Consider the following 61,409-nt stretch of genomic DNA (forward strand, 5'->3'; position numbering starts at 1 on the left):
ATGGAAGTGATGCACATGAGCTTGGACAGACTTTGAGAAATAGTGGAGGATGAAAGGGCCTGGCATGCTATGGTCCACAGGGTCACAAAAAGTCAGAAACAATTGACCAACTGAACAACAACAAAAAACAACACAGCAGATCATATATGGTCATACGATTTACTGATAAGCATAGTGAGTACAAGAATCTGTTGTGATTATGGTTTATTTTAAATAAGACCCCACATCTAATTATAAAAACTGTGCTGCCATGTTAAAGGCCCTTTTCTTTTAAAAGGTGTTCCCCTTGCTTATGTCAGAATTATATAAGATACAGCCACATAGCTTTGTCTGATGACTATCTTATAAATTGGTCAACAAACTTATTAAGCACTTATTATGCACCAGGAACTGCGCTGTTCCCAGATTACAAATACAAACACACACACACACACACACACACAAAGCCAGTCTCTGTCTGCAAAGAGTGTACATTGTAGTGGGAGTAGACAACACATAAAATAAATTTGAAAGAGGAGGGGGCAAGGTACCCAGTGTAAGAGTGTGATAGAGAAGTCCAGAGTTCTGCCTGGTAAGAAATGAAGAGATTGTTGGCCTTCCTCAAGTAAAAGTTCTGGGAGGAGCCATCCAGTTAGAGGACTGGGATCTGGGGCTAAGGGTACTTAGAAGGTGTGAACTCCAGGGCTGAAGGGATTTTCTAGGATGAAGAGGTTTCAAATGAAGTTCACAACAGGGAGATATCCACTTGCCAGTAGTGTGTGCTACTGTTGGGAGGACATACAGGGCTTGGGCTACATGTGTAAATAGGGCTATAATTATATGAAAGAGGGATTCTCTATATGAAGAGTGAGGTTTTTCAGCTCCTTTGGGGAAATGACACCGTGCTGACTCCACCAAGTCCTGAAACTCTCCAGAGCATCTTAAAAATGGTCCACGATGACTCAAAAGAGTTTGACCTAACTCTCAGCACAAGACAAAATGGTGGATGAAAAGTGCCTGGCTTTTTCTTTAGCTTATGATGTGTAGATGAGTAGATAGCCTGTACATGGATCTGCTCCATCAGTAGTGATAATAAAAACAGTGGGCATTTACACAGTGCCTGAGGTTTGGGAAGTGCTTTATACCTGTTCTTTCATTTGCTCATTTAAAGGACATATGTTGACGGAAGATTACATATATGAAGAGGGACAGGGATTTCATCTATGATTTCACCGGTACAGGGATCAAAGCCAATATGTGTCAGAGGCAAAACAAACCCAGATCTTCTTCCAGGGCTAAGAAACACTCTATCTACTACAGGGACACCTCATTTTATTGTGTTTTACTTTATTGAACATTGCAGATGTATTTTTTTTACAAGTTTAAGGTTTGTGGCAACTCCATGTCCAGAGCAAGTCTATCAATGCCATTTCCCCCCCCCCCCCCAACAGCATGTGTTCACATTGTGTCTCTGTGTTCCATTTTGGTAATTCTTACAGTATTTCAAACTTTTCCATTATTATTATATCTATTAAGGTGATCTGTCATCAGTGATCTTTGATGTTACTATTGTAATTATTTTGGGGTACCACAAACCATGTCTATAAAAGATGTTGAATTTAATCAATAAATTTTGTGGATATGTTCTGACCGCTCCACCAACTGACTGTTTCCTTGTCTCTCTCCCTCTCCTTGGGGCTCCCTATTCCCTGAGACACAATAATATTGAAATTAGGCTAATTAATAACCCTAAAGTGACCTCTAAGCATTCAAGTGAAAGGAAGACACTCAGTTGATGTAACTACTTCCCTGTTGTTTTAATTTAAGAAATTGCTGTAGCAATTCCAACCTTCAGCAACCACCACCCTGATCAGTCAGTAGCCATCAACATAGAGCCAGGACCCTCCACCAAGAAAATGATTACAACTTGCTGAAGTCTAGCATTTTTTTTTAGCAATAAAGTATGTTTTAATTAAGGCATGCACATTTGTGTGTTTGTGTGTGTGTGTGGGGGGGGGGCAATGAGGGCTAAGTGACTTGTCCAGAGTCATACAGCTAGTAAGTGTCAAGTGTTTGAGGTGGGATTTGAACTCAGGTTCTCCTGAATCCAGGGCTGGTGCTTTATCCACTGCACCACTTAGCTGCCCCCCCCATAGTTGTTTTTAAAGACATAATGCTGTTACATACTTAATAGACTAAAGTATAGTATAATTTGGGGGGGGCAGGGCAACAGGGGTTAAGTGACTTGCCTAGGGTCACACAGATAGTAAGTGTCAAGTGTCTGAGGCCAGATTTGAACTCAGGTCTTCCTGACTCCAGGGCCAGTGCTTTATCCACTGTACCACCTAGCTGCCCCTAAAGTATAACATGAACATAACTTTTATATACACTGGAAAACCAAAAAAAAAATAATGACTTGCTTTATTATGAATTTGCTTTATTGTGGCGGTCTGGAACCGACCCTACAATGTCTCCCAAGTATGCCTTCTTAAGAATTGAATTAGAGGAGGGAATTAAGCTCAATTACATTGAGAAATTATCCAGTGTTTTATTGAGTTCAGGTTTCTCTCTGAAACAAAGGGCCTCCTCTTTTAACACATTTTTTTTTTTCCAGTGATGCTATGTGGCTATGAGTCATATGCCAATCTCCAAGGAATTAAAGTTTCAAGCATTACCTGACGGCCAGTGGGGAGACACATGATCCAGGTGAGTAGCCTCCAGGATGTCCCCAAAGATTTGTGCTACAAAAGTGGCATAAAGAGTGCCATCTAACAGAAGCATGATCAGAAAATCGGTTATGTAGAGAGAATGAGAGTATAACTGATGGATAGCCCATGTGTTTCATTGGTATCCAGGCAATGTCAAAAGATTTCCTGTGCTTCATAATGGAGTGGACTTGTGCCAATGGATAAAGGAGAAGAAGGCACTGTGGATTGTGATTTTTCACTATTAGAAGGAGTCTTTTCATTCATAAGATCATAGATTGATTAAAGCACTGATGGTGGGGGCAGCTAGGTGGCACAGTAGAGTACCGGCTCTGGATTCAGGAGGACCTGAGTTCAAATCTGGCCTCAGACACTTGACACTTACTAGCTGTGTGACCCTGGGTAAGTCACTTAACATTCATTGCCCCACAAACGAACAAATAGATAAATAAATAAATAAATAAAATTTTAAAAAAGGGGCAGCTAGGTAGCACAGTAGATAGAGCACTGGCCCTGGATTCAGGAGGACCCGAGTTCAAATCTGGCCTCAGACACTTGTCACTTGCTAGCTGTGTGACCCTGGGTAAGTCACTTAACCCTAATTGCCTCACCAAAAAAAAAAAAGACAATTAGGACCCTTCCACCAAGGGGTGAGATGTGATAGGAGTAAAATATCTAGGAAGGTCCCTACAAGGTTGGCTGACATAGTTTTTCCTTAGACGGTGGGAAAGTTCTCTTTCCCATATAACTGGTCCAGATGATTAGGGCTCAAGCCATTGCATGTTATCATGATCTGTGCTGGTATCTTATGCCCTTTGCTCTTTTGCTCCTTGGTCTCAGGGGCTGCATTTTACAACAACGTTTTTCTTTTCTTTTCTTTTCTTTTCTTTTCTTTTCTTTTCTTTTCTTTTCTTTTCTTTTCTTTTCTTTTCTTTTCTTTTCTTTTCTTTTCTTCTTTCTTTCCCTCTCTCTCTCTCTTCCTTCCTTCCTTTTTCTTTTTTCCTTTCCTTTTTTTTTTTTTTTTTTGGGGCAATGAGGGTTAAGTGACTTGCCCAGGGTTACACAGCTAGTAAGTGTCAAGTGTCTCAGGCCAGATTTGAACTCAGGTCCTCCTGAATCCAGGGCTGGTGCTTTATCCACTGCGCCACCTAGCTGTCCCCAAATGTTTTTATTTTCCCTAGAACCTCACGCAGTCTGTATATAGTAAGCCCTTAACAAATTTTTGTTAAATATATGAAGAAATTTTTTAAGGAGCTGTATTGCCTTTCAATCACTGTTTGCCTCTCTCAGACCACCCTCCTCTCTCCCTTGTCCCCCAACAAAACTTCCCAGGGCTATGGTTACTGTAGATCTCTGGTTGTTTTCTGGATCCAACTTTCTGTAACTAAATTTAAACCAGCCCAGACTGACAAGTGGTGTCTAGTTAGAGTTTCCTCACACAGCAAACACTCTCCTCCCTAGGACTGAAGAGGAGAACAGAGCTGCCTTCCATAGCGGCTTTTGTCCCTGAGACTTTATATGTTCTTGAGACTGGGATGGGATAAGATCCTTGAGCTCTCATCTCTGTATCTACGTTGCCCTTAACCCAGAAAAAGTGGAGCAGAAATGACTGTGGATTCAGAGTCCAAGGACCTGGGGTTGAATTTTAGCTTTACTCCATATTATGTATAATGCTGGGCAAGTCACTTCACTTCAATTTTCTGTTCCTTAGTGTCCTTATCTTTGAGGAAGTCAGACTAGATGATCTCTAAGTTCTCTGTTACTGAAATCTATAACCCTAAAATCCACACTAGCGCTCACACCAGTGACATCCTCTATTTTGTCTTGTTCCCCAGGGAGAACATTCCCACTGGGCATAGCCCGGATGAGAAACCACAAGAAAGCCATATATTTTCAGTGCCAAAAATGGCTTCCCAAGTTTATTGGATACACATAAGACAATATGCATTGAGAAGGATCTGAGGCAGATTAGCAATGTCCTGGATTCAAACCCCTTTATTCTGGGTGGGTCCAGGATCCAAAAGGGGTCTGTTGATGGGATCTATGCTATGGCTCCAGAAGATGGAAGTTGGGAGGGAATGTGGAGCTTGGCGTGTTCTCAGAACATGAGGTAGGAAAACAGCTGTTTTAGGAGGCTGAGACCTAGAGATGGGGGAGGGGAGGGAATAGGGCACATCTGGAGATGATGGAAAGGGCGCCTCTGTCTCTCTCTGTCTCTGTCTCTCTCTCTCTAGCATCTTCCACAGCTGGTGTTGAGGGACCCACAGGGCGCACAGTATCCAGTGCTCACCACCATGTTCCCACTGCAAGGGGCACTACAAACACTGCCGGTGATGGGTCGGGAGCCTGTCTGGCAAAGGTCACCACAACTGACACCACCTCGGGAGCTACTCACACCTGCAGAAGGAAGAGGGTTCAGGGCAAGGTCAGATTTCCTGCTTATGAAGTCAGTGTTTTCAAGATTCCAATGCCAAGCAAGGCCAGTGATTTCTTGGCTCAGGCCACCCTGGGAAGGCTGTCTCTAATCTGACCAGAATTCTCAGGAAGGAAATGGTCGCCATTTCCTCCTTGTCCTGTTTCAGTGTCTTCCCATCTTCCCATCTGGGAAGTACCTCCTGAGGCTAATCCCAGTCCCTCCCACGGTTTGCTTGGTCTTCTGTGGCAAAATCAGAGCATCCCCTCTAGTTGTGGTCTTAGGAGAGACATTGCTCTACCCTCCCAGTCAAGAAGTCCTCCTTCCAAAGTCAAATTTACTTACAGACATTCACAGCACCAACGCCTTCACATAGCCTGAAGAGGGGAGAGGGAAGAAAGAGAGAAAAGACATGTCAGAATAGGATCCCAACTCATTCTCAGCTGCTAAATTTCCAGGAATGGGGAAATGGATGGATGAAGCTAGAAAGATGGGGCTGGGGGGGGGTAGGATATCTGGGTACACATAGTGCAAAGAGCCCTGGACCAGAAGACCTGGGCTCAAGTCTTGACACTGCTTTTTACTACCTGTGGGACCTTGGGCAAATAAATTACTTAACCTTATTAGTCTATAAGCTTTCTGAAGGCAGGAGATGTCTTTTGCCTTTTTTTTTTTTTTTTTGGTATCCTCAGCACTTAGCACAGTGCCTGGCACTTAGTAGGCACTTAGTAAATGTTTACTGAATAACTGATTAACTATCTACTTTCTAGATTAGTGTTTCCTGGTTGGTGAAGGTTAGGGGGTCATTTTAGTGCATGGCTAAAACCTCACCAGGATGTTCTGGGAAACTGGATTTTCTCTATTCTCCCTTACCCTAGCACTGACTTAGTATCCTCTGACTTCTACCTGGGGTGAGGGAAAGATAATTCTCTGAGTCAAATTAGCTACAACAACCCACTCCTCTCTTTTTAAGAGCTCACTACCTTAATTATCTTATGGTAAAGAAATGGGTAAGGAAAATTCTCTCTTGCCAACACTTGGGAATTCCTTGGAATTCTGCCTGGCACTTGCCCTGGGGGGTCCCTACCTGTATTCCTCGCCCTCCAGCAGCCTCTTGTAGGTGGCAATCTCAATGTCCAGGCCCAGCTTGGAGTTCATGACCTCCTGGTACTCCTTCAGCAGACAAGCCATGTCCTGCTTGGCCTTCTGCAGAGCCTCCTCCAGCCCTGCCAGCTTGCAGCGAGCATCATTGAGGGCAGTCTCACCCTGCTGTTCAGACTGGGTCACAGCAGCCTCCAGCTTGGAATTCTGGGGAATGAGGGGGAAGTATAGTGGGGTGTGGAAAGAGAATTATTGAACTGTCTTGGACTCATGGACACCCAGAGTCTATGATGCCAGAAAAGACAACCCAAGTGTCCTCCCCCCCTCCCCCGCCATCATCCACATAGGACGACCCCAACAAAGAAGGTCTCCTCAGTGTGGTCTATTGCCCGTCCTGGGACAATCCATGGAAAGTCCTATAGCACCTGCCTTGAATTTCTCTGGTTTCAACTGAACACATTTTGGGGCGGGGGACAGAAGGGGAATGCTGCGTCCATACCTGGCACTTTGCGTTCTCCACCTCGGCGGTCAGCCTCTGGATCATGCGGTTCAGCTCATTGATCTCCTCCTTGGTCCTGCGCAGGCTTTCTCCATGGCGGATCACTGTGGCCTTCATCTCCTCACACTGCGGGAGGCAGGGAGGTTATGAGGACCATCGCATTCCCGTGTTTGCCTCTGTGTCATCCCAGCCGGAGGAGGCGTCTGTGCCTCCTTCAAATACCCCCAGGGGAGAAGACTACAAAGCGGTCTGGGCATGCGTCTGCAAATGGAGGGGCAGTCCATCCTGACATCTACTCCCCGAGCATCAGATCCCTCTCTCTGCAGCTTCTAGGACGGGAGGGAGCCAGAGCCGCTCACCTTGCTGCGGTACCAGGACTCGGCCTCGGCCCGGCTGCGGCTGGCAATGTCGTCGTACTGAGACTTGATCTCCGCAATCACACAGTCCATGTTGAGTTCTCGGCTGTTGTCCATCTTCACCACGACGGAGGTGTCAGAGATGTGGGTGTGGAGGACTCGGATCTCCTGTAAAGTGGATTGGGAGAGAAGAGGACAAACAATTCATTTGGGCTCCAAGTTTGTGGTCCAGTTCCTTCTTGTCTCATTGAAGTCCAAGGACCTGTGATTGGAGGGGATGCACCACCCCGTGAAACAATCTTACATTCTTCATAGAAGGAAAATTTCCTTCAGGTCAAATAGCGTTCAATAGCAATTGTCTCTATTATGGACCTTGTTTAATCCCAATTATCTCTTGGCCATGTTTGATTTTAGACTGACCCTCTCAGTCCCTAAGCCTTTTTCTAGATTGGCTACTATTTTCTATTAGCCCATTTTAACCTTCTTTTAGCCCAAAAGAATTAAGAAGGGTAATAACTGTTAGGGAAATCACATCAATCTTCTCTAAACATAACAGAATTGATCTGGGGATCTTTCATGGCATGAGATTGTGCATGTGGTTGCTCTTATCTGTCCGCACAGAGAAAGAAGAGTTAGCTCTGGCCCACAAAGAATATTCTGCAAGTCTGAGGCTCTGACACCTTGGAGGAAATGTCCTTGATTGACCCTCTTTTTTTACTAGACCCAAAGAGTGAAATGCTCTCTCCCCTCTTAACCCTCACTAACACTTCTACCCATATTTCAGTCTCAAACTGTTTATCTGCCATAGCTGGCACCAAGTAGCGACCTGGGGTAGCCTGTGCAGGACTGAGGTGACCACACGCAGGGAAAGAGAAATCAGAGAGGAAAGAGAGGGAAAGAGAGAAGTGGGAGAAAGGAACATGGAGAAACAGAGAGGAAGAGGGTGGAAGGGAGAAATTGGGGCAGTGAGGGAAAGGAGAGAGAGAAGAAAGGGGTAGAGGTTGAGGGAGGGGAGAGGGCTGAATAGAAGATCATTAGGGAACACAGTGGGGAGCACTATCAGATATCACTAACATAGTGATAACTATAGCATAGTGGGTGCCTATCGCCAAGACAGCAAACCATTCTCGTGGGTTGCCAAACCTTCTGCTACAATGATGCTCTGGGTGCCCTGACCCTCAATGCCCAAGCTCTCTCACCTCCTCATACAGGGCCCTCAGGAAATTGATCTCTTCTGTCAGTGCCTCAGCATTGGCTTCCAGGTCTGACTTGCGTAGGTAGGCACAGTCCACCTCCTGTTGAGAGATTGTAGGGGAGACAACTGAGCAAAGCCCATCTACTTTTTTAGAAGATCAGAAAGATGGCTACCAGTCCAGGGTGGGAGCAGGAAGGATCAGCTTCTGGTCGTTGGTTCTCAGCCACTCACCTTCTTCAGTGCCACAAAATCATTCTCGGCTGTAGCCCGAAGAGCCACTTCTTCCTCATACCTGCAGTGACAGAGAAGAGGATCAGGCCTTGTCTGAACAAATCTCAAAAAATGGATTGAAATAATCTAAACAGATTATTTCAGTCCTCAGAAGACTGTGGCCCCAATCTCTCCTCCAACCACAGATCTGGGGCTCAGAAGGAGCTTGGAAGATGGCTCAAATCTATCCATTCCCAGTGCAGCTCTTGCTTTGGATGAGCCATAGAACCACAGGGTAGAGAGTGGTTTGGAAGGGAGAGAAAGAAGCAGGAGGCCATACATAAGGACCAGAACCCTAGAAGCTTTCTGTCTAGACCTGGTCAAGTCACAAACGTTTACTTATTTCCATTCCCCAGGCACTTGCTTCTCTGGAAGCAAAGATCATTCTAAGATTCCCCTACATTGCCCCAATCCTAATAAAACCTGGAATGAGCATGGTCTTTGAGACAGCATTTGCAAGCGTGGTTTAGAGGAGAATTCTTATTAGATACCAGGAACCTTCCCCACACCCCACCAATGACTCACTTCTTCTTGTAGCCCTCCAGCACCTCCTGCACGTGGTTAAGCTCAGAAGCCACACGTCCACTGTCGGCCTCCACACACTCCAGCTCCCGCTTCAGGGTCTCTATGTATCCATTGAACAGGGGCTCCAGGTTGCTCTCGCAGCATTTCCGGTTCTGGTAGAATTGCCACTTGGTCTCCAGAAGCTTGTTCTGCTGCTCCAGGAAGCGTACCTATGATGCCAATGACAAAAAGTCTGAGTATCTGCCTCTAAGGGGGTTGGTCTGTATAATTACATGGGGGTTAAAATAATGGAAAGAACACTCTTTCTGTTGTTGGAGGATCTGGGTTCAAATCCTTATTGCCTCTGTAGGCCTGAGTAACTTTTAGCATCTCAGTGCATCAGCTACTTCTGATGAGAAATGAGAAAGCTGCCTTAATGTTCCTTCTGTGTCTAAAGCCTGGAACATCTTTAGGGGTGATGGAGTCTAATAATAGCTGACATATATATGGCATTTTAAGGTTTGCAAAATATTTTTGATCTCATCTGATTCTCAAAACAACCCTATGAGGTGGTTCCCATTATTATCTCTATATTATAGATGAGGACACTGAGTCAGAGAGGAGGGAAATCACTAGCCCAGAGCCATCCAGCCAGAGAGCATCTGAGGCAAGATTCGATTGGGGTCTTCCTGACCCCAAGTCCAACACTTTATCCATTATGTCATCTGATGGTCTTCAAGAGACACTTATTAAGTACCTACTGAATGCAAGGCACTGTGCTAGGTAGTTGATGGGTATTATAACAGTTCCTGCCTAGGAACTTGCAACTTGATTTGGGGGTGGGGGGGTGGGACATCTGCATCTAAAAGGTCTGATTCTAAAGGCTGATCCTGTGCCTTAGTTTACTCATCTGTAAAAGGGGCCCAGCAGGGCTTACTGAATGGATTAGCTCACTGGCTTATTGTTTTGTTTTCTTGGCAGGGCAATGAGGGTTAAGTGACTTGCCCAGGGTCACTCAGCTAGTAAGTTCACTGGCTTATTGTGAAGAAGATGATTTGTCAACCCTAAAGCTCTGTTAAATGGAATTAATTCTTAAGACAAAATTAACAAGACATGACAACCGATCAGAGTTGGGGTAAGGGAAAAGGGGAGGAGGAACTCTGTCAGGGCTTTTTCATCTTCACATGTGCAGCTGCATGCAGAGCACTGACATAATGTGCTTCAATTAGACCAAAGAGTAAACTTCCTCCCATACCCACGCCAAAAAGAAGGTGAATAATAAGGCTGAATAATGAGCAAAGTGCTTCGGTTGTTTGGTAATAATGCAATTAGAATCTGTGGCCACTGAACAAGAGAGTTGAAAGGCACTTCAAAGATCACTGAGTCCAACCCCTTTGTCTGACAGAGCTGGAAAAGGAGGCTCAGAGGGATTGAGCAATATGCACCTTAGTGGCAAAAGAAGAACTACAACCCACTTCTCCAGACTCCCAGTCCACTATGTTTAATTACCATAGAGTGAAGAGCCTGAAGGGGGCTCTAGAAACCCACCTCCTCCCCTGGTTGTAGACAGAATTCCACCGAAATCATTGAATACATAGCAATCTCTCTTGTTTCAGAGTGTCCCAGAGGAGAGGGATTCACAGCAATATGGCTCCTGGTCTAATGACCCTCCCTTTTGATAAATTTTTCTTTCCTTTCATCTGTTCTAAAACCCTCATGCTGCAGTTTCAGTCTATTTCCTTTGGTCCTCAGTGGAGATAAAATATGGCAGTCTCTTCCTCTCTAGAGTGAAATTCAACATGGTTCTGACCACATGCAGTCAAGGAAGTTAAGGTATTGAGGAAAGAATGTTCTGCGGTAAGCAGAATGAACACCGGACTGTGTATGAGAGGAGATCTGGGTTTGAACCTTCACTCGGCCACTTAATTAGCCGTGCGTGCCAGTGAGCAAGTCATTCCCAGCTAGCTGGTGCAGTGGTTAGAGTGCTGGAACCGGAGTCAGGACAACCTGAGTTCAAATCCAGCCTCAGACACTTCCTAGCTGTGTGACTGAGCAAGTCACTTAACCTCTGTGTATCTCAGTTTTCTATTCTGTGAAACAGGGGCAATAAAAGCACCTACCTCCCAGGGTAGGTGGGAGGATCAAATGAGATAATGTTTGTATAGCACTTTGTAAATCTTAAAGCCCTATAGAAATATTAGCTATTATCCCACTTTTCTGAGACTCAGTTTCCTCAGTTGTGAAAATGAAGGCATTAGACTAGATGCTCTCCAGGGCTTTTTCTAACTCCTGGCTTCTAGGATTCTTGACATCTGATTCTTTTAAGGACAGAGCCCTTCCCCATTCAGTCATCATTCTCTTTTGGCTAAAGACACTTGGACCAAACACTTTTTTGACCCACATTTTTGTGGTCAAGGTGAGTGGTGCTTTTCTTAAAGAGAGCTTTGGGGATCATCCCAAGGCCATGAACCAAAGTTCTTTTATTTTTTTCAAAGTTCTTTTCTACAGGAACTCTATGGCCACTCGTTTTGTCATGTTCTCCTGACATGTTTCAGTCATGTTTGACTTTTCATCGCCTCATGGACATGCCAATACTGTCCATGGGGTTTTCTTGGCAAAGACATTTGCCATTTCCTTCTCCAGCTCAATTTACAGATGAGGAAACTGAGGCAAACAGAAATTAAGTGACTTGCCCAGGATCACACAGCTAGTAAGGACCTGAGCATAGATTTGAACTCAGGTTTTCCCTGACTCCAGGCTGCCCCCTAGTGGACACTTAAATGCCACTTCCCATTTTACAGAAGATTTAAAAAATACCCAGTTCAAACTCCAGGATGAAAATGACCACCACCAGGCAAGCCTGAAGAGAAGTAAAAGGCCCTTAGAGATCATCTTCTCTAGTTTATGCCTGGTTCAGATTACCTTCTACAATGCCCTCTTCCCCTGTGGGTAGTCATTCAGCCTTTCTGTGAAGAGCTCCAGAAATGGGAAACTCACTACCTCTCAAAGGTCAATAATTCAACTTTGGAAGAGCTTTGATCCTAGGAAGTTTTTCACAGTAGAAATATGCCCCTCATCAACTTCCACCCATCACTCCTTGTTCTGCTTTCTGGGCTCAAGTGAAACAAGTTTAATCCCTTTTTTTCCTACGTCAGTCTCTATAACAAGGTTCATAGGCTCATAAACCTAGAGCTGGAAGGAATTTCAGAGAACATCTAGTTCAACCCCTTAATTTTTACAGATGAGGAATCTGAGACTCAGAGGACCGCAGGGACGTGTCCACAGTCACACACCGTCCCAGCTCACCCTCATCTGTTCTTTTCTTCTTCATGCTAAATATTTCCCACCTAAATCTCATAGAGCACACTCTCTGGGTCTCCAGGTTTCCCCTCTTTCTTTGTCTCTACCTAAGGCACTGAGATCTACAACTCTGTCCAGCTGTGCCTAATTCTGTTCTGGTCTCTCACCATTGTCTAGATTTAGTGCTGGGAAGGATCTTAGAGAGCACTGAAGCACTGGAGTTATTTGATAGAGAGGAAACGGGCACAGAGAAGGTGAGCATCTTGTCCAGGAGCACACAGATTCTAAGTTTCTGAGGACAGAGTTGAATTCAGGTGCTCCTGACTTCACACCCAAAGCCCTATCTATTATGCCCCACTGCCTGCTCAATTGTTTTTCACTTTCAGTTCTTCTGCAACCAGACTAAAAGTGTCCCAAAGGTAGCAGCCATTTTCCCTTGTTGATCTAGGTCTCTCCATAATGTCCAGTACTATAGGGAGCTTGGGAACCCAAGGGACTGTGACACTGACCTTGTCGATGAAGGCAGCAAACTTGCTGTTGAGACACTTGATCTGTTCCTTCTCCTCGTGCTTCACACATTGGGCATTGGGGTCGATCTCCAGGTTGAGGGGGGTCAGGAGGCTCTCATTGACAGACACAGTGGTGATGCAGGGGGGGCTGGGCCCACACACTCCCCCAGAGCGGTAGCCAAAGCTCCGGCCACAGGAGCCGGCCCTGTAGCCCCCACAGACGCTTCGGCTGCCAAAGCCGGTCAGTCCCCTGTAGCAGGACACTCCTCTGTAGGGAGCAGCGCTGACGCAGCAGCGGTCACCAATCCTTGGCACGAAGGCTGAGACACAGCTGAAGTTTCTGGGGCGGAATCCACAGCCCACTGTGCTAACTCCACAAGTCATGGCGAAGGTAGTAGGAGGTACTGGTGCAGATGGAGGAGAATCCAGCAAATGCTTCTGTGATCCAGGCCGTGGCTCTGCCTTTTTATTTGTCAGGGGGAGCTGCATTAAAGGGGGCAGCGAAAAGTTGATGATAGGTGCATTTTATTGGCTTGGCATCACTCCTGTCTTCTTAAGAACCAAGTTAGCTTGCCTCTCTGGTATGGCTGTGTCAACAATCACTGTTCATGGACCGGCAGATCCCATTTCATCTTCAAAGTCTTTATAAGCTTCCCCCCCCCTCCCCAGTCACACTTTCCCTTCCTGCAAGTGCCAAAGGCAAAGGGCTTCCTAGTAGTTGACAGTTGTAGTTGCTTCCCCCCTTCCCCTTCTTCTCTCTACCACCCATTACTAGGATCAGTATCTTCTTCGTTCAGGAATAAGACCCATGACGGGGGGGATATGGGTTTTTTTTTTGGTTCTTTTGTGTGGGAGAAAATGTGAACTGTGTCCTAACCTCTTAGGGAAGGCCCCAGCTTTTTTGGGGGTGGGGAGGAGAGTGTCACTCCTTGATGAGGCCCCATGCTTAAAAATAAGTTTATTCTTCTCTGTTAAAACCTTGTTCCATTATCTCACAAAATGTGGGGGTGAACTTAGGTTCTCAAAGTCTTTGGTGGAAAAGGATTGCACGGGGCCTTGAGGAATTGAGGAATAGATAATAGGATAGCAATAGTGATTGAAGGAACCTTAGAGATTGCTTAGTCTATCCACTCAGTTTTTTAGGGGACAAAATGATAGCCCAGAGGACTTAAATGACTAAAGGCACATACATAGTTAAGCAGCAGATTTAAATGCAAATACAGGTAGGGATGCTCAGAGTTATTTTCCAGGGCCTCTTCTTTTGCCCTCAGTGTCAACTGGTCCTCTGCATCCAATTATCTTTATGGGTTCAGGGGAGGAGCAAGCTTTGATATCCGGACAATGGAAGCGTGCCTTGAGGTTTTTCTTTTGTCATCAGAGTTTCTGTCTTGAGTGTCTGAGCCTATAAATTCTTCCCCCAACAAACCTCCTCTGGTTTATGTCTCTATTGCCTCGTGTACATTTCTGGTTGTTTGCTGACTACTGGATTTCCTGGCCCAGTCACTGTCACATTCCACTTGTCCTTTGGACTGAAAAAACCTCTCCACCATGGATTCTGTTTGGCAGCCATCTGGCCTGGTCTCTGAGCCTTGGCTCTCTCTTTTCCCTTTCATGATGAGAACTTCCCCAGATGAATGGGGGAAGGGGTGGGGGGTCTTGGATCAGAGGAGCCCTTACAATATTCTGTAGAACCCCAAAGTCCTTAGATGCAAACTTACAGACATCAAGCAGTCACTTTAAAAGACACTGGGCAGCAAACCTAAGAGGGATGGAGTCTCCTCAGTCCCTCACCTTTGGTCACTCTATGTTGGCTTCCCAAAGGCTTTGAGTCACGGTCCTTGGGGACCCACAGCATCATCTGTATTATGGAGGTTTGGGGAAGCAGTTCCGGAATGACAAGGAAGGGGAAGGATGTGTCAAATGGAGATGTGAATTCACATCTATAGAACAACAAATAGGATTTTGTATTTTGCCCCATTTTAGAGAATTATTCTATAGGAGTGGGCATAGGGTTTCAGTTTGCTTGAGTTCCCAGTTCTTTCTGGGATTAATTGGGTTAGTAGAATTTAAGTATACTCTACAACTCACAGGACATAAAACCCAAGAAAGGAGCCGGCATAATATCTATACACAAACATACAAAGTATGAGTAACAAGGGGGCAGCTAGGTGGAGCAGTGGATAGAGCACTGGCTCTTGATTCAGGAGGACCTGAGTTCAAATCTAGCCTCAGACACTTGCCACTTACTAGCTCTGTGACCCTGGGCAAGTCACTTAACCCTCATTGCCTCCTCCCCACCAAAGAGTAACAAGCAAGATGAACTACAGATAACAATCCAAGGACATATAGCTTATATCATGGCTACCATTGAGATTTGGTGAGATGAGATGCAAGCCTAGAATGTGACTCCAAGAGAGTAAGCCTTATTCAAAAACATAGGACAGATAAGAGTAGGATGGATGGTGGTGGAGAGGTAGCATTGTATAAGATTAAAAAAACTATGCTTTTTGTCCACAAGCCTGCCAGAGACAATGTTTATTGATTCAATCATTCTAATCCTAAACATGTCTGCTTAAAGAGAAGTCCAAGAAGGCAGAATCTTCCCATGCCTTTGAAAATTTCTCAGTTGCCAGACATTATGGAGCTGCAATTTATTACATTCCCAAATAAAGCCAGAATTTCACAATAAGATATAACATAGTCATGGACTTTAGGTAAAAGTTGACAATAGAATCTATTAATAAAACAGAACAATAGTCATTTAAAATGTCCTTGTGACCACTTGAACAGGGGTTCTTAATGTGTTTCTGTGACATGGATACCATTGGCTGTCTAGTGAAGCCTAGGGACCTCTTCTCTAAATATTTTTTTTTTAGACTGGGTTTTCCTGTCTTTCCCAGGCTAGAGATGCAGCTTCTGGTACTCATTGACTTTGCCCCATCCAGTTTCCATTCTAAGTCATTTCCCTCTTCCTTAGGTAGCCAGCTGCATCTCCCCACCCCACCCCCCAACCCCCAATGGATGCTTACCCTATTGGTGTCAGACTTATTGAGGATACTTGATACATAATGCAACTCAGAAACCGTGATTTAGTTTCAGAAATAGGTTAGGCTTTGAAAAGGATGTTTTGAGAATTAATTTTGAGACATTTTTAGAACTGATAAAGAAAGACAGATAAGAGTGTCTCATTCAAATTAGACCAATTTCAGAGTAAAGTACTATTCTAATAGGATTTTGTAACACGTCATCTAAAGAGGGAAGGGGTGTGTTTGTATATTGTTTTGTGTGTGAATGTCTTCACCTCTATTATATATTTACGAAAGGAAATATAGAAATCAGAGGGGTGATACATGGTGGAATATGTTTGTCTGAAAATTATTAAAGACAGATAGAAAAAATATTGTCATATTATAGAACGCTTGAACTGGATGAGGTAATTAGGAGGTAGATATCAGGATCCTGTCACAGAAACCTGATACAGCAGTGATGGGAGACTTCAATTATCTGAACATTTGCTGAAGATCACTCTCTTTCCAAAGCAGAGGAGCTAACAAGATTTTGATTTGCCTTCATGATCACTTCATCTTTTAAAAGGTAGAAGGATAAATGAAAGAAATTTATATTATGTATCTGATTCTCACCAGCAAGTAACAACTGGTTGATGAGGTGGAAATGATGAGAGCCTTGGGTGGAATTTGCCACTCTGTCTTAGAGTTTGTGACAGAGCATATAGGCCTAGTTTGACATGAATTGTAGATTTTAGGAGAGTAGATTTCATAGGGTTCCAAAGGGTGGGATTCTGTGGCCTAAAATGCCACTGGGGAACTCTGACCAAGAGGGATGAGAAGACCTCTCAGGAATGGAATTATGAAGACACAAAGAGAAATAATTCCAACAAAGAAGAGAGGGAGAGTTGTCTAAGGAGACTAATGTGAATCTCCAGGTCATTGATGTCTTAGATTTCAAGACACATACCAAAGACAGGAGTAAGAGGAGGCAATGAACCAAGAACTCAAACCACAGAAATAATAACAGCTAACCTTTATATAGAGCTTTTTCTTGTTCTTTTTTGGTGAGGCAATTGGGGTTAAGTGACTTGCCCAGGGTCACACAGCTAGTAAGTGTCAAGCATCTGAGGCCGGATTTGAATTCAGGTACTCCTGATTCCAGGGCTGGTGCTCTATACACTGCGCCACCTAGCTGCCCCTATATAAGGCTTTAATGTTTGTGAAGCACTTTACATATATTATCTTATATAATGCTATAAGAACTTTGATCATACAAGAATAGTGTCAGAATGTTAAAGCTCAAAATGACCTGAAAGCCAAGGAAAACAAAAATAATATTTTAAAGCTATATTAAGAAATGTAATGAGAGTGTTAGAAATATATACACACACGTATACATGTTGTGTGTCTATATGTACCACATACATGTACATTCATGCACATACATGAACACATGTATTTATATCTATATCATACATACATATATAATATACACATTCCCTGTATTAGTTTCTTGGTAGGGACTGAGGGATTCAGAAATACTTACATGTCCAGATTCAAAGATAACTCAATATCAACCTGAAAGGAGATTTCTAGTGGCGTTAGCCAAAGACCTGTGCTTGGTCCTCTACTTTATAACATTTGTGCAGCACCTCCTTTGGGAAAACTCCTCCAACTGACACTCACAATGGAGGTTTGAGTCCCTAGGAGGGTAACTACCCTTAGGTTCTAAGTGGTACCCTATGGGTATCCATACCTAACACCATAGTCCACTTGTTTGCTTCCTATTAATAGTCACCCAGTAGACACAAATTTCTCGTTGAAAAGTTTTTCCAAAACAACATAGTTAAAACAGTAACTGGAGGACATTTTCCCCACCAACCTGGGATTCACCTTCTCCCAGATATCTGTAGGAAGAGTGGGGGCAGAGTACAATGGTAGTGACAGCTGGGTAAAGAGCACAAGTGAACGGTTCTCAATTTTCAGGGCTAATTCTCTTGTGTTAACAACTCTCTTCTTTGCTGCCAGGGGTCATGTTCTGCTGCCTCCTACTTTCAGTGCCTTCCTCATTATACCTGTCTCTTCAGAGCCTGTGTTTCTGCTCCCTCACCTGTGCCTCCTTCAGCTGAATTCCCTCAAATGATATCTCCAGCTATTGTATGAAATTTCTTCCTCTGGGTGGGTAGCATTGTTGTTAGAGGCTAGTGCCTCTAATTGGAGGGGAGGGAGTTGGGAGAGAAAATCTCTTTGCTGAGTTTTTCTTTTACTGTTCCATCTTGTTTGAGTGACCCGACTGTCTTCAGGGCTTAGCTATTTCAAGTCACTAAGAGTGGCCAATTTTTTGTTCATCCAATGGCCAGGCTCCTTTAATTCCATCAGAGAAAGATGTCCAAGTAGGTGAACAAGAGATCACCAAGTAAGCGTTAAAACTTTGTTATACTAAACAAACAAACAAACAAAAACCTTTGTTATACTATATTAATATCCCATCATCTCAACACAATGATCAACCATAATTCTAGAGGACTCAAGATGAATTAGGTTACTGACCTCTTGATAGAGAGGTAATAGAAACAGAGTACAGAGTGAGACTATTTTTATTATGGGCAATACAGGAATTTGTTTTGCTTGCCTATAGTGTTTATAATGGGATTTTTTTGTTTTTTGCTTTCTCTGTTTTTGAAGGAGGTGAAGAAGGTGGTGGTGGGGGGGGAGAAAATTCGGATCTGAATACAAAATAAAATTTAATTAAAAATACTTCATCATCTGTGAGTACATCCTGTAATTACAACAACTGAGAAGGGGCAATTAGTGGAAGAAAAATTAAATCTCCACCCCCCTTACATTTGAATTAAAACATGCTTATCAAATTTACAGATGACAAAAAGCCAACACAAGGCCACTATTCAAAAAGTTCTTGACAGGTTAGAATGTTGGGCCAAATTTCATAAAATGGAATTTAATAGGGATAAGTATAAAGACAAGTATTCAATTTTATAAGTACAAGATGAGGAAGGCATGGCTAGATAGTAGTTTATTTGTAAAAGTACTGGAGTTTTAGTAGATTACAAGCGAAATATAAATCAAATGAGAAAATATTTGTAAAACACTTAACACAGTGCCTAGGAAGCAGTAGGTGCTTAATAAATGCATATTCCCTCCCCTCCCTTTCCTTTCTCCCCATTCTCCTCCCCTCCTCCCCAGTCCCCTCTCTTTCTTCCTCTCCTTCCCTCCCCTCTCCTTCTCTTCCCTTTCCTATAATATGGCAACCAAAAAAGCTAATGCAATTTTAAGCTACATTAGGAGAGGCAGTGTCCCATGACTAGGGAGGTGATGGTAGGTAGGGAGAAGGACAGAGGGAGATAAAAAGAACAGGCAATAACCACGTAGCTGCCTCTGGATGGTGATCGTCCCTGTATATGATCTGCCCTAAGCCTCAGGCCCATGGAGCAGTACAGAATCATCTTCCCAAGAGAATATAACAAACTGCTCTGTGGGAACTTTCCCTTGGCCTGAAGATTTCATATCACAACAATCTACATGTCACAGGTCCTGAAACCCCACCTAGAGGTAGTCTTTCCTGGTCCCTGAGTCTGTTTGGCTCTTTTCATTCCCTGGTTTTCTGTACTAAAATACTGATTACCTGAGTCTCTTCTGCTGCTTTTGCCATGGCTCCATGCCCTGGAGGACTCTCGCTGTCTGTGCCTGTCTCTGTCTGTCTCTGTCTCTCTGTCTCTTTCTCTGTTTCTCCCTTCAGCTTTCACACACTCTAGGAAACAAGTGTGATTGGTGCACAGAAAAGAGTATACAAATTCAGGAATCATATCCATGGGCCATAGCAGCTGTATTCAACTACATGAAGGAGAAAAGCAAAAAAAAGGTATTAGACCTGTTCTGCTTGTCCCCGGAGGGCAGGAATAGAAGTGAGGGGTGGAAGATGCAGAAGCAGATTGATCTAGATAGAAGGAAATGCTTCTTAACAAATTAGAGTTGCTTAAAAGTGGAAGGGGTTGCCTTAGGGTGTAGTAATCCTCTTCGTTCCTAGAGTTTTTCATATGGATACTTGATGAAAACTAGTTGGATGGTGTTGAGAAGATAGATTCCTATCAAAGCACAAAGCCTTCTGTGATAAAAGAGTAAGACAATCAGCAGTGTGGGTTTACTAGTCTATTCCAATCTACATCTAGCCAAATCCTTGAGCCTTCCATGATTTCTCTCTAGAGCCCTGGAGTGCTTGGCTATTGATTAATCTATTCCCCTTCCCTTTTTCGCCATCAAAACAACAAAACCCAAATAAACCAGAATGGTGTGGCAGTATTGTACAGGGCAAACAGCTATAGATCAGAGTTCCAGAGACCTGCTCTAGTTTTCTACTAACTAGATGTGTGAATTTTGGCAGGTCATTAGAATTGTAAGCCATTGGACTGTAAGCTCCTTGAGGGCAAGGGCTGTCTTTTGCCTCTTTTTGTATCTTTAGTGTTTAGCACAGTGCCTGGCATACAGTAGGCACTTAATAAATGTTTATTGATTGATAATGCAATTTCCTTAAGGACAAGGACTGTTTTTGATTAGCATATAGTGTTTAATAAGGGCTGATTGGCTGATGGAGTCAATCAACTGATTTTAGTTTCCTCATTTGTAAAATGAGATGCTTCTAAGGTCTCTTTAAGATCTAAGAGTCTAAGAATTCCCTGAACACCTTCCTTCCCTCCCCATTCCCACCTACCTGTTTTAGGATCCACCTAGCTAGGTATATAATGTGCACAACTCATTAGGTAGTCCTACAAACCAGGCCTTTCTTTCTTTCTTTCTTTTTCTTTCTTTCTTTCTTTCTTTCTTTCTTTCTTTCTTTCTTTCTTTCTTTCTTTCTTTCTTTCTTTCTTTCTTTCTTTCTTTCTTTCTTTCTTTCTTTCTTTCTTTCTTTCTGGTGGGACAATTGGGGTTAAGTGACTTGCCCAGGGTCACACAGCTAGTGTCAAGTGTCTGAGGCCGCATTTGAACTCAGGAGCTCCTGAATCCAGGGCCAGTTATCTATCCACTGCGTCACTTAGCTGCCCCCAAACCAGGCTCTTCTTAAGCCAGTGAGGAAGTCTGTTCAATGATTTGGCATTTTTGTGTTTCAACCATTCCTTGCTACTTAATTACTCTGTAAATGTCTTTCCCTTCCACCAAGCTCTCCTCCAATGTTTGGGTTCTCAAAGGCTGTGCCAGCAAAATGTGAGCTCTGGATAGTTATCCCCTGATGGAAAAGTTGTGTGGAGGACTCTGGTGGCAGGTCAAATATGCTTTATGAGGACCATCTAAGATAAATATGGAGAGTTTCATCACCAGTATAGTGGACACATGGTGAAGGTTTCTTTGTCTACAGCAACTCATTAAAAAAAGCAAAATACAAAATGATGCTGGCAGTATAGGGGAAGAAAGGATTGAGGGTGAGAAGAATCACAGAACTTTTAGACCATCTAATATTTTTTTCCTTAGCTGTTGTTCTTCTAAAAGCAAACTTCTCATCCAACAATCAATGAACTGGATTGATTGGATACTGGATGAACTGAATCAGACACATCTTTACATTCTTACTATAAATATCGAAAGAAGGGAATGGAAGAATGCCTCACAGGTAGTCCTTGGAGAGGCAAAGAAAAGCAATGGTGTGGTTGGTTTTATCATACACCCAAAGGTAAAAAGAAATCTCTTTTCATGGAAGATTTGGTTGCCTAATATTTGCAAAAAACCACTTGGAAATAATTGTGGTCCTGATCTACTGTGAATAACTTAAGTTATTCTCTGCAATACAATGAATTGAGACAATTCTAAAGGACTAATGAAAAGTGCTGTCTATCTCCAAAGAACCAGTATGATGAATACAGTATGAAAGAACTAGTTTGAATGAACTAGTACTGAATGCAAATGAAGATATTTTTTCTTTATTTTTCTTTTCTGTGTTTTCTTTTACAGTATGATGTGGAAATGTGTTTTGCATGACTACATATGTATAACCTATGTCAAATTATTTGCCTTCTCAATTAGGGGATGGGAGGGGAGGAAGGGAGAGAATTTGGAATTCAAAATTTGAGAAAACAATGTTAAAATTGTTTTACATATAATTGGGAAAATAAAGTATTAAATATATAAAAAATAAAATAACTTAAAAATAATTATGGTCTCTATACTAACTTCAGTTGCAGAAGAGGAAGAGGAAGAAGAATTCTATGCACTTCTCAAATTTCTTAAATTAAGTAAACAGACCTTTTGATACTTGGGGATTTTAATGCATAGATGGAAACAAATGAAATTAGTGAGAAATACATAGATAGTAGAGTGACTTGGACACTAAGAAGATCAAATCAGTCAATACATAAAGAATTTAATTCAGACTAATCCCTGGAAAATCAAATACTGAAGCTGAAGCTTAAATACTTTGGCCATATAATAGGACTCATTGGAAAAGATCCTGATGTTGGGAAAAATTGAAGGTAAAAGGAAAAGGGGATGGCAGAGGATGAGATGGATAGATAATGTCATGGAAACAATAAACATGAGAGATAGCAGGGAATAGAAGGACCTGATGTACCATGGTCCACTGAGTCACTAAGAGTCAGACAGAATGAACAACACATTGGAAAATATGTCAGGAGTAAGCCAAGTTTTGGAGACTTTTCAGAAGCCTTTCACAGAGCTACAATGTGAAAAGACTTTTTTTGGAGAAAAGGCAATGGACACATGAGAACCAAATGACATCACAAAAAATGAAACTGACCGAAGTTTAGTAGTCATTATTGATGCAGGAGTCTGTCTTGAATGAGCTGAAAACAATGGTAATATATAGTCAGACCATAGACTTGCTAGAGTAAAGATCAAAATGATTATAAAGCTAGAAGAAAAAATAGTAACAAAAGAGATATGGCATGTAGTTGAAACATCTCAGTCCTGCCCTTTTAAAACAGGTTGTTTATCATTTAAAACAGATAATAGCAGAAATGATAATGATTTTATATGGTTGAATGTATGTAAATCAACTATTATGTCAATCAATTTAATCTCAAAAGGGGATAAAAAAGCACTTTAGCTGTCAGACATTTTGCTTACTTGTTAAATGTAAAGAGATGATGGCTAAAAGCAACATCAGTTTAGAATTTAAACTTGGTTGTAAAATCTTACAAAAAGGTTTTATAAACCAGAGTCATGGAATAAAGCAGAGAGAAGTGGAGGACAAAATGGGTTTAAAGAAAGCTTGGTGAGAGACCCAACTAAGCCCTATTCTGCCCAATTCTATAGGGTGGGCCAAAAGTCATAATGTTTTAATAACTTTTTGAAAATGATTTTTTTCTTTATTTTTGCCATTTATGATATTTGATTTCTCACACATAATGTCAATTCATTTCCTGTCTATACTGTATATGATGCTATGGTATTGTAAATTAAAGACAAAAAGTAAAGAACTTATTAAATATTTAAATCCTTTTGGCCCACCTTGTATATTTTAGTGTGGCAAGGGAGCCTATAGCTAAAGCCTGACACTATACAAGTGGGGTTCAGTCCAGAAGGCAATATCTAATTGTACCCAACTTGTCAACATCTGGGGAAGGGTGGGGTTATGATGGAGCAGCATAGACTTAGTCTACCAAACCCAAGCGAATTTCACTTCCTTCCTTGCCAACCATCATCAGGAAGCCAAATGCAAAGGAAAACTGGTTTTTATGGGTCCAGGTATAAAATACAAGTGTTATAACCTTCCTGGGACTATCAGCTAAAGCCTGAGAATATTCCCCCTTGCAATTCTTCTTTACCCTCTGTCAACCTCCTTCAACATCTATGTAGGCTAATCCTGGTGAGATGGTTTACCAGGATGTGGCCACTGTACATGCTATAGCTTTTTAGATCCACAGTTGAGAATTGGGTGAATCAGGTGGACACCAAAGGTGTATGGGTAGTCATGAAAAGGTCTAGGTAAGTCCTCACACCAGAGGTGCTAGTCCTCTTGAACACCCCATACACCTCAGGTTGAGGGTATCTGACAGGGTAGCTCAGCTCTTGGTGAGTTAGGGGAATGTCTACACCAAACATATGAAGAATAATTTATTCCAACAGCCATGAAGGTGGCTGAAGCAGGTGGTGTGGAGCTCTTAGAGCTTAGTCAGACATCAAAGGTGCCAAGGTCATTCACTGTATCCCTGGGTCATCGCCAGTCATCTTGACTTTTGTCCTGCCACTGGACTTTGATGACTCAGGAAGAGAGAATGAGGCTGATGACTTTGTGCAGCTCTGCCTCACTTAAGTCCAATTTGTGCTCAAGTCGAGAAATCATTGGTCTTTTTCCAAGGTGAAGGACAAAATATAAACAAGGCATATCCTACAGGATCAGTAGGGACCTTTTCCATGTTTCATTGTTAAGATTCTCTCTATGCAGGGGCAGCTAGGTGGCACAGTGGATAAAGCACCGGCCCTGGATTCAGGAGGACCTGAGTTCAAATCCAGTCTCATACACTTGACACTTACTAGCTGTGTGACCCTGGGCAAGTCACTTAACCCCAATTGCCTCACCAAAAAAAAAAAAAAATCTCTCTATGCAGGCAGAAGGGCAGCATCAAGGTTCCAGACTCTTGTATTGGGTCATCCAATCCCCTGATGCTCTCCTTCCTCCACATCACCCCATCCCACTTCATTCACAAGGTCATCCCCATGTATTCCTGTTGACTGCACTAAACATTCTAGGCTAAGCTTCATTCAGGCCAATCCGCCGCTTCAGGTTCAGGATTGGAACACAATGAAACATTCATGGACCATGTTAACATTTAATAAAAATAAAAATAAGTTTATTTGAAAATAAAATTATATTCAACAGAGACATAGTACTAATACAAGCAGCTGCACTTCCCCTCTGCCACTGGATTTTTCATAGTGCTGGCACATGGCCAGAAACATGTGTTGACTCAAATGAAGGTGGGGATTTCATTAAGCCCAAGAAACATTGACTCCTCCTTTGGTTGGGTCTTCTGTGTTCTAGGTGACCAGGAAACCACATTAATGCTTCAAGCTCTTATTCTCTGGGCCAATCAGATTTCAAGGACAATTTCCTTGCCCTTTTAAGGAGAGACTATGAAACAAATGTCCCACCTACCACCATGGCTGTGTGCACCAGCTCCCCAGTGCTGAGTTTACAGGCTGTCATTCTTTCCCTCTTAGTCACAGGCAGCTTGGAATGGTCCTACCCTTTGCAAGCACTGTACCTGGAATCAGGAAAGCTTGGGTTCAAATCCCACCTCTTACACTTAATTAGCTGGGTGATCCTGTACAAGTAATTTAATTTCTCTGTCCCAGTTTCCTCATCTATAAAAGGAGATGGGGGGAGGGCGCAGCTAGGTGGTGCAGTGGATAAAGCACTGGCCTTGGATTCAGGAGGACCTGAGTTCAAATCCAGCCTCAGACACTTGACACTTAACTAGCTGTGTGACCCTGGGCAAGTCACTTAACCCTCATTGCCCTGCAAAAAACAAAACAAAACAAAAAAAGGAGATTGGATTCCATGATCTCTAAGGACCTTTCCCTTGAAACCTTTCTATGGCTTCAGCTTCCCTTCACAAAACAAATAATAGCTAACATTTATATAGAATTTACTATGAGCCAGGCATTGTGTTAAGCACTTTCTAAATTATCTCAACTGTTCCTCCCAATAACCCTGAGAGGTAGGTGCTATTATTATTATCTCAATTTTTATAGGTGAGGAAACAGAGGCAAACAGAGGGGAAATGACTTGTCTAGGGTCACCTAGCTATTAAGTGTCTGAGGTCACATTTGAACTCAGGTCTCCCTGACTGCTCTAACCACTGTGCCATGTAGCTGCCTCTTACACTGGTATGGTTTTATTTTTGTTTTTGTTTTTGTTTTACACTTGTATGTTACACCTTGAGCTCACGCACAGTCTTTTGGGAGTCATAGCTCCATAAACAACAGCATCTCTTGTGCCTGGTGTATTCCTTTAAAGGCTGACACCTATTTCATTTTGGCCTCACTTTGACCGATGTTGCATAGGTCTTTACCGATCCTGGGTTTAGTTCCTTTGGCTCCTAATTCTCTTTTATAGCTTGGCCCATGGATTCTAGGTATTCCCCTGGGCACAAAGCACAAGATCTGTCCTCTACCTGGATCCTTTGGCTATGCCCAGGCTCACCCAGTTCAGTCTTCTGAGAGGCATATGACCTAGTCGATAGAGAACTAGACTCAGTCATTCTCATAACTCTTGTTTGAGGGACAAGCTTGCCGATTATAACCCCCTAGCCTCCAGTTTGTATTATTTTGTCGCTCTTGTTCTTTCCATTTACATTGTCCCTCTTGCTTCTCTTTTCATTTGTTCACCACTCTTCCCCTGCTTCTCGGAAGTCATCATGTGCATTGTTTCTTACAGTACAGTGGTATCCCATTGGATTTGCCAGTGGTTTCGCCATTACCTAATTGATGGGCATCGACTCTGTTTCCATGCTTTTAGCCCAGACTCTTTCACATGAGGATTTGCTGAGAGCTTATCTTTTCTCTTTTTGGAGAAGATCAGGATGCTCATAATAACACATTAGGAAGGTTACTTGGGCAGCAAAATGAAGGGTTTATCCCACGTAAAAAGTTAACAGCTAATATAGAACAAAGATGCCGCAAGCAGTAGTGACACCAATACTGTATTATAAATCCAGGGAAGGCAGGGAATGCTATTGGCTAAAGTGATTAAAAAATGGAGGGGAGGGGTGCTTCCTGGAAGAGGTGGGACTTATGTTGGGCCTTAAAGGACAGATAGAAATTTAGGTAGGGGAAAGAAAAGGGGGAAAGGAAGGGACTCATAGGAAGAATGGGAAAAACACCAAGGAGACAGTGAATTGGACAGTTGATCTGGAGAGGATGGTGTTTGAAGAGAAGTCATAGGCATCAAAGCCAAAAAGGAAGGTTTCTAAATAATAGCCATGGATAATAGCTAACATTTAGATAGCACTTACTATGTGCCATGCACAATGCTAAGCACTTAACAATGATCTCATTAGATCCTCAGAGCAACCCTGGGAGGTGGGTGTTACTATTATCCCCATTGTACAGATGAGGAAACCGAGGGAAATGGAGGATAAGTGACCTGTCCAGGGTCACACTCCTAGTAAGGGCATAGAATGCTGGACTAAGGTGTGTGGATTTTATTCTGTAAGCAATGATTTGCCCATGAAGATTGTAAAGCAGTAGAGTGACTCTGCCTCAGGAAGATTAATCTGGCAATGGAGTGGAAAAGATAGAGAGAGTCTGTGCAGAGAGAGGTAGCAAGAGCATGAACTAGGATGTTGGCAATGGGAATGGAAAGGTGGGAGATGGATTTAAGAGACATCATCAAAATTATGTCAGAGGGAAACAGATTAGGGCTGGGGGTGCATCACTGGAAAGGAGAATAGGTGAGGAAGAGAAACTGTGAGAGTTTCCTATTCAGGCCTCATGGGGCCAAAGGAGCTATTAACTCCCTTTCGATCAGTCTGGGAAAACTTCCTGGAACAAGGGGGATTTCAGGAGCCATTGGAAGAGTGGTGACATTGGTGCCTCCTGATACCAGACTGGGGTGCCCTCTAGTGGACATAATATAATAATAGTTTAGAATCCAGAGATTCCTCCCCGCACCCCCCCCCCAAATAAAAAGCATTATGGGGGAGAAGATTTAAATGTAAGATTAAGACTCTTCCCAATTTTCTTGAATGAGTTCCAGTATTCTGGCCTGTGAAATGGAAACATTTCCCATTGATCTTAGGAAAGTGGATGAGTACACATTTTTATGGATTATTTTGCCTGTCAAAAGAAAAGAAGGGGACTTTTTGAAGAGTTTCTGAGACAAACCTGAGCCTGACTGATTTGCTTCCCTTTTGTAATCACCCCTCCTCATAGAATCATAGTTTTAGGAAGGAATATTGGGTGTCATCTGGTTCAATCTCCCATTGAATATGAGTGTAATGTGTTCGAACAGAGTATGTATAAAATTGTCTTACCTGAATCAAGTTGGCCACATGGGAGGAAGCATTTGGGCTCCTCTAAGATGACAAACTCCTTGGCCACTTCCTGTCTGGTGGTGGTTCAACTCATTAGGTTCCCCCCTCCCCCACAATAATTCTTCCTAACTTTCCTTTCTTCATTCAGGACTCACAAGCTCTTCAGTCTATAGTCAGCTATCAAGGCTGGTGATTTCTGCCTTCACAATCTCCCTAATATCACTCACTTTTTCTCCAATCTTGCATGACCATCAGCTTCATTTAAGTCCTTATCACATCTCACCTGGGCTTTTGCAGCAGCTTCCAAATTGGTCTCCTTGTTCTCTTCCCTCTTAAGAATATCATTCTTCCATGTCCAAATCAGAAATCAACGTTCCGCCAAGCCTCCCTTGTCCTCACTTTCCTATTTCTGTCAAAGTTATGGTCACCCAGGTTTACAAACCTGCTTATCCTCCTTTTCCCTTCACTCCCCTTCTCCACTCCTTCCCATACCCAAGCAGTTGCTAAATCTCATAATTTCTACAGAAACTCTCAATATGTCTCCTTTTATCAGTGACCACCAGCCTAGTTCAGACTCTCACCTCCTCTCACTTGGGTGATTACTAACTAGTCTCTTAGCCTCAAGTTTCTCCCCTCTTCGATCCTTCTTCCACACACCTGTTAAACTGATATTTCTAAAGTACAGGTGTGGGGCAGTTAGGTGGTGCAGTGGATAGAGCACTGGCCCTGGATTCAGGAGGACCTGAGTTCAAATCCAGCCTCAGACACTTGACACTTACTGGCTGTGTGACCCTGGGCAAGTCACTTAACCCCCATTGCCCCGCAAAAAACAAACAAAAAATAAAGTACTGGTGTGACCAGGTCACTCTTCACCTCAAGAACCTCCAGGGTTTCTTTTGCTGTTGGTATGAAATATAGATTCTACTGTCATTTCAATCCCTTCAGACACCCTTTCCAGACTTTACATCATACCCCCTCCTGCACTCTAGGGTCCACCCTTGGGCTTGTCCAGGGTCACACAGAAACTGACCTATTTTCTGTTTCTCTGTAACATTCAGTCTCCTGCTTCTGTGCTTTTGTATAGGTTGTTTTTGATGGTTGAGATGTACTCTCCCTTCATATCTGCCACTTAGAATCACTAGCTTCCTTCGAAGCTAATCTTGAGTACTACCCAATATCTGAGACTTTTCTTAAGCACTCTCCTTGCTTCTAGTGCCTCCCTTCCTGCAATTACCTTTTACTTACACATCCATACACACATATATGTATGTGTGTATTCATAGCATCTATGTTTGTAATTGACCTTTGGCCATGTCTATGGGTGACAAGGATTCAAGAGACTTGGGGACAGGAACCCATACTGCTCAGCAGAGTGGGTGAACCTAGCCTCCAAAATTCAGTTCTTCCCTCAAAAATATTTTGTAAAGGGGCTTATGAGTAGCAGAACCTGGAAGGCAAGTAAGAAAAAGATACTGAGTAAGCAAGAGGATACGAGGAGGCAATTGTGAGTTGATAACTATGAGGTACACTACTTGTGGCATCAGAAAAGAATGCTAGCCATAGAAGAAGTCAATCCTTGAGAAGGAATTGTTTCTCCTTTTTGGGGCAAAGAGAAGAGATTTCTCTTCTTCCTCCATCTACCGTGGCATCTTGCAGCAGAACTACTCATCCAGTAGTCAACATTGACCAACAAGGGACAGGCACAGTCAGTCAAGGCATGAAATCGGAGGAGTTTCATGAGGTGAGGGAGAAAAAGAGAAACAGAGAGAGGGAGGGAAGGAGGGTCAGAAAGAGAGAGAGATGGAGAGAAAAAGAGTCTGTAAGGGGGTGGGGGGGAGAGGAGAACTCCCTGGTTATTGGGTATTGAGCTATTGAGAAGAACAAATCCAGAAAGCACAGCTGAATGAATTGCCCAGAAATACAATGAGCCCAACAAGAATGATAGGAGGACACCATGAGAAGAGAAAGGATATTGGCACCTAGCAGTGCCAGAGGTGTGAATTGCCTTGGCTTTATGTGTTCTCTAAATGTCTGTCTGCTCTTACAACAGGAGCTGTATGTAGTTATGTAAGAGTATGCCCCAAGTTTAGGTGTGTATGGGGAGGTAGAGGTGGAATGTTTTGTTACTAATGTTCTTAAAATGCCACCTCAGTACATTCTTTTGCTTTGAGTTAATTGTTTATTGGCTGACAATTATAGGTAAATACCCTAGTGGGGGCTTGTGAGCTATAAAGTTCTAAGAGTGCATAACCACTGCATTAGTTACAAGCAGTCATGACATAAAGGAAACACTTTGTAAATCTCTCTACTCATATGATATTCACCTGGGTATAGGCTTTCATCACCTTTTGCCTGGATTATTGACATGGCCTCCTAATAAGTCTTCCCCACCTCCAATCCATCTATATAGCTATTAAAGTGATTTTCCTAAAGTGCAGGTCTGACCATGTAATTCCTCTGCTCAATAAACTACAATGGCTCCCTACAGCCTCTAGGTTAAAATATTAGCTCCTTTGTTTAGCTTTTCAATCTTGTTACCTCCTACCCTCAATTTATCTACCAGACTTATTCCATTACTTCCTGTCCACTCAGTCAAATCAAGCTTCTTATTCTTACCTCTAATATTTTATTTTCCACCTCTGAATCTTGTGTGTGTGTGTGTGTGTGTGTGTGTGTGTGTGTTACAATAGTTTATTAGAAGCTAGCTGTGTGACCCTGGGCAAGTCACTTAATCCTCATTGCCCCACAAAAGAAAAGAGAGAGAGAGAGAGAGTCAGAGCAAAAGGGGAAAACCTCAAAAAAAAAAAGTAAAAATAGTATGGTTCAATCTGCATTCCACAGATCTTTTTTCTGGATGTGGAGAGCATTTTCCATCATGAGTCCTTTGGAACTGTATTGTATTGCTGAGAAGAGTTATGTATATCACAACTGATCATCATGCAATGTTGCTGTTACTGTGTACAATGTTCTCTCAGTTCTGCTTACTTCACTCAGCATCAGTCTGCTTAAGTCTTCACAGGTTTTTCTGAAATCTGCCTGCACATCATTTGTACAATAGTATTCCATTACATTCATATAACACAACTTGTTTAGCCATTCCCCAACTGATGGGTGTCCCCTTAATTTCCAGTTCCTTGTCACCACAAAAAGAGCAGCTATAAATAGTTTTTCACATGTGCATTCTTTTCCCTTTTTAATGATCTCTTTGGGATATAGACCTAATAGTGATATTTCTGGGTCAAAGGGTATGTGCTGCCCCAAAGCCCTCTGGGCATAGTTACAACTTGCTCTCCAGAATGGTTGGATCAGTCCACAACTCCACCAACAATACACCAGTGTTCTTATTTTTCCACAGCTTCTCCAACATTTATTATTTTCTTTTTTGTCATATTAGCCAGTCTGGGAGGCAGCTAGGTGGCATAGTAGATAAAGCACCAATCCTGGATTCAGGAGGACCTGAGTTCAAATCTGACCTCAGACACTTGACACTAGCTGTGTGACCCTGGGCAAGTCACTTAATCCTCATTGCCCAGCAACCCCTCCCTCCAAACCCACCCAAAACATATTAGCCAGTCTGATAGGTGTGAGCCACCTGTGGATCTCTGCACTAGCTGTTCCCTTACCGCTGATTGTTAGAATACATTTTACTTCAAAATTCTGTTCATGATACCTTGTACATGAAGCCTTTCCTGATCCCCCCACACCTATTTGCACTCCCCCCAATTTACTTTTTATTAATTTTGTGTATTTCCTGCACCTGACTAGATATGTTTATGTCTCTCCAGTAAAATGTAAGCTCCTTGAGTTCAGGGACTATTTCACTGCTATTTTCATTTTGCTGGCACCAGGCACAGTGTCTGCCATGTTGTTGTTCAGTCATTTCAATTGTGCCTGACTCTTCATGACCCCATTTGGCATGGCTTTCATTTCCTACTACAGTTCATTTTACCAGATGAGGAAACTGAGGCAAACAGAGTTAAGTGACTTGTTCAAGGTCACACAGCTAGCAAGGGTCTGAAGCTGTATTCAAACTCAGGTCTTCCTGACTCCAAGCTCAGCTCTATTTACTGCCCTGTCTGGTATATAGTATGCACTTAATAGATGCTAGTTTATTGATTGAATATTTTAAAAGTATTTTATTACTTTCCAGTTACATATAAGGATAGTTTTCAACATTTGTTTTTACAGAATTTTTAGTTACAAATTTTCCTCCCACCCTCCCTTCCCTCCCTCCTCCCCAAGACAGAAAGCAGTCTGATATAGGTTGTATATGTACAATCACATTAAACATATTTCTACATTAGTCACCTTGTGAAAGAAGAATCAGAGCACAAGGGAAAAACCTCAAAAAAGAAGGAAAAAAAACAGTCCAAAAGTAGAAACAGTATGGTTCAATCTGCATTCATAAGTCACAGTTCTTTTTTTCTGGATGTTGAGAGCATTTTCTATCATGAGTGCTTTGAAACTGTTTTGCATTGTTGTACTGCTAAGAAGAGCCAAGTCTATCACCATCGTTCATCACACAACGTTGCTGTTACTGTGTACAATATTCTCCTGGTTCTGCATCAGTTTGTGTAAATCCTTCCAGGTTTCTCAGAACTCCTCCTGCTCATCGTTTCTTACAGCACAATAGTATTCCAGATTGATTGAATCTTAAAGTACAATATAAATGTCAGCTATTGCTTTTACTATGTGTCCAAACATTGTGTGGGATGCAAACAGTGTTTTGTTTTGTTCTGTTTCTCTCCCTCTGAGGTTTTTTGTTTGGAAAGGTTTTAGGGAAACCAGCTCTAGCTGCACAGAACTTGTTGTAACTGGGGAGACAAAAGGTGATATGTGTAGTTTACTTAAGCTAGGATCTGGTCCACAGAGGAGGGACTAAGTGGACAGCTTCTACAATGCAGGAGCCAAATTTTGCCAGTAGCTAGAGGTTTCTCAAACTGCAGACTCCTGGTCTTGCCCTTTCTCTCCCCCTGGTGGTGAGACATAGGACTGCAAGATAAAGAGTTAGGAACTTCAAGATTATGAAATCCAAACTCCTAGGGAATAAATGGTAGAGACGAGTTTGAATAAAACAATTAAAGATCACTGCAAAACAGGCTTCCTGTAAGGCAAAGCTACCCAGAGTCACGTAAAAATTTGTTGACGGAAAAGGGGGTCATGAGTGGAAAAAGTTTAAGACCTGCTCAAGGGTAGTAATCTCCAAACTTTTGTCGATTATATACCTCACCAGCAAAATAAATAAATAAATTACAGTTCACTCCTAAATATGTATATGTACTTATTTATAAATTCTTGACATGTACTACTGTGCACATTATAATACTTATGCAAAAGTAGAAATACAAAATAAGAATAATATTTCTTTCTTTCTTTCTTTTTTGGTGAGGCAATTGGGGTTAAGTGACTTGCCCAAGGTCACACAGCTAATGAGTATCAAGTGTCTGGGGCCAGATTTGAACTCTGCTCCTCCTGAATCCAGGGCTGGAGCTCTATCCACTTCGCCACCTAGCTGCCCAAGAATAATATTTCAATAGGAATCTGTAGGTATTTGTCACATAGGCACATGGTCAGAGATCAGACTTAAGGCAGGGAAACCAATTACAAAGACGTTGTAATAGCTAAAGCAAGATCTGATGAGGACCTGAACAAGGGTGATGGCTAAATGAGTAGAGAGGACATACAGGAGAGATGGTGTGGAGGGAGAAATGACAACTGACGGAATATATGGATGTGGGGTAAGGAAAGTGAGTAGTCAAAGATGACTAGAAAGATGGTGGTGCCCATGATAATAATCAGGTAGATTTGTGGGATGGGATAGAGAAAATAATACAATGCTATCTATGATCCATTCTTATTTGGTCAGTAGTTTATCATTCTTATTGTTCACTTCAAGACCTTATTAGAAGATGTTTTGATAAGAAGGTTTCTCTCTCTTTTTCTGTCTCTCTGTGTCTCTTTGTGTCTCTCCCCCCCCCCAAAAAAAGGATTATTCCAAAGTTAAGGGAGTGGGTAAAGATAAGATTGTGTCCAAAAAATAAACAATATCCACAGTTGCATATCCTGCAGTCAGATAGGTTCTTGATTGGCTTCAGAGTCACTGATTCCCTGCACATCCAACTAGGTTTACTCTTGGTCATGCAAAAGATTGTCGGTATGTTAGCCAATGCAGCCAGATCTCCTACAGTTGTTCTGGTTACCTGGATAATTGGGGGACCCAAGCAAATCAAGGTATCCATTTTCACAATCCCATGAACCAAGCATTGCAGTTTCTTGTGTGCGTGCGTGCGTGTGTGTGTGTGTGTGTGTGTGTGTGTGTGTGTGTGTGTGGACAATGAGGGTAAAGTGACTTGCCCAAGGTCACACAGCTAGTGAGTATCAAGTGTCTGAGGTCAGATTTGAACTCAGGTCCTGCTGAATCCAGGGTCGGTGGTCTATCCACTGTGCCACCTAACTGCCCCTGCAGTTTCTTGACAATTGGAGTTGTCCTAAAACAAAATGGACTGTCTTGAAAGGTAGTGAGTCCCTCTCATTAGAGGTTTTTAAGAGGAGGCCAGATGACCAATTCTTGAGGATCTATTAGAGGGGATTTCTTTTTTTTTTAAATAATATTTATCCAATGATGTGTAAAGACAATTTTTAGCATTCATTTTTATAAAATTTTGAGTTCCATATTTTTCTCCCCCTCTCCCTCCTCTCTTAAGAGAGGATTTCTCCTCAAGTAAGGGTTGAACAAGGCAGCTTCTAAGGTCTCTTCTAACTCTGGGATTCTGTGATATGTTTCTGTGACTCTAATAAATGGTCCCTTTTGTCAGACTCGGGAACTCTGCTGTGGTATAGTGGAAAGAATATGGCCTTGGAGTCAGGTGATACATTCAGGCACTTATTAGTTACCTCTATGTGACCTTGGGCAAGAGGCTCCCCTTTCTGAGCCTGTTTTCTCCTGTGTAAAATATGGGAGTCGGATGAATCTGTTCTGTTATTCTTGGAGTTCTTTTCCTTTTGTTGACTCCCAGTTACCAAGACAAAACTCTAGAGATACATGGGTGGGGCTCAGTGCCAGTGGTGGCAAGCAGAAGGATGATTTCCCTCCCCCCCACCTCTTTGTGTGCTGGAGGGAAAAGAGAAGAATAAAAAGAAAAAGGTCTCAAATTCTGGGTAGTGTCTGTCTTCTTCTGCTGTCTATCTGACGTTCTCCTGGGTAGCCATCTGCTGGGTGTTACTCCATTCTGTGTCTCTGACACAGACCCCTTTCTCATACAAAGAACAATTCTAATGAGCTCTTTTCTTTAAGAGCCTGAGGGGCCTGTAGACACTGGAAGTCAACATGATTACAGCCCTGGGACTAATTAGAACCACATCAAAAAGGAAGCCACCTCCCCAACCAAAACCCCTTTCCCATGCTGGCTGACCTTATGTGTTGTGAAATCAGAGCCGTCTAGTACGGACTAGAAGCGAGCATTGGAGGGGCCGTGGAAAAAGAGACTACAACATGCTGACCGAGGCACCAAGGGAGTGTGTCTCCCAACTCTGGGCACAGAGCACAGTGGCGTGAAGCGAGGCCGACACTGTCAGAAGTGGCTAATGCATCAATGTTTTACACACACGTATGTATGTATATATACATATATACATACACATACACAATCTTATATATACATATTACATATACATATACATCATATACATATACATACACACACACATATATATATTTCTTTTTTTGCTGTTACACGGAGAGTTCTATCAGGGTTGGAGATGAGTAGCTGGGAGTAATAATAGCTAACATTTATATAACATTTTAAGATCTGCAAAGCACTTTTACATGTGCTACCTTGTTTGGGTCTCACAACAAACTTGGGAGGCAGCTATTATTATTATTATTATCCCCATTTGACAGTTGAGGATACTAAGGTTCCCAGAGGTTAAATGACTTGTTCGAGGCGGGATTTGAACCCAGGTCTTCCTGCCTCCAGGTCTAGTGCTCTATCTACTGCGCCACCTAGCTGCCTACAGAGGCATGACCATGGTGGAAAAATAGAGCATCATTAAGACATTTTAAAAATAAATTGAAAAGAACCAGAAGGGAAATGAACTGTGAGCTGTGTGCCAGATGATTAACAGCTCTTTGCAATATTAATCCTCCAGTGCATTCTGTGATTTTAAAAATTAATCATAGGGCTTAAATTGACAAGAAATGACTAGTAGCTCACATTTCTCTAGTATTTTAAGAAAAAGTGCTTCCTAGGTGGTGCAGTAGATAAAGCACCAGCCCTGGATTCAGGAGGACATGAGTTCAAATCTGGCCTCAGACCCTTGAAACTTATTAGCTGTGTGACCCTCATTGCCCCATCAAAAAAAAAATGCTTCCCTCAACACAGTCCTTTGAGGCTAGTAGGAGTACAAGTGCTCTAACCCCAGCACTCTCTTAGCCCAGGTTTTACTTTGGACCAGAATGAAGAACTCCTATGTCACTGAACATGTAACCAAAGGAGGAGGACTTTTCTCTAACCCCAGAGATGTGCTGGTAAATAACACCCCAGCTCTGGTTGGAGTCTTCTTCCTTCATCTATCCAAATCCCACCTGCCAAGCTAAAGGACCAAGCTCAAGTCTTCCCCTTTCTTTGAAGTCTTTCCTGACCAACCTTCTTCTGAACACCCATGGCATTTATTTTTAATTAATTAATTAATTAATTAGTTTGTTCATTTATTTATTTATTTGTGCAGGGCAATGAGGGTTAAGTAACTTGCCCAGGGTCACACAGCTAGTAATTGTCAAGTGTCTGAGGTCATATTTGAACTCAGGTCCTCCTGAATCCAGGGTTGGTGCTTTATCTACTGTGCCACCTAGATGCCCTGCACCCATGGCACTCATTACCTACCTACCTACCTTACTCAATGTGCAATGTGATAGAGCTCTGGGCCTGGAGTCAGGAAAGTCTGAGTTCAAATTCAGCCTCAGATATTTGCTAGCTATGTGACCCTGGGCAAGTCACTTAACCCTTTTTATCCTCAATTTTATCATCTGTAAAAATGAGCTGGAAAAGGAAATGACAAACATTCTAGTACCTCTGCCAAAAAAACAAAACCCAAATAGGGTCACAAAGAGTCAGACACGACTAAGAGCAACAACAACCTTAATCCTTGGGCACTATATATATATATATATGTGTGTGTGTGTGTGTGTGTGTGTGTGTATTTGTATATATACACATGTATATATTTATATATATAAAACACACAGATGTATGTGTGTTTATATTTGTATTGCATCACAAAGTTCTTCAGCTTTTCATTTATGTTTGCGTCATCTCTTCAACCAGGTTGTGAGAGTTTGAGGGGGCCAGCACACAATTCTGAAGGCTAAGGCCTTCATAAAGTGTTATCCTTACAACAAGCCTTTCAGGTAGGTCATGGCATCATAGATTTAGAGCCGGAAGGGACGGCAGAAGCAATCTAACAATATGAATAACCAGCACTTGAAGGTTGGCAAAAGCCTTTAACAAATATTACTTCATTTGATCCTCACACCGGCCCTGGGAGTTAGTTAGGTGCTATTATTGCCCTATTTTGCAGATAAGGAAATGGGGGTATGGAAAGGAGACGTCAGTACCGGGACGCCACGGCTGGGTGAGTGTTTGATGCCAGATATGGGCTGAGGTCTTCCCGACATTCACTCCCAGGTGATATCCACTGCACTACTCAGCTGTCTCTCATTTTTTTGAGCCTCTCATTTTACAGATAGAGAAACTGATTCACAGAAGGGCTGACACTTGCCTAGGGTCACACAGAAAATAAGTGGCAGAAGTAGAATTGGGACTAAGTTCTTTTGACTACAAATCCTTCCAACCACACCGTGTAGAGGAGCACATATTGTTATTCATATTTTAAAGGTGGGGAAAGGGGTAAAGTGACTTGGCCAAGGTCACATCTTCTAATGCATTAAAGAGCCTTATCATTCTGCGCTTCCTACTACTGATATCAATGGCCTCTTTTCATCCCTCCAGTAACTCCATCAGTGCTTTCCATGTAGGAAGTGCTCAATGTGTGCTGAATGAGGGGGTGATGGGAATAAAGTGAATTAAAAAAGTTGGGTTTGGAGTCAGATCCAAGTGATATAGGCTCACCTTCCAGCTCTGCCACTCTATGTGAATTTGGGCAAATCTCTTTTTCTTTCTGTTATTCAGTCCTTTCAGTCATGTCTGACTCTTCATGACCCCATTTGGGGTTTTCTTGGCAAAGATACAGGACTGGTTTGCCATCTCCTTCTCCAGCTCATTTTACAAATAAGTAAACTGAGGCCAACAGGGTTAAGTAACTTGCCCAGGGTCACACAGCTAGTAAATGTTTGAGACTGGATTTGAAGATGGGTCTTCCTGACTCCAGGCCTAGGCTTCTAGCCACTGCACCATCTAGCTGACCCCTTCTCTCTAGGCCTCTGTTTTCTCATTTGTAAAATCAGGTTTTTGGATTAGATGACCTCTAAGGTCCCTTGTAGTTCTAAATCTAGTGAACTCAGTCCTCAGTGACAGAGTCTGAAGGCATGCTTCTCTGTCCAGCATCTGTTCCTGTGTACTGGTGGCCCAGCATCCATGGGGACTAGGTCTCTAAACCAGGACATGGGACCATTCACTTCTTGACAAATCTCCATTTCCTAGGCCAGGTCTATACTCGTTTTTGTGGGAAAATAACCCTCTGCCCACTCACAGGGGGATGATTGTGTATTAATGGGTTAATAGATATGTCAGGGCATGTGGGGTTGAAAAGGCAGGGGTGATGTTTATTGTGATGCAGGGTCCCTCAGATAAGCCTATAAAAAGGGGGCAAGTTTCAGCTTTGCTCTTGGCCCAGAGAGTGGGAGAATCCCACGCTCATAAATTGAATGAAACAACTTTCCCTTCTCTTTTATGTTGTCTGAGCCCCCTCCCAGGGGACATAAAAAGGAGGGATGGTTATGAGGCAGGTCACAAGTCAGACTGTCTGCCTTCTCTCCTAATTCCGTTTTTCTCAGGGACTTTCACCTAAGGAGAGAATATGGCCTCCCGGTCTTCCCGCATCAGTTGCAAGAGTGGAACCAAGAACTTCAGTTCTTGTTCAGCTGTGGTGCCTAGGCTTGGAGCTAGGGCAGGGGGTACTCCCCTCTCCTACCGAGGGGGAAGCCCTGGGGGCCTGGGCTACAGGAAACTTGGGAGCTTTAGCAGTCGGAGCCTGGGCGTTGTGGGGTCCCCTCAAATTTCTGTAGGCTACGGACGCCCTCTGCTCAGTGGGGGCAGCTTTGGCTATCGAGTTGGAGGCCTGTGTGGACCCAGTCCCCCCTGTATCACAACTGTTACCATCAATGAGAGCCTTCTGACCCCACTTAACTTGGACATCGACCCCAATGCCCAATGCGTGAAGCATGAGGAGAAAGAGCAGATCAAGTGTCTTAACAACAAATTTGCTGCCTTCATTGATAAGGTGAGTTTGTGGTCTGGGATCACCTGGGAAACAGGAGGATGGCCAAATAGAGAGATCACGCCTTGACCCTTTATAAAATGTTATTACACACATTGTGACTTTACAGTGGCAAGCATCTATTGCCCCTTCTCATTTGACATATTGCCGTCTCTCCAAATTTAATTTCTCTATGGAGCTGATCACTATCCCTATTAATACTCTTTAAAAAAATTCATAGGGATATCAGGAAGGAAAGACCTTTAATACAAAAACACTTAATTCCTTTCTCCATACTTGTGGTATGAGATACCAAATGATTGTGGGAGGAGGAAGACAGATGACTCTACTCAGACTGGTACCATCCATTGAAGAAGTGATTGTAAACCTAAAGAATTCATTCATTCATTCATTCATTCATTCATTCAACAAACATTTATTAAGAAGTGTATTATGTGTGATACCCTATTGAAAAACTCTAAACTTTGAACTGGCCTCTGGCACCTGTATTCCTACAATCTAGTATGGGAGACCAGGCATGCATACAAATAGCTATAATATAAACCAAAACATAACCAATATGTGAGAGTTAAGAAAAAATATGCTCTGAGAATCAGGGAGGAGCAAGCCAGCTTTCCATTGCCTCCTGAGCAGAGTCTTTAGTTATTTAAATATTTGTTATGAGGGATTTTGAATTCCCATGTCAGACATAGATCTATTATAACCAGCATTTGGGTTACATTATTGGTTTCTTTGAGAACTATAGGTTGATACTTCCCTTCTGTTGTGTTGTATGTGTGTGTTTGTGTGTACAGCTTTAGATCCTAGAGGCCTATCATCTAGGGGTACTGGTAAATGTTTAACAGCTGGGGAGCTTGGAGGGGTATAAAGTATATGCAACAGAAATTTAAATTTAATCCACATTATTAGCATTTTATTTAGCATAAATAATTTAGCATCAGAAAAGCACATTTTTCTAAAGACTAGAGAATGAAAAACAACAACAACCAATAAATCAAGCCTTGATTGATAGCATTTGCCCATTTCCAAAGTATAAATGCTCATACTGAAAATTTAACAACCGGCTCTCCCAAGCCAGTTCAATCTGGTTGTAGCACACCCCGAGATAGCCTTTGGGAAGAATCACAACCCCAGAGAATTTAGAGCTTAACACCTTTTAATTCATCCAGTTTAATCCCCTCAATTTATAGGAAACTGAGGCAGAAGCTATGATACTCATCCAGGATCACTCAGGGAGAAAGTAACAGAACCAGTACTTGAACCCAGGCCTCGCGGCTTCAAGTGTAGTGTTCTTCCTGCTATGTGGTGCTGCTGAGGGAGGGGCTCCTTGGAGAATATGTTCTAGTCTATGTCTTTGGCATAGAGCCTGCATGAGGATTCATGTCCTCACAGGACTAGAAGTATGGGGATTGGTCTGTCTGCATTTATGGTAGAGGGACAGTTGGAAAGAAACACCCATGATGATCATAGATTTCAAAAAACCCATTCGCAAGCATGATACCAGGGAAAGAGCAGTGGGTTTGGGGGTCAGAGGCTCAGGGTTCAAGTTCTCTTGCTTTTGCTTAATGCCTGGGTGACCTTAGACTTAACTCCCGAACACCGAATCCCTCTGTTCCTCAGTTTCCACATCTATAAAATGGGGAGGGGTTGGGATAGGTTGCCTCTAAGGTCTCTTCCTGCTCTAGACTTTATGATCCAAATACATTTTCACGATCTGCACCATGAGACTCTTCTCACTGGCAGAAAATGATAACTTGTTGCTCCCTGCCAGCCTTGAGGGAGTGGACTTGACAAGAGCCCAAGGAATGGAGAGATCCCGGGTCTTCTGCTTTCTAACTTTAAGAGAGGACACACCTAGTTTCAGGCTCTTTTCAGGAAGGGGTCCCTGGAAGGAAAGAAAGACTTGGGGAAGAAGATGACCTGTAGAGAAGCTCTCTCCTAATCCTACTGGACACTATCAAGGGTCCTCAATCTGTTGTGCCAGGTAGGATCACCATGTTGTAGAGTGAAAAGGAACTTGGAAATCATTTAGTCTAACCCCACCTCATTTTGTAGATAAGAAAACCAAGGGCCAGAGAGAAAATGTTCCACATAAAATCATACGGTTAGTAAGTCTAAGAGCCAGAATGAAAACTCAGGTCCTATGGGTACAAATCTAGGACTCTTTTCACTACTCCATATATTCCCTTCTCAACTAGGGTGTAAACAATTAGACCTATACAGTTAAAGATCCATTGAGCTGAATCTGAGACTGGTTTTCCTGTTTCCTTGTTCTTGAAAGGCAACCATGCATTCACAGGCACAGTTTTCTGGTCCTAGAATGCATCCCTTACTCGTTTCCATCTGCTGACATCCATCTCTTCAAGGCTCAGCTTAGATAACATCTCCATAAAGCCTTCCCCAATCCTCAGGAGCACGGATCTACAACTGAAAGGGATGTCTCAAGCCATTTAATCTAACTCCCTCATTGTACAGATGAGAAAATGAGGCCCATAGAGGTTACATGACTTGCCCAAAGATACATAAGTAGTTAAGTGTCTGATGGAGGATGTCCCTAGTTGAAAGTGTTGTCCTGTACCGGCCCTGGATTCAGGAGGACCTGAGTTCAAATCCGGTCTCAAACACTTGACACTTACTAACTGTGTGACTCTGGGCAAGTTGCTTAACTCTCATTGGCCCACCAAAAAAAAAAAAAATGTTGTCCCTCTTAGAGTTTTCTAGAGTGCTTTGTTTGAATTTCTCCCTCCTCCTATCACACTCTATTTCACAACATGTTAATTTGAGAGTATGCTGTATCTCCCTGAAGAACCATGAGCCCTTGAATAAGGCAGGGAAGGAAATAAGTATTTATTAAGTACTTACTATATGCCAGGCAATTAGTACCTACTATGTGCTGGACAATTAACACCTAGTGTGTGCTAAGTACTTCATAGATATTATTTCATTTGAGCACTGGATATGGAGACAGAGGCCTTGTGTTTGGATCCTGGACATGCTACTTACCACTTTCCTAAGAAGTCATCTTAAATCCTCTGGGCCTCAGTTTCCTTATCTGTAAAATGAAGGGGTTGGACTAAATAACTTCTTGGGTTCCTTCTTATTTTAAATCAGTGATCTACTGACCTACTCAGCTTTTATAGCACATTCTGTGATTTGGGGGTTGTAGGCAACAGTTCATGGTGCCTATACTTTAAATACATGGGGGTTGGGATGAGGGAGGTGGGGGAGTCCAGCATTCTTCTTGTAGCCTTCCAACTATAAGAAGAACCATAGTTTGTGTTTGTGGTGTTGCCTGTATTCAAAAGAGGAACTATTGGTGAATCAACGGCATTGGGTTCATCTATCCTCAGGATGGCAGTGGGGCAAAAGTCCAGGGAGTTGACCAGTTTCTAGAAATCTGAATATTATAGTTAGAAGGGTCCTTATAGAACATCCAGGCCAAACCCTCTCATTTTTCAGATACAGAAATTGAAAATCAGGGGGTTAAGGTGGTAGGGCTAAAATAGGCTCTTCCATGATGTCTCTCTCTGGTGCTTCAGGTCCGGTTCTTGGAGCAGCAGAACAAACTGCTGGAGACCAAATGGAACTTCTACCAGAATCAGAGGTGCTGCCAGAGCAACATGGAACCCCTGTTCAATGGCTACATAGAGACCCTGAAGCGGGAACTTGAGGTTGTTGAGACCGACAGTGGACGTCTTTCCTCTGAGCTAAACCACATGCAGGAGGTGCTGGAGGGCTACAAGAAGAAGTGAGTCTTGAGTTGGGAAGGAGACAAAAGGCTTTCAGCAAACATGAATTAGACTGAACCCATATATAGTACAAGAAGAATGTGATTATCTAAATCGCAACTTTCTGATCTCTATGTTGTTTAGCCTGAGTCTATATAGGACAGAGGAAGGTCTATCATTTTGCCTCTCCCTCTCCCATCTGCCCCACCCTGCCCCCAATCCAAGCTCCATTATTCATAGAGCCCTGTTCTGAGCATTTGGGGGAAGGATACACAGTCCTTGTCTTTGGGAATTCCCCTAGTACGAAAGGGAATATGGCACCTGCAGCTACAAACAATATAGATTAATTCTGTTTTCCCTCACTCCCTCCTTCCCTTCCTTCCTGCTTTCCTTCCTCTCTCCCTCCCTCCCTCCTTTCCTTCCTTCCTTCTTTCTTTCTTTCCTTCCTTCCTTCCTTCCTTCCCTCCCTCCTTTCTTCCTTCCTCTGTCTTTCCCTCATTCCCTTCTTCCCTCTATCTTTCCTCAGATCTTCTTGACATCAGGCCCAGCACATTATCCATCATGCCACCTGCCTGCCTTACATAGCTTGGAGATCTAGTATTTGGTATTGTTCCATCTAATTAAAACATTATTCTTAAATTTTTATGGGTTGATTTTATGACCAGAGAACTGTGGATAATAGTTTGGTTTGCAATGAGTCTCTGGTTCTAATACAGTTTATTGTCTGCATTCTCCAGGATATTTTGAGGTTAGTGTGGGGATTTCTCATTTCATGAAAGATAGTACTATCTAGGTATTGTTGTTGCTGTTTTTAGTCATTTCAGTTGTATTCTTTTCTTTGTGACCCCATTTGGGATTTTCTTGTCAAAGATACTGGAGTGGCTTGCAGTTCCTTCTCCAGCTCATTTTTTATAGATGAGGAAATTGAAGCAAACTCGGTGAAGTGACTTTCCAAGGGTCATACAGCTAGTAAGTGTCTGAGACTGGATTTGAAATCATGAAGATGAATCTTCCTGATTCCAGGACTGGTACACTATCTACTCCAACACCTACCTAGCTACCCATACTAAGTATTATTTGATAGCTGTTAATATTTTTTCAGCCTGCAGTGATGTGCTACAAAATTTCTACCATATCTTTGTATATTTTATATTGATCAGTTAGTTTGGGTTCTTTAAAATTGGCCTTCATATAATTTTTGGAGAAGACAATCTGATACTGAATTATTGCCTCTACAAAGCCTTCCATCTCCACAAACAATTCTTCATGATCCAGCCATTTATTCTATGTTTCTTTGTCAATATAATGTGGGCTGAGTTCATGAAGATGTCACCCATGGAGGGCCTTTTGATTCCATTTTTGGATCTTAGGTATTTATTAGACTCTAACCAGAGGTAAAATACATTCAGTTACATTAGACAAATCCAAAGACATGTACCTGTCATCAGTCTGTATTATTTTTCTTTTTTTTCTTTTTTCTTTATTTTTTTAGTCTTTAATATTTTTCAATGAAATGATGTCTACTTGTTCCAAAAAGTATTTCTGCAGGGTTTCAAAAAAAATTTTTTTGATGGGGCAAGGACTTGCCCAAGGTCACACAGCTAGTTAAGTGTCAAGTGTCTGAGGCTTGATTTGAACTCAGGTCCTCCTGAATCCAAGGCTGGTGCTTTATCCACTGCACCACCTAGCTGTTCCCCTTTCTGCAGGTTTTTAACCCATCTATCATGTTCTCTGAGAATGTCTACCAACTCTTTCTTCTTTTTGCTGAGGTAGAATTAGTTTTTCTATGGCTGTCTTAGGGTAATGGTCCCTGTGTTTTATTAATATTGTATAGGTTCTTGTGAAGATGCTTTCCAAATATGTTATGGTCCATTTTACATTTCTGAGAGTAAACATTAGGATGGTTATTATGTGGGTGCTGATTGTTTTAAAGTGTTTGTTTTTCAATTAATCTTTGCTTTTGGGATGTCAGTACGTCTCAATATATTCATCCATCGCTTTCTTCTTGATAACTATATCTGTAATCTGTCCTGCCTACAAGAGAAGTGTTTGTAGATATTCTCTTTCTCCATCAGTTTCATATGATCTCTGCATTCAATCTTGAAGGCTTTGATTGTTATCTTTCCTTGTCTTATCTTAAGAATTTTAGACTCATTGAGTCCAAGACATAACTGACGAAAGTTTTCATGAGATGAAGCAACTGTTGAATATGTTTTGCAGTGGAGCCTTGTAACTTGACTCCATTCATGTGCATCTGTTGACTGATGACAAGTTTTGGTTACAGTCCTTTAATTTGAAAGTCATACTTAGTTCTATGTAGGAGAGATGATGGCGGACACCATAATGGATTTAAACCAGCTTCCTAAAAAGGCCACATTTTATTTGATTTGTTCTTAACATTATTGTATTTTAATTAAAATTTATTTTATTTTCAGGTCTGCATTCTCTCCTATCCATTTCTCATTCCCCCCAATCGAGAAAGCAAACAACAACAACCCCCAAAAAGGCCCTGTCATAAACATGTATAGTCAAGCAAAACAAATTTCCAAACTGGCCATGTCCATACACACATACGTAGAAACACACACATGCATATGTATGTATATATCTATGTGCCATATACATATATGTTTATAGCTATAGATGTCTAAATATATATGTTGGGGGAGGTTGCACCTAGCTGCCCCTGATGTCTATATATTTTATATAGATGCTTATATATCTGTGTGTGTGTGTGTGTGTGTTCCAACATGTAATTTGATCTCGACATCATTGTACTGGTGGCATGTTTTAAATAGAAAACAGGTTTCCATGTGGATATCAAATACTCTAGAATTCACACTTAAGCAGAGCTTAAGTCTATTTTACAAATTTGTGCCACATGAATAAACCATGAATGTGGAACAAAGTCAGAGGTTTGTGATAATCAACAAAAACAGTATAAATGCCATGGTGCCTTTGGGCAGGTGTTCGATAATTACTGAGTACTATAAATAATAAGTTGTTCTTTACATTTCCCTGGGGCTTTGGGGCATACCTTTTTTTTGCTTCTCAAACAAGAGATTCTTTTTGTGTGTATATATATAGATTTTTTTCAGTGACACAAGCTGTGAGTGCTTTGTATAAAATATCTAACACATAATTGACTTATTTTTGGAGGGGCCTATAGTATTCTTATCTAATACATATAAGATGCCTTTTGTTCAGAAAGATGGGGAGGGGTACAGCTAGGTGGCTCAGTGGATAAAGCACTGGCCCTGAATTCAGGAGTACCTGAGTTCAAATCCAGTCTCAGACACTTGACACTTACTAGCTGTGTGACCCTGGGCAAGTCACTTAACTCTCATTGTCCCACAAACAAACAAACAAATAACAAAACAAAAGAAAGATGGGAGCAGGCATGCATCTGAGATACATGCCCTAGGAAGACAACAGTGCTTAGAGCTCTGGGCTTGGAGTCAGAAAGACCTGAGTTTAAATCCAGCTTCAGACACTTATGATCTGTGTGACCCTGGAAAAATCATTTAACTTCTGCCTGCCTCAGTTTCCTCAACTGCAAATGGGGACAATAATAGTGCCTACTTCCTAGGGTTGTTGGGATGATACAATGAAGTAATATTTGAAAAGTGCTTTGAAAGCACTACATAAATTGTAGTGTTTACTAATACTATTATTGCTATTGTTACTATTACTGTTACTATTATTGCTATTGTTACTTTTACTATTACTATTACTGCTATTGGTATTGTTACTATTACATTATCATCATCAAAAAACAACAACAACAAAATAGCTGCTTTGGTAACCCTAAGCAGAGAATCATTAATTACTACACCTCTTCTTCCCCTCACCCTTAATAGGTGTTCTCTTATTCAACAACTCCTGTGGCTCTCCCCTATCAGTCTTTGGAGGACAAGTAGCTTCCTCCCTCCTCACAATATCTCTCTTCTTCAGGAAGAACCTCAAATCTTCTTTTAAGCTCTAATTGAAAAGCTGTCCTCTTCCTTCCCTTTCTAATCTTTTCGATGGTCCCAGGGGCATGGGTCTTTGCTCTGGTCTCATTTGGGGTATCAGAGAAAGGCAACAGATCCTTGGTTAGCTTGTGTTATTTTTTCATCTCTGTCTCCACTGTCACGGTTGTGAAAGATAGAATTTGAGAGCTAAGGTTTTATAGCAGCAGCCAAAATGACCCATGATATCCCTATCCTGTCATTCAACTGTTGACTGCCAAGCTGAGGAATTTGTGAGTCTCCATGTCAACTGGGGCAGAGTTAAACTCAAATTCACCTCCATGTTTTGTGAGAAAAGACAGCAGATTTAGGGTGGGAAAATCTCTCCAGAACATCATGGACCCATCTTTATTATGTCACAGCTTAAGGATTTGAGCCACTGGTAGTAGAATTGGGAATGAGAGAATTGAGAGAGAATAGGGTTTTTGGGAGTAGAGCTTCATGGTCTTTTTAGATCTAAAAGGTATCTTGGAGGTCTCATTTTACAGAAGTGCATGGTGAGACCCAGTGAGGGCCTACAACACCACAGAGCTGGGATGTAAAGCTCCTGACTCCCAGTACAATCTTTTCACTCAATTCTTGGCATTTTAAATTTGTAAAAATGGAAGCCAAGTGAGGCTTAACCTGTTCTTTGAATTTTTTTTTCAGGGCAGTGGGGGTTAAGTGACTTGTCCAGGGTCACACAGCTAGTAAGTGTCAAGTGTCTGAGGCCGGATTTGAACTCAGGTACTCCTGACTCCAGGGCCAGTGCTCTATCCACTGTGCCACCTCGCTGCCCCATGTTCTTTGAATTTTGAGGCAAGCCAGCCTGAAATAGACCCAGGTTGTTCTACCCCCTTTGCTCTTTCTCCATAGGTATGAAGATGAGGTAGGCCTCCGAGCTACAGCTGAAAATGAGTTTGTGGTCCTGAAGAAGGTAAGTAACTCTTCCTACAGTCAGAGGAGCTAAGTTTCACTGCAAAGGAATATCTGGGCTCAGAGGTATGGTTTAGTTATCACCCTGTGTACAGGGCTGTTGGTAGATTAACTCAAGTCAAAAAGAATAAAACAGAGGAGGTTATCTTATCTCTCCCTTGCCTTCCCTGTCTCCATTTAGGACCTCAGGTACTCTCTATTTACTGAGCACTGAAAATCATTTATTTCATTCCTAATGACTTTATCACTTTGTAGGCAACTGGATGAATGGCTGACATTTTTCTTTTTCTCTCTTTTTAAAAAAATAAAAGTATTTGATTATTTTCCAGTTACGTGTAGAGATAGTTTTCAGCATTTGTTTATATAAGATTTCCAGTTTCCAATTTTTCTCCCTCCCTCCCCCCTCCCCTAGACAGCAGGCAATCTGATATAGGTTTTATACGTATGTATATATGTATGTGTATATATGTATATATACATACACCACACATATGCGCATACATACATATATACACCTACATATACATAACAACATTAAACATATTTCTGCATCAGTCATGCTATAAGAGAAGAATCAGAGCAATAAGGAAAAACTTCAGAAGAGAAAAACAACAGCACCAAAATCAAAAGAAATAGTATGGTTCAATCACCATTCATATTCCACAGTTCTTTTTTTTTCTGGATTTGGAGAGCCTTTTCCATCATGAGTCCCCTGGAACTTTCTTATACCATTGGTTTGGTGAGAAGAATCCAGTCTATCACAGTTGATCAACACATAATATCGATGATACTGTGTATAATGTTCTTCTGGTTCTGCTCATCTCACTCATCATCAGTTCATGCAAGTCCTTCCAGGTTTCTCTGAATTCCTCCTGCTCATCGTTTCTTACAGCACAATGAAATTCCATTACATATATATACCACAACTTGTTCAGCCATTCCCCAACTGATGGGCAACCCCTCAATTTCAAATTCCTTGCCACCACAAAAAGAGCAGCTATAAATGTTTTTGAATATGTGGGTTCTTCTCCCTTTTCTATGATCTCCTTGGGAAAAAGACCCAAAAGTGGTATTGCTGGGTCAAAGGGTATGCACAGCTTTATAGCCCTTTGGGCATAATTCCAAATTGCTCTCCAGAATGGTTGGATCAGTTCACAGCTCCACCAACAATGCATTAGTGTTCCAATTTTTCTACAGCTTCTCCAACATTTATTATTTTCCTTTTTTGTCATTTTAGCCAATCTGATAGGTGTCAGGTGGTACCTCAGAGTTGTTTTAATTTGCATCTCTCTAATTAATAGTGATTTAGAGAATTTTTTCATATGGGAATAGAAAGCTTTGATTTCTTCATCAGAAAACTGCCTGTTCATATCCTTTGACTATTTCTCAATTGGGGAATGATTTGGATTCTTATAAATTTGATTTAGTTCCCTATATATTTTAGAAATGAGGCCTTTATCAGAAGTACTGGCCATAAAATTGTTTCCCAGCTTTCTGCATCCCTTCTAATTGTGGATGCTTTGCTTCTGTTTGTACAAAACCTTTTTAATTTAATGTAATAAAAATCATCCATTTTGTATTTCATAATATTTTCTATCTCTTTTTTGGTCATAAACTGTTCTCTTTTCCAAAGATCCTCTTTCTCTTTATTTTGAGTTGATGTAGCTTTGGGCCATCTAAGCCAATAAGTCCGCATCCTCCTTAATTTGTGGCTCTGCAACCTGTAGCCCTTGCTAGTTACCATCTAAGATGTGTCTTTTGAAGAACTTGTAGTGGTCACCATTCCAAAATGTCAGAATGTCAAAATAGCCACCCAAGTCAAACTTAGAGCGTAACCTCACACCTTTTAATCATGCATAAATCCAGTCAGAATTAGCCATCTCCTTTAAGATAGTGTCATGGAATACATAGATAGGCAGAGGGACAGGCAGACAGACAGTTGAGTCAAAACAGAGGTCTTGGCTTGTTTGTTGAAAAACCTCTGCTTGATCAGAGTGAGATGATTGTCTACACAACAGCATGGATTCACTCTTGAATAGCAGGAACTACTGATCCAATTTTCCAGGGAGTCAAATTATGGTGGCACCTTCAGTGAGGTTTGTGTAGAGTAGCAGATAAATCTCTGTAGGATATGAGGAAAACAGCTTCCACTAGCCAGCAAGCTTTCAAAGTCCTAACGTCGTAAGGTCCTGCCTCCTACCATCAGTGATCTCATGTACAAAGGAGCTACCATGAGTGTTTGCTGAAAGCTGGGTTCAATTTGACCTGGGGGGATAACTAAAGAGAGAATCCAATTTAGGATAGGGGCAGCCTGGTGTCATGGCTAGATTAATGGCCTGGCTTTTAGTCCCAGCTCTGGCATTTTCCTTTGTAAATTCATTTCTCCTTGAAAGGCTTAAGGTTTTCAGTCTATGAAATTAGGTTAGACTCCACAATGTTTATAAAGGCTTTAGAGCTTGAAGGGACCTCAGACAGTCCAACCCTCTCATTTGATAGAGGAGAAAATTGAGGCTGACTGACCTACCCAAGGTTAGACTGGTAATGAGTGGAAGAGCTGGGGCTGAGCTCAGGTCTCCTGACTCCAAGTCCAGTGCTTCTTCTACTATTCAATGCTTCTCTGAGTTCCCTTTCACTCCTAACACCTGTGACATAAAAACCCAAACCAAAAACAAAAATAAAGGCACTGAGATGTGACCAATAGGTAGAAAGGTCTTGAAAGTAGGTCTCAAGAGCTTGAATAAGATATTCTAGAGAAGAGTCCAAATTATGAAGGAAGGCACTACCTGCATCCAGAGAAAGAACTGATAAATAGAAGTATGGAGAGAATTATTTTACACACATATACATAGATACATGCATACACACACACACACACACACACATATATATATATATTTATGTCCAATGGTAGCCACCTCTCAGGTGAGTGGGGAGACAGGGAAGGAAAAAAGGAAAAAAAAAGAAATTTACATAATAAATTTATTATATATTTACAAGTAATAACAAGTTGTATATAATAGATTTGCCATTTCATGTGCAATCATCTTTTAAAAATTGTTATGGAAATGCTTGCTTTATTCCATAAATTAAAAATTAAATAAGGGGCAGCTAGGCAGTGAAGTGGATAGAGCACTGGCCCTTGGAGTCAGGAGGGCCTGAGTTCAAATCTGACCTCAGACACTTGACAACTCACTAGCTGTGTGACCCTGGGCAAGTCACTTAACCACAATTACCTCACCTCCCCCCCCCCCCCCCCCCCCGCAAAATAAATAAATAAATAAATAAATATTTTTTTTTTTAAAAAGAGTTTGTTTTTCAGCAGAGGAAGATTGTACTCAGATTCTACAGTCATCTTCCTCTAATAGCTGAGCTCAAGGCACACGAGGGGAGAAAGAAGCAGAGGTCCAGCAGGAAGCCTGTTTCAGTCACCCGGGTGGGAGCCAACGAGGGTGGGAACTAGGACAGTGGCTCTGGGAGTTAGAAGGAAAAGATGAAGGCTAAGACACATGGAGCAGAAAGAATGTTGACTCCCTCTATCCTCTCCCTCCCAAGGACGTAGACAGCGCTTACCTCCGGAGGGCAGACCTGGAAGCAAACACCGAAGCCCTGATGGAGGAGATTAACTTCCTTCAAGCCCTGTATGAGGAGGTAAAACAAGCTCTGTATTAAGAGGGACAAGAAAGAGAAGACCAGGGAAGGAGTGATAAACCCCCTGATTTATGGGCAGCTGCAGATCCTAAATCATCCAAGGCTTTAACATTCCTTGATGATGGTAGGCTCCTCTCTAGGTTCTGCTACATCCACAGAATGTTTTTCTGGTTTGTTTCTCCACACACCTGTGAAATGGCTTGTCTCCTTTGAGCTTTAGTATAGTCCTGAATGCCGGCATTAAATTTACATCTACACAGCACAATGTGTGCCCATAACAGGAGGATATGGACCTTTGGCAATGATCTTATTCATTCTTGAAATAGAGATGAACAAAATAACAAATTCCAGCCCTCAAATCTAGTCATTGGTTGATTCATCAGGTCAGCCGCAGACAGCCGATAGAGGAATCATCCTGTCCTCAGAGGAGGTTGCTTCAATTCAACTGTCTGTTTAGACCAGGAAACCAAATTCTTATCTAATCTCCACTTAGCTTTTAGCTATGGGAATATGATCCAAGTAATTCCTTAGCCAACTTTTCCTAAGGTTGGCTGATGTTTTAAGGCTCATTCCCCAAAGCTCAGGTTTTGGAGCTTGTCTTTGATGCTCTATATGCATCAGATAGAGTTTAATCATTGAGAAGGTGAAGGGAGGGAAGCTGCAAGCCAAGAGTAATGGTTATCCACACTTGTAGGAGATTCGGATACTCCAGTCACAAATCTCAGACACTTCCGTCGTGGTGAAGATGGACAACAGCCGGGAGCTCAACATGGACTCTGTTGTTGCTGAGATCAAGGCTCAGTACGATGACATCGCCAGCCGTAGCCGGGCTGAGGCCGAGTCTTGCTATCGCAGTAAGGTCAGAGGGTCCATCTCCCTTGTCTCCAGGAAGCTGTAGTGGGAAGGATTCAGGGGAGATTTTGAGCAAGTGAGCCAGGAGGGATGGAGTGGAACTTTTACTGGCATCAGTCTTCCCAGAATCAGGGCTCCTAGGGCTCGAAGGCATGAATACTATAAGAAGTTGAAAGTTTACAAGTTCAGATGTGCAGCATGCTGAAATTCATTCACTACTGGATGGAGGAAGGAAAGTAAAGAGATCCACTATTATCTCCTCTTGATTCTCCATGATGCTGGAGAGGAGCAGTGGCCTAGCTCAGTACAAAACCTACCATTAGGCCCAAGTTTTCTAGTTTCATTGCAAAGAAGCCGGGTCAAGTGGACATGGCCAAGCTCTGGTGGCTTTGATGGGTAAGGGCCTGGGGAAGGGGGTGGAAGAGCCTTGACTCTATGACCTGATGACCTGGATCAGTCTTGCCACTGTCACTCATAGTGTGATCTTGGGGATGCCACTTCTTTCTCAGCCTCAGTTTTTCTATTGTGTAATTTGAGGAAGTGTGGACGAGATGAACTCTAAGGTACCATGTATCTCTAGAAATCTGAGGTTCTGTATTGTCCTGCAGTGTGAGGAGATGAAGGCCACTGTGACCCGCCAGGGAGAGAATCTCCGGAGAAGCAAGGAAGAGATCAATGAGCTCAACCGAATGATTCAGAGGCTGACAGCAGAGGTGCAGAATGCCAAGCAGCAGGTCAGAGGGGAGGAGTACAGAGGGTAGGGGAGAAGGGTGCGGGGCACCAAGGGGTGGTCTCCATCAGCTCCAGCCCCTTCCATCTTCTGATCTATCTATCTATCTATCTATCTATCTATCTATCTATCTATCTATCTATCTATCTATCTATCTATCTATCTATCGGTGAGGCAATTGGGGTTAAGTGACTTGCCCAGGGTCACACAGCAAGTAAGTGTTAAGTGTCTGAGGCCGGATTTGAACTCAGGTCCTCCTGAATCCAGGGCCGGTACTCTATCCACTGCACCACCTAGCTGCCCCTCTTCTGATCTATATCCAGGTCAAGGACTGCCTCTGCAGTGTGCTCCCGAGGCTGGTTTCCTCTGCCCCTCAATGTGGTGGTGCTATGTCCCTGCTATCCCTTGTGGATCAGGGCATGTTCAGAAAATCAAGATAATTTTAATCCTCCCCTCTCTTTCCCTCATAGCGCTGCAAGCTGGAGGCTGCGGTGTCAGAGGCGGAGCAGCAGGGTGAGGCAGCTCTGAACGATGCCAAATGCAAGCTGGCGGAGCTGGAGGAGGCGTTGCAGAAGGCCAAGCAGGACATGGCGTGTCAGCTGCGGGAGTACCAGGAGCTGATGAATGTCAAATTGGGGCTGGATGTGGAAATTGCCACCTACAGGAAGCTGCTGGAAGGAGAGGAGAGCAGGTGGGGCAAGGGCAAGAGGCACCCAGCAGTTCTTCTCAGGGATGGAATCCTAGAATGTCAGAGCTAGAAGGGACCTCATGGGTGGGATTATGTGACTTGCCCAAGGTCACACTTTTTTTTTTTTTGGTGGGGCAATTGGGGTTAAGTGATTTGCCCAGGGTCACACAGCTAGTAAGTGTCAAGTGTTGGAGGCTGGATTTGAACTCAGGTCCTCCTGAATCCAGAGCTGGTGCTCTATCCTTACTTGTGCGGCATCTCCCCCACTTGGGTCCCCATCACCCCCTTTCATTTCTCATGCTCCTCACTTTGCCCTCCTCTCACCCCCATCATTGCCATGTTCCTTGCAGAAGTTATCAAACCCTGCCCCAGCTGGATCCCCAGAGCAGAACAGGGTGTAGAGGAAGAGGGAGCAGCTGTGTTCTCTCACACTAGGCTTGAGGGAATGGGGTTTATCAGGAGCCCTGCAATCTTACTCAGCCAAGGCCTTACCCATGTTTGTCCTTTAGACCGAGAGCTCTTTGTCTTCTTTGTGGACTCCTTTGCCAATCTGGCGACGTTTATAGACCCCGTTTCACAAACATTTTTTTAAAAATCACAATAAAAGGAAATAGCGAATTTCAATGAAAGGTTAGTGAAATAAGTATGGAACTCCCTCCTCCCCAACACAAGTACACAGATCCCATGACATCTATCCATGGCCTGGTGGTGTCCTACTGGATTCCTACCACAATTCCTTGTGGGGGTCTGTGGACCCAGGGTCTTTAAGAGTCCCTGCTTTAGACCTTTAAGAAAGGAGGAGGGAAGCGTCTATTGAGCACCTACTATGTGCTAGGCAATGTGCTAAGTGCTTTATAAATACTTATATTTCTAATATAATTTATATTAGAATATAATAGATATATAATATATAATTTATTATGTAACTATACATCGCCATATAATTATATAATAAATCATAGAATATCTAACATGTTATAGTAGCATTATAATATATATTTATAAATAAACATAAATATTCAAAAATATCCAATCACATACATGTGGTCCTCACAGTAACCCTGGGAAATAGGTGATATTACTATTTTCATTTTACAGAGCCAGACAGGGGTGACTCACCCAGGGTCACAAAGCTATTAAATCAGGTCACATAGCCAGCCAGGTCTTCCTGACTCCAGGCTCTGTGCTCCCTCTACTGTTCCATGTCGAAACAAAGGCGAAACCATCTACCATCTTCTGCATCTACATCAAACTGTATTTTCCTCCTCCCTTTCCCTTACTTCCACCATTTTCACAGGTCTTTCATCTGCAATATTGAATGAGTTAGAATATTGAATGTTGAATTTCATATACAATATTGAGTGGAGCTAGAAGGGACCTTGGAAGACTTCTAGGAAGTGACTTGTTTAAGGTCACACAGACAGTAAATGACAGAGCCAGGATTTTGACCCAAGCTCTCTGATTCTACATCTGGTGTTTTTCCTGCTATACCCCAGTTGTCTCTTGAGTCCAGTGTTCTCCATTTTGAAGAAACTGAGCCCTGGAGAAGGAAAGTGATCTGTCTTAAGTCACAAATCCATACAGGGACTCCCTAAGCCTTACTGGTAGAATGGCAACTCCTTGAAGGCAGGGTATGTTTTCTATTTTTGTCTCTGTATCCCAGTCACCTAATACAGTGCTTTGCATATAGTCGGTATCCAATGATCATAAATAAATGCTTACTGAATTGAATTTTTGGCAAGGTGTTGGGAGAAGCAACCCTAGAATGTCTTCTGCGCTACCCTCATTGCCTCTTTCCTGTTAAGATGACAGAGGAGAATATGGCACAGTAGTGGAGTACAACTACTTCCCTGGGGATAGAGCCCCACCTCCTCTCTCTCTTGCCCAGAATTAAACTCAAACCTTCAGAGGAGATGCAGAGAACTGAGCCTCCCTGCCACTGAAAAGTGGAGGTTTCCATTTCTTTTTTCTCTTTCTTTCTTTTTTGCAGGGCAACGGGGGTTAAGTGACTTGCCCAGGGTGACACAGCTAGTAAGTGTCAAGTGTCTGATGCTGGATTTGAACTCAGGTCCTCCTGAATCCAGGGCTGGTGCTTTATCCACTGCGCCACCTAGCTGCTCCTGAGGTTTCCATTTCTAACCTTGTTTTCTCTCCTTTTTTGGACAGGTTGTGTGAGGGTGTTGGCTCAGTCAACATATGTAAGTATTTTATATGCCTTCCCACATTGTAGTTATGTTCTAAATGGGGCCATGACCAGTGGGAGGGAAAGAGGAAGGAACAGGAAGGGAGGGCTGGAGAGGAATCAGCAGTTACCTTGCTTCTATGGAGTCTAATTGATTCCAATTTCAGAGTTGAAGGATCTATTTCAATTAGATTATCACAAATCCTTTTTGGTGCTGAAACTCAGGCATGATATGCATGGATGCATGTGAGGCTTAACAAATTTATAGCATATTTTCAACTGAAGAGATGTTGGCTTGGGCTTCTGGCCCAGACACTGGGGTTTCTGACATGAACTCTTGATTATCTATGATAGGGAACCCACACTGTGACCCCTAGCAAAATTTTGTTTCTACTGAATAATTTATACACTATACTATATGACTATAATTTACACTTATAAATAATTTGTACACACTCTTAAGTTTATAAGTACTTTTCACAATTCTCTTATTTTGACTTCAAAAGAACCTTGTGAGGTAGGAACTACAAGTGTAATGATTCCCATTTTTAAAATGGGTTAATTGAGATTCAGAGACCAAACAACTTGTCCACAGTCACAGAGCTAGTAGCAAAGGCTGGATTTGAACTCAGTTCTTCCCAATTCCAAATCTAGCTCTCTACTGACTTTGTCATGCTGGGCTTTGCTTGCCATGGTCTTTCCCCCTCTATCTTTACCCTTTTCCCTGATAATATCCCAGGTTACCACCCACTAAGGTCTGTCAATAAGAATACTGGTATTATGATATGTGATAATGTTGATATGATAATATTATTAAATTTAAAATCAGAGGCAGGCATCATTTAGTAGATAAAATATTCGCCTCACAGCCAAGAAGACCTGGGTTCAAGTCCAGATAATGAAGCATACTGACTGTGTGATCTCACCTTCTAAGTGCTCTGGGGAATTCTCTAAGACTACAAGTTGGAGAGAAGGTGTCAGCCTGTATTAGTAGAGGGATTTCCTCATCTGGAACTTTCTCCAGGTCCAGTTCTTCCCTCCCCTCCCCCAGGGCAATGAGGGTTAAGTGACTTGCCCAAGGTCACACAGCTAATAAGTGTCAACTGTCTGAGGTCGGGGATTTGAACTCAGGTCCTCCTGAATCCAGGACTGGTGCTTTATCTACTGTGCCACCTAGCTGACCCTCTTAAGTCCAGTCAGACTCTGCTCTCTGGAATTAGGAAACTCAATCTACTGTCCTCCAAATTAAGGAACTTATCTCCCTCAAAAGTTATTAAAAGTTACTTTGGGGCCGTTTGTTGCTTTGACTCATCAATGTTACCATCTCATTGGAAAGAGAAATTGATCACTGACTATAAAATACGTCGAGTAGAAACCTGCTTTGGGGGAGAAATCTGATGCCTTGCCTTTGTCCACAGGTGTGAGCCGTTCCCAGGGAGGCGTGGTCTGTGGAGATCTTTACCCCACCGTCGTCTCTCGAGGGACGGGATCTGTGGGGGTCAGCACCGGTGCTGGTGGGATCTGCTCCCCATCAGGGGGAGTTGGCTGTTCTAGCGCGAGATCCGTCAGGTTTGCGTAGAGAGGGGCCTGATTCAGACAGAAGGGGCTTGAAGAAAAGAGGACTTTGATTCTTTCGGGTCAGAGCATCTGTTTCATAAAGCCCCCACCCCCAGCCAAGGACCCTCAGCACAGCGGAAAGAGCCCTGTCTTACTACCGGTGAGAGTTTGGGCAAGTCACTTATAGCTAGCATTTAAATCACTTCACCTCCTTGGCTATTAGTTTCCTCATCTGTAAAAGGAGGGGGTGGAACTCAATGGCCTTTGAGATAGGAAGAGATTTTCTCATGGTCAGGAAATATAACTAGGACGCCATGTCTAGTGTCCATCCCACCATACCAGGTTGAAGATATATTTAGAAACAGTTTCTGGCCATTGCTTCTCTATTTGCTTGCACGAAGAGGCCTCTATATTCATCTCACAGATCAATTTGGAATCTAGGATTTTAAAAATGACTTACCCTTTCCCTCTTCCCCACCACTGACAGAATGGAAGGCATCCAACTCTAAGTATACAGGGAGTAATACTTTCTTTTTATCCATTGACAAATGCAGCAGTGGCTCAATTGTGCTGTAATAGCAGCAGCTGCCCACACTTGGCTTCTTTCCCTGCTTTCTGTAACCTAAAGGGAAGTAACTATCACATAATCAATTAGTTAATTAACTAGCAAAGGGATGTAGTACATCATTATGCCACTTTGTGATTCTACCCCAGTCCAGCCAAATAGTTTCTTTACAAGTTAGGATGAATATGGGCATTTGGCTTTCTCAAAGGCTGTAGTATCCTCAATGCCCAGCAGAGGGCTTCAGCCTGACTACTCTCTCTTTCACCTACTTGAGCTTCCAGCAATTAATTGTAGGATGGCAAAGGCCCTGGGTTCAATACAGGTCTAGGAGTACACTATAGCAGAAACTCCAACACTACTAAAATTGTAAAAGAAGTTCATCTCTGTTCTTGAGTTCCTAATCCACATATGTATGATAGATACGCCCTTGATTTTTACACAAGCGGTCTATACTGCAGCCACATTTGTTTCATTATTCAGAACAAACAAAAGGTAAACCATTTCTGAAAACAACTATAACATTATCTGGCTCTCCTTCCTGCTTTCCCTAGGTGGTAAGTGAATCAGGTGGGAGTTACATGTCTAAGTAAGTCCCTTTTCAGGGAGCAAGGGACTAAATCAATTGGGACAAGGAAACAGGGAGAAGGGAGTTTGTCTTCCCTACCTCTTCACTAGCTGATACAGCTGAGAAGCTGTTAGCCGAGTATTATGGAATTCATCTCTGCTACAGATCTGACTCATCCTGCAACAACATCCTGTAGTCCTAGAAAGCAGGTTGAATCTCCATCTGTTCTAAGTCTGGCTCTCAACTCTTGAACTATCTCAGAAGGTTGAGACACTGCTACAGCCAGCAGGAGTCTCATCTGAAAATATCTGAGCATAGGGGCTATTGGTCTCTGTGGTCAGCATGGCCTGGACCACCTGGTTCCACCTCTTTCTTTTTTTTTTTTTGCAGCCTTAAACTTGTGGCTGAACAGAAATCTTTTTAAAGAACAAGAGAAACTTGGAGATTTGTGAGGTGTTAGTATACCCACATACAGCTTTTCTTGGTCTCTTGCTGGTTTTCTCCCCTACCATCACTTCCTCAAGGGGGAGGAGTTGTTAGGAATACAAAGATACAATATGTTTCCAGCAACTCTCCCCTGGAACTGATGGTTCTAAAATGGTATCTCCCAGCCACCATGACTGGTTTGTATTGTGTGATATGGGACATTGCACAGCCCTCCAATTTGTGTTTCTGATTCACTGCAGTGAGTGTAGACTCTGAAAGATTGTCCTTAGGTTGTAGTGGTACATCCCCCACCCCAAATCCCCATTTCTGGATAAACTGATGATGTACACCTCTTCCCCATCAACATTTTAAAATAAGTGAAATCAAGTTTAAATGAATGAAAGGAGAACTGATAGGGGGGAGGGGGGAAGTAACAAAAAATTCAGCCTGTGTATGTAAAAGGGGAGAAATTATCTTAGAAATCATAGAGCATTTGAGTTGGACAGAACCTTCCAAATAGAAGAAGCTCCAATATTAGTAAAATAGTAAAAAAAATTCACCTGTGCTCTTGTTTCCACCCCACATCTGTGTAATTTCTCTGAAGTCAAGCCTAGCCTCTACTTTATAGATGAGATCATTGAAGCCCCAGGTGATGAAGTGACTTGCCCCAGGTCACCCAGCTAATTAGCAGCTGAGCTGGAACTCTAAGGCATGTTGTTTCCAAATTCAGTACTCTTTCCACAGCATGGTTTTCTCAGGCATCATCTAGTCCAGTCCCTCATTTTAGAAACGTGGAAAATGATGTTCAAAGATGGGAAATTACTTGCTTCACTTCACACAGCTGTTTCTCACAACTGGTGATGATAGTGGGAGGGAAATTGGTAGTTACCAGCTGATCATATCAATGAATCCTCAAGTCTCTTTGTTTTTCGGATTGTTTTTTCCTTGTTAATTATCTCCAGCTATATAAAGCCACCTCTTTTTCTCACTTCCATTGTCTAATCACCAGCTTCCCTGAATCACTGCAGCATGGTGCCTCAAAGCAGAGGGCCCAGGGAGACTTCTCCAATAAGTCGTATACAAGGTGGTCTCATTCTGAGTCTGCAACATTCAGAGAGACTCAGGAAGAAACCATAATGGTTAAAGTTCATGGCGTTCTGGGATTTATAAAGATGAGAAATATTGTGATTTATTTCTTTCTCCACACTACAAATCATGGCTTGATATTTAAGTAAGGCTGGGGAGGGCAACTCCTTCAGCCTCTATGTAGGTTGTCTTTAGCTCAGTTGGTGGTGCTTGCTTAGTACTGGGGTTTCAAAGGAAAAAAGGATTCTTAGTTATACGAGTAGAGCTCTATGCATCCTATTAATAGGAGTTTATTCAAATGAGGTTTATCTCTGTTTTGTTCAGCTGTGTTTTCTGGGACCACTCAACTGTACAACTTATTGTTTGGGGCTGTTGCTCCTTGAGTATTTGTCAGCTACTTCTCAAAGTCTCATCTTTCTTTTTTGTAAATGCCTTTCAATAAAACTCTATCTTTTGGTTAGCTTTGGCTCGTAGCATTTAAATCCACCCAGTTCTCTTCCAAGGAAAATGCTGTTGCCATGGGAAACTGCCCTGGAAGCAAGGAAGCACCTCAGAAATGCCAGTTGTCTGTCACAAGGGAAACTGGCTGAGAGAGCGGGATGATTCACTACCAGCCAGTTATAATTACTGGAAAACAGCTTGAGACACGTAGCAGCTTCTTTTTGGCAACAAAGGAAGAGCTTTTTAAAAAAGCACAACAAAATAACAGATAATCCTCAATCCTGCCTTTTGGGCTTTGAAATGCAGGACACAATGCTTCCTAATCAGCTTTATCTGTGCTTGACCAAGGCAGATTTATGCCAATTACTTAAGACAGACTTAGTGATAGCTGGCTGGCATTATGAATTGAGCATTGAGCTTGGAGTCAGAAAGACCTGAGTATCCAGCCTCAAACACTTATCAGCTGTGTGACCCTGAGCAAATCTTAACCTCCCTCAGCCTCAATTTCCTCATCTGTAAAATAAAGGTAATAATAGTATCCACTTCCTGAGGTTGTTGGATCAATATAAACCCTTAAAGTGCTACAAAAATCTTAGCTGTTATTAGGAAATCTATAATCATAGAGCTGAAAGGGAAGATTATATAATCTAGAGCCTTCATTTTACTAATGAAGAAACTGAATCTGGGGTGGGGGAGGGCAAGTAACTTGCCTAGAATTACA

General features: G+C 42.3%; 2 protein-coding genes across 2 annotated transcripts; one reads left to right on the top strand and one right to left on the bottom strand.

Annotated features, from left to right (window-relative positions):
- Positions 1-4,603: 4,603 nt before the first annotated feature.
- On the bottom strand, positions 4,604-13,215 carry LOC122728483 (keratin, type II microfibrillar, component 7C). Its single transcript, XM_043967144.1, has 9 exons — positions 12,832-13,215; positions 9,044-9,252; positions 8,480-8,540; positions 8,253-8,348; positions 7,057-7,221; positions 6,698-6,823; positions 6,185-6,405; positions 5,443-5,474; positions 4,604-5,081 (listed from the first exon to the last, which is right to left on the bottom strand). Exons 1-9 carry the CDS (start codon positions 13,213-13,215, stop codon positions 4,915-4,917), a joined length of 1,461 nt encoding a protein of 486 aa, XP_043823079.1. The 3' UTR covers positions 4,604-4,914.
- A 25,611-nt stretch (positions 13,216-38,826) lies between these two features.
- LOC122727481 (keratin, type II cuticular Hb5-like) lies at positions 38,827-60,691 on the top strand. Its single transcript, XM_043965031.1, has 9 exons — positions 38,827-39,298; positions 42,835-43,043; positions 47,889-47,949; positions 51,501-51,596; positions 52,291-52,455; positions 53,057-53,182; positions 53,649-53,869; positions 56,033-56,064; positions 57,467-60,691. The coding sequence occupies exons 1-9, from the start codon at positions 38,876-38,878 to the stop codon at positions 57,625-57,627; spliced, it is 1,494 nt and encodes a 497-aa protein (XP_043820966.1). The 5' UTR covers positions 38,827-38,875; the 3' UTR covers positions 57,628-60,691.
- Positions 60,692-61,409: the final 718 nt, after the last annotated feature.

The sequence above is a fragment of the Dromiciops gliroides genome, chromosome 5 (genome assembly GCF_019393635.1).
Source record: "Dromiciops gliroides isolate mDroGli1 chromosome 5, mDroGli1.pri, whole genome shotgun sequence".
Lineage (NCBI taxonomy): Eukaryota > Metazoa > Chordata > Mammalia > Microbiotheria > Microbiotheriidae > Dromiciops > Dromiciops gliroides.

Excerpts from the sequence above, each read along its gene's own strand:
- LOC122727481 (XM_043965031.1), top strand. The coding sequence starts at position 38,876 with ATGGCCTCCCGGTCTTCCCGCATCAGTTGCAAGAGTGGAACCAAGAAC. Across the intron at positions 47,950-51,500 it reads AGTTTGTGGTCCTGAAGAAG|GACGTAGACAGCGCTTACCT; the intron begins GTAAGTAACTCT and ends CTCCCTCCCAAG. Across the intron at positions 53,870-56,032 it reads CTGGAAGGAGAGGAGAGCAG|GTTGTGTGAGGGTGTTGGCT; the intron begins GTGGGGCAAGGG and ends TTTTTTGGACAG.
- LOC122728483 (XM_043967144.1), bottom strand. The coding sequence starts at position 13,215 with ATGACTTGTGGAGTTAGCACAGTGGGCTGTGGATTCCGCCCCAGAAAC. Across the intron at positions 5,475-6,184 it reads CTGGAGGGCGAGGAATACAG|GCTATGTGAAGGCGTTGGTG; the intron begins GTAGGGACCCCC and ends TCCCCTCTTCAG. Across the intron at positions 5,082-5,442 it reads CGTTGGTGCTGTGAATGTCT|GTGTGAGTAGCTCCCGAGGT; the intron begins GTAAGTAAATTT and ends TTCCTTCTGCAG.